The following is a 56,676-nucleotide window of genomic DNA, read 5'->3' as shown; positions in this document are numbered from 1 at the left end:
CATATTTATGTTCAAGATTTATATGCAAAAGGCGGTGAAATTTTTACAGGTGTGTCAAGGTTCGGTACTTGCCACTATATGTGAGATCGAAACTGGGGTTGAGTGGTACTTTCGATCATGTACCCAGTGTGCTTCTTAGGTCATTGTTGACAATGGAATCCTCCGTTGTCGCAAGTGCCCAACTTGCAAAAGTGTTGTGCCTAGGTATCTGAATCTTATCCGAATATAATTTTTGTTTTTATTATGCGTAGAAGTCTATTGATACCGTTGATTATTTTTTAGGTTCAAGCTGCATGTCATTGAGATGGACGATACAGGGTCCACTACCTTTGTCCTTTTTGATCGCCAAGTGACACAATTTATTGGGCGTAACGTGGAAGACTTAATCAAAGAACATGACAAGGTAGTGGATAAATGCATGCACTACATATGAGGATTTTTTTTTTTCAAACAATTTTCAACTAACATCTTCTAATCTTTCAACAGGGAGAAGGGGCCAGTGATTATCCTACTGATTTTAATGTGCTTATTGACAAGCAAGTTCTTTTCAAGGTTGAGGTTGGTGAAGGAAATGTCGTAAAGAAGTATAGGAATTATGCCTTTAAGAAGGCATCTGATGATGTTGGTGTCATTGAACAATTTATGTCTAAGTATAATTTGTAGGTAGTTCATATATGATATTACAATCTAATAATTGTTTTAGATTAATGTACATAAGGAAATCATCCTATGACTAATTGGTTCTTTTGTTGGTGTATGTGTGATAGAAACCCAACGATCGATCTGGTGAAGAGCTTAGAGTGGATGGTGTTGCAGCAAACAATTATAATATTCAAATGGTACTCAATTGATTAATTATATATAATCTACAATTACTAATGAAATGCATAAAATTTAAACAAATTTTTTTACGCAAATGTCTCCAGGATGTACAGGAGGTTGAAGACTCATGCAGCAATACCTCTGTGATTGACACACCAACCAGCAAGACAGGTCTTAAGAGGTCCTATGATAGCATTGACTTTGTGGCTGTTGAACGTGGTGAAACTGGTCAGGCATCGGTTACAAAACCTAACACGGCTGTTCGTGTCAAGATTGAGCCTACAGACAATATAGCTGTTTAACTTGCTCGAATGCTGGAACTATCTGCTTTGTTACCGAATTTCTTCAATCTCCATGAATCAGACAATTTTGGATTCAGTGTTTTCCCTTTCTGTTTTTTACAATTTGGTCTTTAATTTTCATCGTATTGCTGTGTTGGCTGTACTTGCTTAGCTCTGCAAACTTTTGTTAGTACACCTAAATAAAGTTTTGTTCAATCATGAATGTGGTAATATTAGTCAACAAGATGAATCAACTTTCACATTTGCAAACCAAAACAAATAAAAAAATCAGGATTAAAAAATGCCATCATGCTCCTACATCAACTATGCAGTTAAAAGCTACTTTCATGAATCACAGAAAAAGAGAGGAAGAGCAATTTATAACTACACTTACATAGAGTTATAGAGTAGATGATTTTGCATTCATGTCACGACCCACCTTTGAGCCATGACCGGCGCACAAGGCTAACACTAACTCATGATAACTCTTGCACCTTTCTAAAATACTGAAATTTTGGTAATGACTCACAAACCTCCAGGACATTTCAAAATGCAAGTTTATTATCACATATTTAAAATCTATCCCATTATTTATATATTGACTTTAAAGAGAAGAACAACTATTATCTCAATAGTTACATCATAAGCAAATCACAAAAACGGTCAAGATAGAGATCTAATGCACAGCATAGATGTTTTTAGGGGTGGCAATATGATCTATGAGATCCATATCCATCCAATCCATCCACTACAAAATCCATCCAATCCATCCATCAAACAAAAAATTTTGTTAATGGATTGGATTTGATCCATCCATTAAAAACTATGGATGGATTTGATCCATCCACCTTATTTTAAAAATCCAATGGATCACCTCTTTAAATTAAAAAAAGTCCAATGGATATCTTCAAAAAATATTAATCTTTTTTATTTAAATAATTATAATTTTGATTATCACCTTATTTTTTTTTAACTAAACTATTTAAATAAAAAAGCTTATTTATGCAAAACAGCTTATTAATATCTCATTTTCAAAAACAACTTATTTATGCAAAGCAGCTTATTACGATCTCATTTTCAAAACAACTTATTTATGAAAAACAGCTTATTATGATCTCATTTTCAAAAATAGTTTATTCATGCAAAACAACTTATTAATGCAAAAAAGCTTAGTATGATCTCATTTTCAAAAACAACTTATTCGAAACAACTTATTTATGCAAAACAACTTATTAATATCTCATTTTCAAAAACAACTTATTTATGCAAAACAGCTTATTTCGATCTCATTTTCAGTAACAGCTTATTCAAAACAGCTTAATTATGCAAAATAGCTTAATATGATCTCATTTTAAAAAACAGCTTATTCAAAACAGCTTATTTATGCAAAACAGCTTATTACAATCTCATTTTCAAAACGACTTATTCAAAATAACTTAATCATGCAAAACAACTTATTATGATCTCATTTTCAAAAATAGCTTATTCATGCAAAACAGCTTATTAATATCTCATTTTCAAAAACAGCTTATTCAAAACAACTTATTTATGCAAAAACAACTTATTATGATCTCATTTTCAAAAACAGCTTATTCAAAACAACTTAATTATGCAAAACAACTTATTATGATCTCATTTTCAAAAACAGCTTAATTATGCAAAACAGCTTATTATGATCTCATTTTCAAAACAACTTATTCAAAACAGATTATTTGTGCAAAACAACTTATTACGATCTCATTTTCAGAAACAGCTTATTCAAAACAGCTTATTTATGTAAAATAGCATATTATGATCTCATTTTCAAAAATAGCTTATTCAAAACAACTTATTTATGCAAAACAGCTTATTACGATCTCATTTTAAAAACAACTTATTTATGAAAAATAGCTTATTACGATCTCATTTTTATAAACAGCTTATTCGAAACATCGTATAATAAGCTATTTTGCATAAATAAGCTGTTTTGAATAAGTTGTTTCTGAAAATGAGATCGAAATAAGCTGTTTTGCATAAATAAGTTGTTTTGAATAAGCTGTTTTTGAAAATGAGATCATAATAAGCTGTTTTGCATAATTAAGCTGTTTTGAAGAAGCAGTTTTAGAAAATGAGATCATAATAAGCTATTTTGCATAAATAAGCTGTTTTGAATAAGCTGTTTCTGAAAATGGGATCAAAATAAGTTGTTTTGCATAAATAAGTTGTTTTGAATAAGCTGTTTTTGAAAATGAGATCATAATAAGCTATTTTACATAATTAAGCTGTTTTGAATAAGCTGTTACTGAAAATGAGATCGAAATAAGTTATTTTGCATAAATAAGCTGTTTTGCATGAATAAGTTGTTTTTGAAAATGATATCATAATAAGCAATTTTTAATAATTAAGCTGTTTTGAATAAGTTGTTTCTGAAAATGAGATCGAAATGATTTGTTTTGCATAAATAAGCTGTTTTGAATAAGTTGTTTTTGAAAATGAGATCAGAATAAGTTGGTTTGCTTAAATGAGCTGTTTTGAATAAGCTGTTTTTGAAAATGAGATCATAATAAGTTGTTTTGCATAAATAAGCTTTTTTTTTTTAAAAAAAAAAGAGATCGTAATAAGTTTTTTTGTATAAGATAAGTTTTTTTTGATAATACACCTATCAAAAAAAATAATACACTTTAAAAAAAAATAATTCACCTATAAAAAAAATAATACACTTTAAAAAAAATTATACACTTTGATTTATGAATCGGATGGATTATCCATTCATTAAAATCTAATAATGGATGGATTGGATGGACTTTATTCTAATTGGATGGACTGGATGGTTTTTTTTAAGAAAAAATAATAGTGGATTGTAATGGATTAATGAACCTTTTTTGATCCATCTATTAGGATCCAAATCCATATCCATCCAATCCATCCACTTTGCCACCCCTAGATGTTTTTGATGAACATGAAACTCCAAGAGATTTGTCCTTTGTAAACTGTGAATAAAATCAAAGACATGAAGAATCACAAGAATTCAATGGGAGCATGACAAACCAAGTGGACATAATGGATGAGTGATGTTTTCACCAGTCCTTATCCAACCATTTTTTTTTAAACGAAAAATTTATCCTTTTAAAGCTCATTCATGCTAAAACGAAATATTTGCAATATCCAAGTCAATATTATTCGACAAAAATCCTTAGCATGAACCAACGGTTAGTCATACATAAAGTTCTACAACTATATGTTCAACTAAATAAAAAATAAAAAAAATAAAAAATAACCATTTCAACACACCTAATATCATTTACCTCTATTCGCTATTTCTACATAAACCACATTATCTCTTCGTTGTGGTGAATGAGGATATACCACATTATCTCTTCGTTGTGGCGAACGGTGATATACCACATTTCTCTTCGTTGTGGTGAACGGAGCACATCTAAAATTACTATGAGCACGTATCTCATAGGCTACATTATCTCTTCGTTGTAGCAAACGGAGTTACTATGAGCCATGTCTCATAGGCTACATTATCTCTTTGTTGTAGCAAACAAAGTTTTTCTTCTCAAATTTTCTTAAGTGGAATATTTACCTTTAAACATAAAGTTAAAGCTAAGTTACACATAAAATAGCAGGAGCATTAAATGGAGAAAAATTGATAAAATTTCCAGGAGAGAATCATAATCCTCTTTGTATATATGCCTCTTCATTTCCCTAAACCCTAAAAATATTATCCTACTTTACATATAGCTAGTCTATATGGCACCGCCCACTGCCCACTACCTCAAACCATTAACTTTACAAAATGGTTAAACATGTTCTTCTTCTTTTTAACTTCATATCATACTTTCCCACCGGATTTCACCATCGCTGTAAAAATCCAACCACCGTTCATCTCCTTCCTCTCTTGGTACGTTTTCCTCTTCCATTTCACCTCTAATTTCATTTATTTTCCCCAAACACCATTTTAACATCCTTGCATAGCAAAAAGGAAACTAGAAAATAAGTTGATAAAAACAGTAGTTTACATGAGGAAATGAAGTACTTGCTAATATCCTTTCATTCCTAGCAACAAAAGAAGCTATTGAAACTAGTGTTTTGTCACGTAGGTGTGTTTCTCTTTGGACTCACATTAATGATCTTCAAAATATTATAAACCAGTCTAAAGCTTGCTGCCATAGATGAACTTTACCCAATTTTCCGAATTTCAAACCCTTACATTAAAATATCAATGAACAAAGAGAAGAGAAGAGAGTTCAATACCTCAAATAGTAGTAATTATTGCTTCTCCCATTTAGTATATGACTTCACTTTTATTATTTATTTTTCCTTCTTAGATGGACCACTTTTCACACACACAAAATTTTATTTTGTTCATAACTATAATATATTCATTCATTAAATTATTTCTAACTAAGTCCTATTATTATTACCATTTGACTTTGATATTAAACTTCTAATAAATAATGAAATGTGTAACTATTCTAGAATTAGAGATCTAGAAGCTATTATAAATAAATCCTAAAAAAATTATATGAACATAAGTTAGTAAATAAGTTATTTTAGCTGAGCTCCTAAATAAAATTTTTCTTTCTAATTGGGGGTATTACAATTCAAATGTGAGGTTTGCAGGGTGCCAGCTGCATTCAGATGTAGCATCTATTATTACTTGAATTGCAATAGGGTCTTTGAACTAATATTTTTTAATTAAGTGTTTTTTGTTAATTGGCTTTAGTAAACAGTTAACCAAACTGTGATGAATTGGTAACTTCATTGCAAAAAGTATACTACTAATCTTGAGACTTAATAACAACATTTTAATACTTCTAGAGAAAAGGCTAGACAAGCTTAATTGGATTAATACTTCTTCAGGTGACCATAAGAAAGTAATTGCTTTGGTAAATATGCAATGATCAACAAATTTTGTTTTTACCACAATGTGTAGCAGTTCTTCTATATGATAAGGTTTACAAGCTAAATTCATATGATAAGGTGAGTAGTGGTTCTTCTACATTGATAAGATTTACTCAAGTAGCTACTTTAATTAAAACTTAGAAATCTACATTATCGTATATAAACATTTATTTGGGAGGTAGCATTATAATGAAGGGAAGGGATTATTTTGAAATGCATGGTCTTCATAATGATCCAATTCCCTCTGACCATTAGTTTGCTTAAGTTTTCTTGATCTCCTGCTGCTCTACACATGTCAACCATGAAAAGTACAAACATAAATTTTCTCTTATTATTTATTTGTAACTATGAGAATTTTTTTTTAACTATGATTAATACTTCTTTTCCCACGTGATTCTAATTTCTTTGTGAGATTCCTAATGAAATTGGAAACTAAAAATGCTTGCAGAATCTTGATTTGTCTCACAACAAATAATTAGAAACAAAATCTGCTCCTATTCTTATGCATCCTTCCTAAATAATTTCAACTATAAGTTCATTATTTTTGGAATTATAATATTACTTAATCAACAATAAAATTGCAATCAACTGATAAGAGAGCGTTTCACCTATCCACTTCACCGCAACACTATTAGTCAAGCACACTATGCACAAATGGTTAGTCAAGCACAAGCACCGCAACACTATTAGTAATTGTTTCACCTAATTTTCCTAAGACATGGATGTTTCTTTACAAAAGTACCAAATAGGCGCGGTTCTAACAGCCAAACCAACGAAATCCTTGGAACCAGTGGACATGTTTTAACAAATGCCACACATATGTCTCACGACCATTCTGTTGGAACTTTCGATGGCATATGCGGTGAAAACCGCGAGGATTCTGATGTACCAGACAATGAAGGTAAACTAGCAATGAACACTCTTGGTTTCCATGCTATTCTATTTAGATTAGAATAGAAGCACACACACCTATTTGACCAAAAATACAATTTTAATATACCAGGTGTATTTCAAGTTTGCACACTATGCAATTACTCTAAATGATTTAAATTAGTGTTAAATTACTATCTAACAAGTTCATATTACAGTACTTTTTTTCTGCAAATACATAGGAAATATATTTACTCGGTACATAAGGAAGAAAGAAAGAAAGGATATATTAGAGAGATTTCGTACATGGAAACAGGGAAAATATATTGAAAATTAACAGCCAGTTTGAATTGCTTCATCCCTATTTCAACTATGCAATAATATTATAACTAATTATGAATTTTCAAATCACATATAGAGAACTTCAAAAATTTGAGCATTTTTAATGTTAAGAAACCAAATAGTAACACCCTGACTTCACAATCACAAGGAAATTGTTGCATAGTTGAAATAGGGGTCAAGCAATTCAAAATTTTAAAATGCTTACTCTACCAAAACAGATATTGCAGAGTGATCGACATAAAATGAGAATATCGATTGAGTAGATAGCTCAATCACTGATAGAAGTGGAACTTTCTAAAAGATTTACATGATTCTAATATTTGATTATAATCTGTAGAACGCAAGATTTATTTTTCATATCAGATTTCTAATCCTGAACAAGATTTGCTAATATTAACAAAAGTTTTCTCCATAAGGTTACTTATTAAAATCTCTCTAAAACTAAACAGATAAAAAAAAAATAACCATGCAATTATTTCCCTGTGTGTTGCCAGCATCTCTAAGAATTTCTTTTTTTCTCTCTTCCCAAGAACAATTTAATCTGCGTGCCAATTCTTCGACTTCCCTTTCGTTTCTTTCCTGTATGGCCTGGCAGAAAGTTAAGTACTTTGTTTGGATTTCTTATATCTCAGTTGGTAGAACACTTTGTTTCTTTACAAAAACTGAAAGTTGTTCATGTGGTTTGTCACACAAACTTTGTGATAACTTGCATATCCCTTATTTATGGAAAATAGTGAACAAAAGAGCATGAAGAAGACCCCATATCTCTGACACAATCGTTGGCAGTCATAATTGTAATTTTTTCAAGGCCACTTAGTACATGATTTAAGGGTCTTTCACTCACATGATTTAATGGTCTTTCACTCCTTATGCATCAAATAACTTATGTCAATAAACCAAATCCACATGCATGTATAAAACTAAATCATTTAAGAATAATATCTTCAATGTCTTGGTAGCAGACTAGCAGCTAATGAAACGAAAGAGAGAATAGAGAAACTACTACATACCTACATAATCATATATGTTCCGAATAAACTGATAGTAAAATTTTGTGTGTTCGATTATTTTGTGAAGTGTGCAAAAATGTTGAGAGTGAAGCGTGCAAAAAAGATTCAAAAAACATAGAAAACGATTCCATATGAATGATTTAAAAAAAACAATTAAGCTGAAAAGAACATTACGACCCTCTCAAATGTGTTTATTTCATTTGATTCAGTGATTCATTTGGATGATGATGTAAGTGTAAACCAGAACCATCTTTTTCACGCCACATACACAATTTTGTCGTCTATCACATCTGCTAATGAAGAATCAATCGTTGGAAACTACCTTCAAAATTGGGAAGACGAAGATATTCCACCAAATTCAGGTAACGTTGCTTTTTGTCTCTGTAACTTTATATTTAATTGTGTTGCTAATATCGTACTAGATGAATATGAATTTCCATTGTAAAATTATATTGGTCGAACAATGATTTCTTAATGTATATAGCTGTTGTATATGAACAGACATCAGCTCTGACATTGTGCATCGAAATTGCACTGATATGTTGTTGGAAATATTTTCATATCTTCGATCAGGTACCATTATTTGTAATTTAAATATAAATATGTTTGCTTTCATCCGAGACATTGTTACAATATATATAATTGATGATACTCGCGTTATTTTCAGATTCTGTTGAAAGTGTAAGTTACGAGGATTTCGGGCAGCCGGATTGTATATGCAAAGATTGTGGATCACACATGTGGTATGGAGAGAGGAATCGCAAGGATTGTAAGCCAATGGTGCCAGAATTCTCTGTGTTGCAGGGAAGGGAGGATCAAAATTGCGTACCCACCGTTTCCTGAACCTCTCGCTGATTTGTATTACTCTGACAATAAAAGAAGCAAGTACTTTATGGAAAATATTCGATCTTTTAACAGTATGTTTGCCTTCACATCAATGGGTGGCAAGATTGACAGCTCTATGAATAGTGGGAACGCTCCTCCGACGTTTGTTCTGAATGGCGAAAACAATCATCAGATCGGTAGTTTGCTGCCAATGGAAGGAAATGACCCGAAGTTTTCTCAATTGTACGTTTATGACACCAACAATGAAATCAAGAATAGAATGGCAGCTGTAGGGTAAATTTTTATATAGTTTGGTAATTCTGGTATTTATTTTTCATTGCACTCTCTGGAGTAAAGCTTTCATACCATACATATTGATATTTGGCTTTTGTTTGTAGGATGGATGACGACAACGATTCGATCAAATCGTCAATTGTTACTGACCTTAGGGACATTCTTGATGATGTCAATTCCTACGTCAAACAATATAGAACTGCAAGAGATACTTTGAAGGCGAGTAATGCCCCTACTGTCAAGCTAAGAATAATAGGCAAGAGAAATCGGGATGGTCGTAGGTATAATTTTCCTACAGTGTCAGAGGTTGGAGCTTTGATAGTCGGCGACTTTGATTCTTCTGATTTTGAAAGAGATGTTGTTGTCGAAGAAAGATCTGGTATTTTGAAGAGAATTTCAATTATTGAGCCATCTTACTTACCATTGCAATATCCGCGTTTGAAAGAAATGTTGTTGTCGAAGAAAGATCAGGTACAATGAAACATCCAAGAAGGCACAAATAAAAAGGTTATATGTCACTCTATTAGAATGGATGGCTTATATGATCCACCATCGAGAAAGGATTTATTCAACTATTGTTTTTTCAAGGAGGTTGCTCCACCAATTTTTAGTCGATGGATTCAGCATGATAGAGTATGCCAGGTTAAGGTATGCAAGAGATCATCAAAAAGAGTTAAGGGCGGATATGTATAAAGGATTAACCGAAGCACTTCTAAGAGGAGAGACAAATCCGGCTACTACTGGAAAAAGAATTATTTTGCCATCGACTTTTGTTGGTGGTCCACGATACATGATCCAACACTATCAGGATGCAATGGCTATCTGTGGTTGGATTGGATATCCCGATCTATTCATCATGTTTACTTGCAATCATAAATGGCCGGAGGTTGTTGATTTTCTCAAATTGCATAATCTGAAACCAACAGATAGACTAGATTTGTCTTGCAGAATTTTCAAGTTAAAACTCGATCATCTCATAAAGGAAATCAAGAAGGGCCAAATATTTGGAGAAGTTCGGGCAGGTAAGTAATGTATACACTAAAGTTTTGGTCTCAACTGTAGCATTTTATTTATATATGTTATGTTCCGTTGTAAGGCATTTGAAGTTACTTTCTATTGCTACTTCGTCTCTATATTATAAGACACGATGCAAATACTAAAATGAATTTCAATTGATTTCATACGGCACATTCATGAAATAGTATGTTAATCCATGTCGTGTATTATGCATCTACCATGTAAATATAATGTTTATTAAAGCTATTTTATAGCCACGACTCCCTGATTATATGACATTTGTGCAATACTTAATTTTTTAGATTAATTTACCATGAAGTTAACTTATTTCGAGCTTCTCTGTTATGTGTGCAGTTATATATACTATTGAATTTCAAAAGCGTGGGCTACCTCATGCACACATACTGGTGTTTTTGAAGCCAAGATATCGTTGTAAGAAGCCTGAGGATGTTGACAAGATTATATCAGCAGAGATTCCAAACAAATATAGTGACTACAATAATGATTCACGACCCATGTGGTGACCAAAACACAAGTTCACCTTGCATGCTCAAAAATAGATGTACCAAAAACTTTCCAAGAAATATGACTTACAATCAATTCCCGACAAAATTCGTGTGGAAAGCAAAAGATCATGAATGGACTCCTAGGCAAGTTGGTTTTTCGATAGGAAGTGTCCATTTTGCTCCACCAGGTTCCGGCGAAAGGTTTTACCTGAGAACTCTCTTAAACTACATCAAAGGTCCAACATCTTTCGATGACATCAAGACGGTCGACAGTGTCAAATACAATACTTTCAAGGAAGCCTGTTACGTTATGGGGTTACTGGATGATGACAAGGAGTTTATAGACGCGATAATGGAAGCAAGTCTTTGGGGAACTGGCACTTATTTACGTAGACTCTTTGCAGAACTGATGGTATCTGATCAGTTTTCCAGACTAGATGTTGTCTGGAATTCTACATCCGCAAGTTTAATTGATGACATTCTCCACAAACAGAGGCAGGTACTTGGAGCTCCAGGTTTATTTCATTGCTTATTTATTATTTTTAATTACGTAATAATTATGTTTGTTCCTTCTTTCTTCTCAAATAATTTTCCATTTATGACACTACATGTGTTTGTCTTTATACGAAAGTAACTACCTTTATTTTTTCAAACTACATGCAGTGATATTGGTAAATCTAATAGTGGTTGTGCGTTTGTGCCAAATAATTATTCTAATGACAATTTACATAAATTATGAATGAATAACTATTTATATCATAAATGTTTATTGGCTGAATTTGAAAAAAATAAGCTCTATTAAGTGCATTCACACGTCTGTTTTTTATGAAAATTACATGAACATGGCTTTTTTTTTCCGTATATATTTTCAATAAAGAAGTCTTGCTGATTTTTAACAACCCTGATTTTTCTCCCAGATTTACGGTTGACTGATGAGCAGTTGAAGGCGTATGCGTTGGCCGAGCTAGAAATGTTGTTGTAAAGTGTTGGGAAGAGTTTGTCTTATTTTCCTCCAATGTCAAAGGCTGATGCATCGTTGGTCCCTGATGTCGGAAGTAGATTGATTTATGATGAGATGAATTATAATAGGTCTCTACTAGCTGCTGAACATACCTAGTTGATGTCGACCATGACTTCGGAACAACGTAATGTATATGGTGGTACGGGGAAGACATTTATTTGGAGGGCTTTGTCAGCTGCTTTGAGGTCTAATGGTGAGATTGTTTTAGCATGTTCATCGAGTGGGACTGCTGCCTTGCTTATACCCGGTGGAAGAACTGCACATTCGAGATTCGGTATCCCTTTTATAATCGACGAGACCTCAATGTGTGGAGTTACCCCAAATACACCGTTGGTATCGCTGGAGATTAAGGCTAAACTTATCATATGGGATCAAGCGCCAATGATGCACAAGCATTGTTTCGAAGCACTTGATCGATCCTTGAGAGATGTTCTAAAGACCGTAGATGAAAGAAACAAGGACATACCGTTTGGTGGTAAGGTTGTTATCTTAGGTGGAGATTTCAGACAGATATTATTAGTCATGCCCAAAGCTCCCAGGCCAGAGATTGTCTATGCTTCAATTAACTCATCTAATTTATGGAGGTATTGTGAAGTCCTTACGCTTACAAAAAATATGAGGGTTCTAAGCGGCGCATCTGAAGCGGACATTGAAGAGAGGAAGTTGTTTTCTGACTGGGTTTTAAGAGTTGGGGATGGTACAACTAGGGAAATCAATGATGTCGACATATCCGTTGAAATCTCGTCCGACTTGCTTATTCCAAGTTCAGGTAATCCTATTGCATCTATTATTGAAAACACTTACCCAAATTTGTTAGGAAACATTGGTAAAGCATAATATTTTCAAAGTATAGCAATATTGGCACCAAAGAATACAATTGTTGATCAGATTAATGATTATGTGTTAAACTTGATTCCTGGTGAGGAAAAAATTTATTTGAGTTATGATACACCTTATCATAAAAACCTAGGCAGTGACTGTAACGCCCTCTTTGAATTATTTAATTATTTGATTATTTTAATGAGTTTAGAATATATTTATATGATTATATGATTTATTAAGTGGCTTATTATATTATTTAATAGAATAAGATTTGAAAATAGAATAATATTGAGTTTAGGGGTTGTTATGAGATTTTAGAAAGTTTGGGGGGAGAAAGAGAAATAAGATAAGATAGATGGTGGAGTTATAAGTAGGAAAGACCTAGTTTAGAAAAACAGAACGTACGATCAGTTTTTGGAGAAAAGGGAGAAAAAGCCAAGAGAAGGGAGAAGACCTAGAGGGGCTGCGATTTTCACATTCTAAGGTAAGGGTGGGACTAACATTCAATCTTCTTAAGCCTATGATTCTGATAATTAGATTTAACATGTTGGAGGTTTAGTTTGAGAATTGGGAATTAGGTTTTCCATTGTTGAGTTTGATTAGAAAAGTGTAGAAACCATGGTAATTGTGTTAAGAATTGATGTTCAGGTTGTTGAATAATCATAGGTTAAGTTTTCTAACAAATTTGGGAGTTTGTGTTTGAGTCTAGTGAAATAAGAGTGATTCTTAAGGGAAAAACGCATTGTTAAACTGATTTTTAAACTGCTGTGAAGCTCAAAATCGGCCACCGATTTCTGAGCTGATTTTCTAGCTTTGGTTCGACGAAAATCGGCCACCGATTTTCTGGCAGGAAAATCTGAAAAATATTCATAATTTTCACCCTTTTCTGTTTTGAATTTGCTTTCAGTGTAAACATGAAAGTTGTAGATAATTGAGTTAGCTTTCCAATGGCTTTGGTTTCACTTGAAAATGATTTTTAGTTTTTGATATATGATGAAAATAGTCCAAGGAGGTCTTAGTGAAACCTTATGAAAATTCAGCATAACCGTTTCTAAGTTAATCCAAAACTTATGGGATAATTCCAACCCTCAAAACTAGAAGTACTATGAGTTCAATTAAGGTGTTTAAGAGTATTTAACCCATGTTGTGAGTTGATCCTTGGGGTAGGAATGGGGGTTGAATATAATATTACTAATGATCTGTGAACCTATTATAATATGATTTAATGTTGATAGTAATGTAGTATATTTGTATATGCATTATGTGAATTATATAAGATGTTTAAGTTGATGTTGATTATGATTTGATGTTGTTATATTGTGATATAATTGAATATGCATTACTTGAATTATATGTGAATAATTGAGACGTTGTTGACTTGCATTTGATATTATTATGTCATGTTGTTTTTGTATACTGCTGTGTTGCTGTTGTTATTTAACTAAGCTGCATGAGTCGGTCTAAGTTGATTAAGATGATGAAGTTCCAAATTATTGGATTATATAAGAGGTTGTCGATTTAAGATGTTTAAGAGGTCGAGTCCATGCATTAGCATTTCATTGTTGGGGGCTTGATGCCCTAGAGCCTTTGCTCAATTAAGTTGAGGGCTTGATGCCCTGGGAGCCTATTTACGCTCAAATAAGTTGAGGGCTTGATGCCCTGGGAGCCTATTTACGCTCAAATACGTTGGGGGCTTGATGCCCTGGATTGGTACCACATGCATATAAGAGGTCTAAGTTGAATAGTCAAGTTGGAGTCGCATTTGTCGAGTCAAAGATGTTTAAGTTACCAAGTTGTTGAAGCTGTGATTCTTTATATGAACTATTAAAGATGTGATATATGATATCTTAATGTCTATGATGAATATTATGATGATTTTAGGTTGTTAAATATAATTGTTGAATTATATGCTTAATATTATTGTTTTGTGAAATCTCACCCCTTCTGCTTGGAAATGTTGCTCTTCGTATGAGTAACTTGCAGGTGATCGAGAATAGTTGATGTCGTGTGAGGTTTCTCTCTCGTGTGTCTTAGGTGCTCTGATACGTAACGAGATGGGAACTTTGTTATTGCTTTTTCTATTCCTTACGTATTGTTTTTGTAGATTTATGACTATGTTTTTAGATTGGATTTTTATGAGACATTTATGAAGAGGCCTTCGTGCCAAAGACTGTTTTAGTTATTGAATAAATTCCGCTACGAAGTATTAAAGATTTTGTTATTGAATTTTAAAGGATAAATAGTTATTTATTCAGTTTATGATTTTAAGAAAAGAATGTGACATTCCGTTTATGTGAATACTCTGATTAATTGTTATGAAATTTTTAAGTTGGGAAAACGAGGTGTTACAGTGACGCAGTGGACGATATCCACACGCCTGAATTTCTCAACACCATTGTTGCCTCCGGATTGTAAAATCATAGGATTCGATTGAAAGTAGGAGTACTTGTGATGTTATTGAGGACCATAGATCAAAATTTGGGCTTATGTAACAATACAAGTTTGATTTTTACAAATATGGGTAAATTTGTGCTCTAGACAGAGGTAATATTTGGATCTAATATAGGTGAAAAGGTGTTTATTCCAAGGTGTCATATCCCAATTTTTAACCTAGGGTTATATAATGGGGGTACATAATTGTGTGAACGAAGTAAACACTAGAAAAATATTATTTGAAAATGATAAATTAAATATTTAATTTAACCATTGTTAAAAAGTGCTTTTCTTTGTCCCCATGTTTTGCTAAAATATTTTAGAACGTAATCTATAATATTTTGGAACACAATCCAAAATATTTTGGTAAGTAATCTAATATATTTTAGTGTTTGACCTGAAATATATTTTGATACACAATAATATATTTATGTACTGCATAATATATTTTTGTACTCAATATAATATATTTTAGTACTCAATTGGGATATTTTTGTACTACATGAATTACTTGTCCCCAAAGTTTCTCACCTATTAGTTGTGAAGTTTCTCTATAAATAGAGAGCTCACACAATGCATTCTGGATACCGAAATTCACAGTTGATGCTTCCTGTGTTTTTCTTCTCTTCTCCCTCTTTCGACTTGTGTTGACGAGTCTTTCTTCTTTTTCTACTCCTTTCTGTCCCTTTCGGTTTTAAGGTATTTTTTATTTTATTTTTCTTTATGTTATAAAAAATGCAAAAAATAAGATTTTGTGGTGATCCAACGTCACTACAAAATTCTCTCACTACAAAATTATCATGCTTTTATTTCATTGCTACGTTAATTTTATTTATTATTCAAAATAACAAAAACATTCAAATCACAAAAATATGTTCATAATAAACCTTGATTCTTCAATCAAGTGATTCCCCTTTTTATTTTTATTTTTTTAATCAAATATTAATCAATTTAATTCTACTTTGAGTCTCTTTTCTTTTAATATAAAAAATACAAACCAATTCCATTTTGCCACTTGGCTTTTACTTTAAAACTTTTTTCAAAACTTTTAAAAAATACAAAACAAATCAAACGTCAATTTCTACCTCGAACTACGAGGTTTTGATCCCTCACGGGTACGTAGGCAAAGGACACTCGTCCTTCCAAATCATAAAAAATGTAGATAAATTAGGACTCACTTTCTTTTTCTTTTAATCATCACTTTAATTTTTTTTTAAGCAAGCAAGTTTATAACACATTAATTAAATAAAATCAAGAGGTTTCATTAGAGTACTATGGACATAAAGGGTGCTAATACCTTCCCGTAACTAACCCCCGAACCCTAAATCTTTTCAAAATGGGGGTAGTTTGAACTTTTTTCCCCTTTTTCTTAAAAAATAAATGTTCAGTCGTGAAATAAATTAGTGAGTCAAAAGCTAATCAAATAGTCTTGATCTCCAAAAAAACGTTTCTGGCAATTTATTTTATGAATTGAATTATACTATTTTTTTCGATTCAAGTAAAATGTTTACTCTCATATTTGCGCTATATTTGTTCTTTAGTATAACCGTGCGTCAGCACGGGTCAATGGTCTAATATATATAAAACAAAATCTTACCCTAAATTTAACCTAACCTTATCTTAGCCCCATAAAAGAGCGATTGCTATCACCATTTTGACGAAAGTGGAGAAGAACGGCGCCGCAGAAGGATTGGACTATTTTGCTTCAAGACTGACATTTACATAGAGTTGTAAAAGAGGTATTTCTTTATCCACCCATTCATCACTGATTCATAATAAAGTTTTATATATTCCTTTATTATTAAATTGATTGTTATGATGTGCAATTTAGGGTACGACAATTCTGCACAACTTCAATAAACTCAAATCAACGTGATATATGCAACTAATCTCAAGTGGTTTGTGTTTTTATGTCGATGATTTCATCTAATTTTTATTGGATTATTTTCATTTTCCCCCAGTATATCTATGAGCATCAAAACAAAAATGTATTCATGGACTATCATCAGAGGCATAATTGAAAGGAGGTCGTCAATGTTATCTTATATTTCTACTCATTTTAGGATGGGTTTAGATCTATTGTTCTTTTGTATAAGCTTAATGTAATCTTCAACGAGTGTGATTTCTTTGATTAAATATCGGTAGATCTGTAGCATCAAAGGCGACTAATCGTTTTAAAAGGTAATAAATGCATAAATAATATATATTAACCCTGATAGCTTTTATTTTGATATATGAATACTATGCAATTTTTATTTGAATTTGTATGTTATTCCATCCTCTTGACATCTTCCGGCCAGTGATTGGTAATGGTTTAAACCTTTCTTAGATACCCTATGTATATTATATTGTATTAAACTTAATCTATTTTTCTAATTATAACAAAGAGACAAAAAAGTATAAGAAAAAACTATAAGAATATTTAGTTCTCAATGGTTAATTGCATAGAGAAGGATTTAACATTGAGAAAACAAAGAAGTTCTATGCAATGCTACGATTTAATAGTATAGGCAATTTCCCCACTTATAAATATTGTCAGACCATCTCCTATATGATGTAGGATTCTTAACAAATATACTATAGTAATTTGGGGTGGCGAGGTTACCTAACTCCCTACCATCATAGTTCATCACCTTTTTTTCATAACTATGCTATATGGTTTCCTTCTTGTGATAATCTATATTGCCTTTGGGATCTTTGGAGAATCATTTGCATGGTATGCTATATTGTTATCCTATATTCTCATTTTGCTTTGTGTTTGCATGGAGGTGAATTTAGTGAAACCAATGTAACACTTTGATTTTGTTAACGTTCCAAAATGTAAATTTTACTAAGATCATAATGTCATACCGTGATTCTACCAATCAAATTCAGGGTCACTCCAAACATGCAGATAATAAATTTGAATAAGTGATCTTTGTTTTTGTTGCTTATGTTTTTTGGTCTTCTTAGTTTTGTTAGATCTTCCTCCTGGGAAAAAACCACTGGATTGGAATACAAGAATGAGAATAGATGCTGGTGTAGCTAAAGGTTTGGAGTATTTGCATTATAAAATGAAGCCTCCTGTCATATATCGTGACCTCAAATGCTCCAACATTTTGTTAAGCTACGATTATCATCCCAAGTTATCTGATTTTGGCTTGGCAAAAGTAAGTCCGATCGGTGATAAGAATCATGTTACAACAAGAGTTATGGGAACATATGGCTATTGTGCTCTAGAGTACGGAATGACAGGTCAATTAACAATCAAGTCTAACATTTTTAGCTTTGAAGTTGCTCTTTTGGAGCTCATCACTAGCAGAAAGGCATTCGACAATAGTAAACCTTTAACAGGTTAGTTGCCACTAGCACTCAATTGTTGATGAAATTCTGGTTTATGTTGCTTTCCTTGAAATTGAGCTTGAATGAAAAGTTGTAGCATGTAGGGGTATTGAATTCACGCAGATGGCCACCATGATTGACCATTTGACCTGAAACCTAATTTGAATGAAAATTTGCAGGAGGCTAAAATTGCGAAAAGGCTGAATATATAGTTGAACTGTGTAAACAATGGCTCGTTGCAAGAAAAATGTATATCTCATTTGCAAACAAAGAAAATCATTTCAGACAGATGAAGAGCAATGGTGTATCACTCATGAGTGTGATTTCTTTGATTAAATATAGATAAATATGTGCAGAAAATATTATAATATTTTGTATTACTTTTAAAATAAGGTAACAATTAGGAATTGGATTGATGTACTCATTCTTGTTGTTATGTACTACTATAGTTGGCTTTGAATTGAATGATTATATTTAGATAAGTTCTATGTGTTGTTTTTGGATTTCTAAACTGTTGTATTTTGGTTTGGTTTTCGCTGGTTTTAAAAGGACTGGTAGTCATTTTCATACTTTTCTGCAAAATCATGTGAAAAAGAGTTGCTGAAATTGCTACCCATAATTTAGCACATTCTTCCATTGATACTATTTGGTTTGATGATTCTCTTCATTATTTATTTTCAAAATATAGGTTATTCTTTAAACACGTATTCTTTTTTTCTTTTTCTTTTGGTTTCAACTTTGATATTTTTGTTTTGCATAATTATCAAATGGTCAATCAAAGTTATAAATTATAATAATATAGTGCGAGAAATGTTATTAATGGAGCTTAAATCACTGCAAGAAGGTTGGTTCTAACTATGTTGGCACCTCAAAAATAAAACGCAAACATGGATGATGTATTTAATTATAAATGTGTTTCTTAACATTACATTTTGTCTAAAGTGTATTTTAAGATATTACAGGAAAATCACATGTTTTTTTCCGAAATTATATATTCAGACTTATATTGGTATAAGGAAATAGATGATTTCTCTTCCAGCCCCATGGTTCTTAGACACCCCTCAAATCTTAATGAAAACTTGTAAGGCTCTTAATTTAGCGATGACTAAATCTAGGTCTTTGTATTTTAAAATTTAAAAAAAAAAAAAAAAAAAACATATTCCTTTGATTTGAAGAAAACATATTGTATGTACGTGATCAAATTTTCAACGGACCAAGAGCGCCATGAAAATTCAAACAAGAGTTTTAACATTGTTATAATGAGAAGATGATCCCATTATATTTCTCCAAATTTAGGAAATGAGATTTTATTCAAAAATTTATTTTGATATCAAAACCATTATTTTGAATAGGAAACTTGTTGAGCAAGTTAGCTATGTGAGATCTAGACATCTGATTCATGAATCTGGCTCTGCTTAGTTTATAAGAATCATCGCCCACGACCTCTGCAGACTCATAAATTTGTCTCTTCATCAGATCCAAGTTGTCTGAGTTCTCATTTGTATCTCTCAGAAACATTTATTTTGTCTTTAGACCTTATCAATTGTTCAATAGACCGTCTAGTAATGACAAAGTTCACTCCCAGCACAAATGATCTGATTTCGATCTCTTTGAACTCCTTCAGACCCAGTTCTTCCCTGGTTTTCTGAGCATTCTTTGAGAGAGAGAGAAAGAGAGAGAGAGAGGGGATACACAAGCAATTTATACCAATTCCTCCCAAAACACAGGAGGAGTCCATTCGCCTTGCAATTCCAATATTGAGAGTATCATATTTATTTTTAAGTAAATAAATAAATGTGAACCTAGAGCATGCATTAACAAAGGTAACGTAAAAATGGTAACCAAGTGAAGAAACAGTATGTGAAAGACCCCGTAGATCATTAAACACAAGTTAGAGAGGATGATTGTATATAGTTTGTGCAGCGGGTGAATGCAGTTTGTGAACCTTACATATACAACAAGCATTGTAGAAAGTAGAAATATCTTCGCTTTATTGCTAGTGAAAATATTACAATGTTTTATTACAAGATTGAGAGTATGATTATTAGGATGCCCTAGTCTTAAATGCCATAGATGCTAAGAATTAGATGAAAATTGATTAGGAAAATTCTATGGTGAAGTCATGAGAATGACTTTTTTGGTGAAGTCAACACTATAGCATCAAAAGTGTAGTGAGTAGCACCCTACTGTTTGTACGGTGGCATCAAAAGTTTAGTCCCCATAGTATCATCAATTCATCAGATTAACAAGACTGCACTTAATCTAATATTATCCTACCTTGTTTTAAGTGTAACACCCCAGAAAGTGTAACACTTAAGACTATCGCATAATATCATCAATTATGTTTGCATGCTAAAGATATCAACAATAAAATAGTATATGTAAGTCCAAGATGTTGCAAGCATTACTATATGAATTACTATTGATCATTAATCAGCAATCAACAATTTAAAATTGAATCAAACATTAAGATCAAAATTAACTTTTTCAAAAAAGTCAGTTTCCTGACTGCACCGTAGAAGCTCCCGATTGATTATTATAAAGAAGAGAAATGGTATTAACAATGTAAACAAAAGGTTGTGTGGACGAGCACTTAGCATAATCAAATGATAGACTTGGAAAAGTGTAAAGACAATCTGGACCAACATTGCCACGAAGAAGAACCTCACTAGTGTCCTGAGATTTAACAAGACAATAGTCATAATGGAATTAAAAAAAATATTGAATTATCTTTTGCAAAGCGACTCACACTAATAAATTTTTTGTTATATCTGGTACATGAAGTAATTTGTACATATCATATTCATAATACGCCTTGGAGGCGTGCTATCATGCTTATTCTCGACTATCTAAGTCGAGTTTCTAGGGTTCTCCCATTCTTAGGTTGTCGCTACCGGAATATAATCAAGTCATACTCTCATAAGCCATTCATCATCAGATATTTTTAATGGTATTCATGCATTTCAATTATAATACTTTAAGATGTAATGTGCATTAGTTACTTGACATTGAGGGCTCTTTAAAGTTATAAAGGACTGCAAGGAAATGCCTCGGACGGCACGGCTGCACTACAAGAAAAATATTCAAATAAAATGTTGTGTTGATGCTGCACGCTTAAGCGTGCTCCAAGCGTGCAGCCAAGCGAGCAGCCTGGCTAGCTATTGCCTATCTCTCTCTTGAGCGAGCGTCGCATGCTTAACTGAGCATTCATCAGCCAAGATTCTAATGTCCATAATACATCCAGAGCGTTTGAAAAACAGTTTTAAACAAGTGCATGGCAACAATTAACATATTTCCAATGATTAATGGCACAAAGGGTACTAAAATCAAGCATGCAAAAACTAACATTTTCATAATTCTCACACAATCTCATAAACAACCCAAGGTATGGCTAAAAATAGTGAACTCACCAAGATTTCTGGTGAAACTTCAAACTTCTAAGTCCCTACAACCAAACCCTAGTGCATGCAATCCTTCTAGCTTCAAAACCAACTTGATTGAAAGTTGATTGAAGACCATTTTGATGCATTCATCATGTACAACTCATCACGATGCCTTGATCTTGCTAGAGTTGTGAAACTTGAAGATTTGAGTGAAAGAGGGAGGGTAAGAGAGAAGTAGGAAGAGAACCAAACCCTAGTGCATGCAATCCTTCTAGCTTCAAAACCAACTTGATTGAAAGTTGATTGAAGACCATTTTGATGCATTCATCATGTACAACTCATCACGATGCCTTGATCTTGCTAGAGTTGTGAAACTTGAAGATTTGAGTGAAAGAGGGAGGGTAAGAGAGAAGTAGGAAGAGAAATTCTGATCTTGTAAATTAGTGAGAGAAACACTCATGAAAAATGAATGTTTTGAGGTCCAACTTGCTTAAATACCCTTCATGCACAATTACTAAAATCCTCCTTAGTCTAATACGCGCTCAAGACGAGTTAACAGGTAAAACACTGAGAAATTAACACTACTAGAAAAAGAAAAATTAGCGAGGGAAATTAGTGACGGAAAAAATGAAATTCCTCACAAATTCCTTGGTCGCAAAATTTAATGACGGAATTAGAGAGGGATTTTACGTTTTCCCTCACTAAATTTCCCTCACTAATTTTTGTTTTTTAGTAGTGTAATAAGAGGGATATTACATCCTACCCTCCTTGTAGCTAACTTTGGATCTAATATTTTGTTTTCATTTATTGATCAGAAACCGTTACAATCAGCTTTATATAGGAAGCTAAAGGTTTCTAGCATGTTAACCTCACACAAAACTGACTTGTGTACAAAGCTATGCAGTGATAGTTGTTCATAGTTGTAACACCCTATTATATCTATTACAAAGGTGAACTAACTACTTCTCTTATACCTAGTGATGACTTCAATATCATAAACATCATATATGAAGTCACCATATCATTTTAATCGACATACTCACAAAAGAGACTCTATTGAAATTTCATAGAAAATATTTCTCTTAGCCTATTTAACTACTTTTAGAAAATGCCCCAAAACGAAAAATGTTTCAGAAAATGTTATTAGGAAAAAAAAATTCCTATCCATCATTTTTTAAAATTTAAGGTCTTTTGAATACTTAAAATCATTAAAGAAAAAATATTTTCTTTAAACAAAAACTATTTAAAAAAAAATGATATTTTTGTCAACCTCGTTAAAGTTGTCTGAAAATCTTTCAATTAGTTATGTTTTACAGTATTTTGAGAAGTCTTCGAATATAAAATTTTATGAAAAATGTTTGATTAAACTTTTTTTTTAAGAATTATTTTTTTGTCAATTTATTAATATTTTTAAAATAAAACTCACACTAAACGAATTAATTAAATATATTTTTTTGGTCACTGAACAAATAATATATTTTATGCTAAATTTATATAAAACAAAATCTTACCCGAAATTTAACCTATCCTTATGTTAGCCCCTTATAAAAAGCGATTGCTATCACCATTTTGACAAAAGTGGAGTGGAACAGCGCCGCTAAAGGATTGGACTATTTTGCTGCAAGACTGACATTTACATAGAGTTGAAAAAGAGGTATTTCTCTATCCACCCATTCATCACTGATTCATAATAAAGTTTTTTCAACATATATTCCTTTATTATTGAATTGATTGTTATGATGTGCAATTTAGGGTACGACGATTCTGCACAACTTCAATAAACTCAAATCAACATAATATATGCGATTAATCTCAAATTGGTCGTGTTTTTATGTTGATGATTTCATCTAACTTTTATTGGATTATTTCCACTTGTTTAATCTTGTGTTATTTTTTCCTCAGTAGATCTAAGAGCGTCAAAACAAAAACTTATTCATGGACTATCATCGAGGCATAATTGAAAGGAAGTCGTCAATATTATCTTATATTTCTACTCATTCAAGGATGGGGATAGATCTATTGTTCTTTTGGATAAGCTCCACTGTAATCTTCAACGAGTGTGATTTCTTTGATTAAATATGGGTAGATCTTTAGCATCAAAGGTGACTATCATTTTAAAAGGTAATAAATACATATTAACCCTGGTATATTCTACTACTTTTAAATTTGAATTGTTAGCTTTTATTCTGATATATGAATATTATGCAATTTTTATTTGAATTTGTATGTTATTCAATCCTCTTGACATCGGCCGGCCAGTGATTGGTAATGATTTAGAAATCGTGGTTGGGATTAACACAATCCTACAAAACTGATTTATAAGATAAGGATTGCCCCCACTTATAAACTTATTGTCATACCATCTCATATCTGATGTAGGACTCTTAACAAATATATTATAGTAAATTGGGGTGGTGAGTCCACCTAACTCCCTACCATCATGGTTCATCACCTTTTTTTCATAACTATATATGCTATCTAGTAGTTTCCTTCTTGTGATAATCTATATGTTTCTTATTATTATTGTATAAAAATCCTTATACATGAGCATGTTCAAGTCTCATACTCAATTACTTTTTATCTTATGTTTATTAGGAAGACTATGTGGACGGTGAGAGAATAAATTGCCATAAGTGTTCTTTGTTTTTGTTGCTTGTGTTTTTCGTCTTCTTCGTTCTGTTAAATCTTCCTCCGGGGAAAAAACCATTGGATTGGAATACAAGAATGAGAGTAGTTGCTGTTGTAGCTAAAGGTTTGGAGTATTTGCATGATAAAATGAAGCCTCCTGTAATATACCGTGACCTCAAATGCTCCAACATTTTGTTAGGCTACGATTATCATCCCAAGTTATTTGATTTTGGCGGCAAAAGTAGGTTCAATCGGTGATAAGACTCATGTTTCAACAAGATTTATGGGAACATATGGCTACTGTGCTCGAGAGTACTGAATGACAGGTCAATTAACATTCAAGTCTGACATTTATAGCTTTGGAGTTGCTCTTTTGGAGCTCATCACAGGCAGAAAGGCCTTTGACGATATTAAACCTTTAACAGGTTAGTTTCCACTAGCACTCAATTGTTAATGAAATTTTGGATTATGTTGCTTGCCTTGAAATTGAACTTGAATGAAAAGTTGTAGCCTGTAGGTGTATTGAATTGACGCATATGACCACCAGTATTGACCATTTGACATGAAATCTAATTTGAATGAAAATTTGCAGGAGGCTAAAAATGCAAAAGGGTTGAATCTATAGTTGAACTGTGTAAACAATGGCTCGTAGAATTAAGAAAAATGAAATCATTTGAATGAAATCATTTTAGACAGATGAAGAACAACGGTGTATCACTCATGACTGTGATTTCTTTGATTAAAGTAGATAAATATGTGCATAAAAGATTACTAGATTTTGTATTACTTTTAAAAGAAGGTAACAATAATTAGGAAATGGATTGATGTACTCATTCTCGTTCATATGTACTATTATAGTTGGGTTTGAATTGATTGATTTTATTTAGATAAGTTCTAAATAAAATAAAATCAATCTTTTTAAAAGAAAAAGTTAAAGTGAAAAGGAATCACATGACGTCTTTGATATCCTAACTATGTTGATACCTCAAAAATAAAACACATATATGCAGTATGTATTTGTAAATGTGTTTCATAACATTGCATTTTGTCTAAAGTGTATTTTAAGACATTATAGCAAAATCACATTTTTTTTTTCTCGAAATTAAATGTTCAAACATCTATTGGTGTAAGGAAATTGATGTTTGCTCTTCCTGCCCCATGGTTCTTACAGACCGCCTCAAATCTTACTGAAAGCTTGTAAGACCCTTAATTTAGCGATGACTAAATCTAGGTATTTGTATTTCTTTTTTATATTTTTGTTGTTAATAAATGGTTTTAATGAAATGTTATGATCTAGGTTTCAGGTTCGATTCTCCCTGATACCAATTTAGGTTGGTTAATTTAGTTTCTTAAAAAAAAATTGTCATAATTTAAAAAAATAAAATAAAATTATTCCTTTGATTTGAGAAAACATGTTGTATGTACGTGATGTTCAAATTTTCAATGGACCAAGAGTGCCATGAAAATTTAAACAAGAGTTTAAACATTGTTATTTTGATGATCCCATTATACTTCTTCAAATTTTGGAAATGAGATTTTTGTGGAAAAGTTATTTTGATTTCAAAACCATTATATTGAATGGGAAACCTGTTGATTAAGTTAGCTATGTGAGGTTTAGAATTGACGCACATATGTTGTCTTCTACTTTGTATGATTGGGTATGATTTTCAGAATGTTTGCTAAGCTTGAAAATATAAATGAATATGTTTTTTTACTTGTGTTATGTGAAATGTCATATTTCAATTTATTTTTAAATTTTCAACCAAATTATGCAAATTTGCAATTTTATTCCGAGTAAGTGTATATTAATGGATCAAATTATGTTCCCTAATTTTATAGGCATGATTAGACATTCATATGAATCTTCATCAAAAAAATTTAGAGTTTTTAAACGAGAGACAAATTAATTATAATTGTTTAAGAAATTCTTAATTAGAAGAAAAAAATCAAAATTTATCGGTCCCGAGTTAGGAAAATCTAATTTTTCGTCTAAAATCATATTTTAGCGTTCTAACGTACATATATAGAAACAGTCATAAAAAAATTCAACTTCGCTTTCTTAAATTATGTGCATATTATAAGATCAAAATAAAAACAACCTCAAACTACAAGATCAGAATATATGTTTTTTTATTTATAGAACTACTTTTTTTTTTTTTTTTTGAAGGAATTTATAGAACTACTTTTAGACACCACATATTATAAGGGGAATTTAAATCATTAACCCAAAAATTAAAAATTAAATTAGTAGTTCCTTACATCATATTATTGTCATGGTTCCTTTTTTTTAAAAAAAAAAAAAGTAAATTATTGTCGTGGTTCCACCATTTGTGTCGGTGACTATAGAGCCAACCCAACCTGAAAGCGACACATACAACGCTACGATAAGTTGCGTAACTAGTTACGTGTACTCACGCGCCAGAGGTACTTTGTGCTTTAGCTTGATTTTGAACTTCACGCTCCTAAAATAGGCGTCATAAAATGACACTATATGTCTTTTTATTATTTGTGTTGGTGATGCATATATTTTCATCCTTTCCTTAAAAAAACATATATTTTCATCTCAAAGTTTTTTCTTAGAAATTTTCGTCTCAAATTTTGAATATAACATTGATAAAGCACATGATATATGTAGATGAGTATATATGAAGAGCGAGAGCGTAGGAAAGTTTTTAGGTTGAAGGGAAGAAGAGTCAAGGTAAATGGTAATGATAAAGATACAAAGAGGCGTAGATAAACGATGACAGAGTGGAGTAGGTTAAATAAAGGGATATGGTGAGAGATGTCAATCGCTGTAAGGATTAGGGGATTGATGAGAATGAGGGGATTGTTAGGATGAAATGTAAATAAAGGGATAAGAAGTTGTGTATGAAGTAAATGAATGACGTGAGGGTTGGTAAAATATGTGAGTTAGGATATGAATCGATTACAAGAGAGTAAGATGAACTAGAAAGAAGATAAGGGATAAATGAAGAATAGAGGATTGTTTTGGGAATAGTTCATAAACAAGAACCGAAGATAATAGAAGAACCTTAGAATAATGAGTCTAATAACATAAGTTTAAATTAAAGAGTAAAAAATCTAAGTAGAACAAGTATAAGATGTTAGCGGCCTAACGCAGTAGATAGCGAATAAGATGAATCAATATATGAATATAGGAATTTATAAGTGGAAATAATGTTGAGGTAAGAGCTTAAAACTAAGACGAAGAATAGGATACGCCATAGAGGGTAAGGTGTAGAGCCAAAATGAACAAGTAGAATAATGAAGTGGTTTAAGGTCAAGAAGATGCTAGGTGAAGAAATAAGACGAAGGTAACTGGAAATAGAAAGGTGTAAGTTTAAGGAAGGGTAATGTTAGAAATAATAATAATAATGGTGAAGCCGTTTCAAAATAATAATAATAATGATGAAATAACGACCTTAAGTTAAGATGAATAGAGTGTGGACGATTTAAGATGATAGATGATGTTGAGAGAATTGATTAAACAAAATAGAACGGGCATAAAAAGTCGTGTGTTAAGTAATAAATGATGTTAGGGGTAATATTAGTCATGAGACAAGATAATAAATCACTAGAGAAATAAAAGACCTAAGTTAGTGATGAGATAAAACCGCAAGTGCACGGTCTTACCGAAGTAGTAATAAAAGAGTATCGTTACGATAGAGAGTTGTTTAATTTATTTAACTTTAATAGGTGATTAGAAGAGAATCAAGAATATGAGATTGGGGTTTTGAAACGGTTGAAAGATAATATAATAAAAGAGCCTTGGGATCATTTGTTCATCTTCATGACAAGTTCTTCTCAAACCAAACTATTAAACTTATAACCTTATGTTAGACCTAACTTCTAAAGACAGTTTCTCTTTTGTTGCTCTAGCCACCAAGCCTATTTCGCTGACTTGATGACTATTAAATTTTGGTTCCTCTAATAACCAAGCATATTTCGCTGACTTGATTACTATTAGTTCCCTTGAAGATCGAAACTATATGTCTCAAGGATTGTAAAGACTATTTCGCTGCCTTTGCAATCCTTGTCTAAATTCACTTGTTCGAATATCAAAGTTCCACTTTCATTTTATGAATTGATATTTGAGATGATGGACGAACAATTATCAAACCCTCCACTTTCGTTTCCACAGGTTGATAATGGTTAATCCATGTTAAAGCGGTGAATTTAGATTAGAGATTAGGGTTACATAAGATTAAGGTTTAAAGCTTGGTTTGATTAGGATTATGTCATTTAGACTTATCCAACAATCCCAAGACAAAGAGAAGTCTACTTACTCATGTTCATCGTAGACATGGGGGAGAAGAGAGAAAGCATAAAAGTAAATGAAAAGAAAGTAAAGTAAAGGAAAAGAACTTTTATTAGAAAGACAATTGTCACTTATTGAATTCCAAGAAAAGATGAATATTTGTGATTGCTAGCTACTCTATTTATAGTTTACATTCGACTTAAAATCTAAGCAATCACTAGAATGTTCCACAAGTAAACTAAAACAGAGTAGCTTAAAATCTAGGCAAAAGCAGCAAAAGTAGTTATGGAGGGTGGCACGGCCGTGCCAAACCTAGCACGGGCCGTGCCAAGTTTCTGACTTGAGGGAGATATATTTTTGTCTCTGAATCTTCGTATTTTCGTACCGAATCAGCTCCAAAACCCCTTTCTTTTGCTCCAAGACTCAATCCATCAAATATTCGTTCCTGAAATATAACAATATGCAATTGTAGTAAAATAGCTCAAAAAGGAAATAATATTAAAATAAAATAAACTTAAATTTAAATAAAACAAAACTAAATAACATATTAAAATAGATAATAAATGACTCATCAGTTAGAACGAGGTAATTGTGATGAGGATGATTCAAGTTATAAATGACGACGAAAGAGAAACATAGTACTACGTTATGATATAGTTGTGACAAAGAGAAAAGACTCTGCTCACGGTGAGATGAAATTGGAAATTCTGGTACGTAGTGGACAAATGTCGTATACGATGTCAAGACATCATAAATGTCGAATGCAATGTTCAGATATCGTAACAACACAAATAATAATAGACAAAATATAACTTAATGTAAAGTGCATAAAGGAAATAACACAAGGTATTTATTAACCCAGTTTGGTGCAACGTCATCTACATCTGGGGGCTCCAAGCCAGGAAGGAAATCCACTATAATAGTATTAATTTGAAGCCTGCATAAACAACCTTCTGTTTACTAGCTTCGCACCTGCTCACTACCCGTGATATTTCTATCTAAGAAACACCTATATATGGGACCCCTCTCACTTACCCTCAATCACTCACTAGTGATAACAACAAGTACAATCAAAATGGAGACACACTCCAAGAAACAGAATCCACTCTTGTTTAAAAGCTTACAAGTGATTCACAAACTACAACTCAACTATCAGTCCAGCTCAATGCATCAAGGTGATACAAGCACGAAACCTTAAATGGCTCTTTTCTCAAATGAAGGTTTCAGTCCTTTTACAACTCAACTAAACAAACCATCTATGTGCTCTTGTAATCAGTGGCATCAACCAGAGAGGTATACAATAAAGAACAAGGCTTAACAACGAAATCCTAAAAGACTCCATTCAATAATATTGATTTCGTGAATGAAACTATGTTTGAGTCTTCCTTATATAGTCATTTAGCAGCATGGGTTTTTTCTTCACGCTAAACAATCAGCAGACCAAAACGTATATTTGGTCTTCACAATATTCTAGGAGCAGTTATATTATTTCCTAAAATGTTTTGACATCCAATTTAGGAAACACGACAATGGCTAAACCGACCTTTGCTGATTCTAGAAACACATGCTTCTTGGATATCAATTCACATGAATCATATCTTCATAGAATCTTCAGTGATCTCACGTTTAAAACAAATCTTCCAGGAATGCGTAACAAAGCACACTATGATGTCGTACCAACAAGTCAAGACATCTTGTCCAACATCTTACTAGAACACTTGTTTTAACAAAATGAGACCAATTATAATCTACAAACCAAACAGAATTAGTGTCTTATAAGATCATTAGTGATAAAACGAAATAATATGGCGTAAAGTTATTTTAAAGAGAAGAATAATTGTGATAGCTGTAACGATAATGGTGAGAAGGAAACTTAATTAAGAACAAAAAAGGGGATGTTACTGTTAGGATGAAACTCGTTGTGCATGAGAATAGTTGATGTTGAGTATAGGTTTTAAGGACAATGTTGAGTAATGACGATGTTATATAATGTTGAAAGATGATGTGATGACGATGTTGTATAATGTTGAATAATGACGACGTAAATGATGTATATGGATGATGAATGACGTATATGAATGACGAATGACGAATGACGAACTTGTTTTATAATAACAAGTAAAATGACGAAATGAATTATGTTGTGAAGATAATTTGTTGTCGATGTATTTTTTATATGGTGTTAGTGAATCTTCATGTATCATATCATATTGCGTAAAAATGAAGAAAGACGAATGATGTATGTATGTTCAGTAACACAACTCTGACATACAAATGTTGATTAAAAATCGGTACCGGGATGCATATAGGTCTATGAACAAAGTGTATTATCATATGGCTCATGTTAGGTGTATATGATGTATATGTGACATATGTGGCATATGTGATATGTGTTAATGTTGATGTATTGTGAATGTTATGTGCATTTCTTTAATGTTTTGAAATCAATGTTATGATAAAGAGGATCTGTGAACGATGTTGTATAACCTGATGAAGAATTGTGAATATGTTGTATATGATGATATATGATGTTATGCATATTTATATATTATTCATGTATCTCAATATATGTTATGATGAATATTATCACCCTTTTGTTGTTGTTGTTGTTATTGTTGTTGTATATTATGATGTTTGTACTCTTGGGGTACAGACACTCGGAACGAGGAGCTCTAGTTTGCAGGACGTTTAAAAGGTGGCGACGAAGATATACTTCCGTAGCTATTATCTAATTATTTATGTAGTCGAATAATCAAGTGCTTTGATCTGTAAAACTAGGGTTGGGGTCAAACGTTGAATGTTTAATTGTAGGAAGTTTAAGTATTTGAAATCCTTATGATATTTTCCACAATGACATGAGAATCAGACTCGTTTATTTTATAAAGTATTTTTCGCATTCTGAAATATGAAGTATTATTTATTATTTGAATGAATAACTGATGAATATGTGTAACATCCTTTTTGTTTAAATTTATTTGCATTATTTATTAAATCAGCGTTGGAAATTAGAATTCTTACTCTCTTGAGATTCGAATTCAAAACCTTTGTTAAACCAAAAGAGATCATTTATCATTTAATCTAAGTGTTATCCAATTTATCACTACCATAATGACATTATCCTGCTTTAACAGGTTTTGTAAGGACTTCACCAAACATTGCTGACATTTAAGATTTAGGAATCCTATCTAACGTGAAAAATGTTCTCAAGTGATGGAAACTTGCAATTGATCATGTATTTTATTTGATGTTGTTAGTTTTTTTTTTTAAGGTTTTGATGTTGTTAGTTTTTTTTTTTTTTTTTTGAAGAATTATTGTTGGTTGTTCATATATATGCAACGGTTTTGTCAAAAAAGTTATATACATTTGTATATGCAAAAGTTTTAGGCTTTGTTTGGATTGATGAAATATGGTGGAGTGGAACGAAATGGAGTGGTAGATAGTTATGTTCCATTGTTTGGATTTATAAATAATGAATGAAATGACATGGAATACAATGGAATCCATTTCATCTCATACCATCATATCCTTCTATTTTTCATTCCACCCAATTTGGGGTGTATGTAATGAAATAGAGTATTTTAATTAAAAAATTACTAGCTTATTCCTGTTTTATTTTTCGTTAGTGAAACAATTGGTTATCATTTCTTTCACGTTTCTTCTTATATGTCTCATTCCTTGCGTTCTTCTTTTTGATTTTCGTGTTCAAGCCTTGTTCCAGTTTTTTATTTTTACTCTCCTAAATTATTATATTCTTGTATGCATTCTTATTTCTTATGTGTCTATTTACACCATATTTCTTGTAAGAATTTTAAAATAAAAATAAAAATAATATATTTATTTTAAAGGATGTTACACGACTCAAAACCTTTAACATTACTTTAACATACACAAATTCCCTTTTAATAATAACTTCACCTTCATAGGATAAATTATGCAAAAATAGTCATAATAATAATAATAATAATAAATACTTGTTCTTCGATGTTCATCAATAGAAATTAATCAAGATTCTCAAAATTAATTCAATTTGTAAAACAAGACATGTAGACGTTTTTCCCAACCCTAGTGTTACAGGAATCAGAGCTCGTAGCGTCTACATTTTTATTTCAACTACTATGAAAAGAAATTGATGTGTAGAGCATCCCTTCTTGCCACCTGTTAAACGTACCAAAGCTACTCATCGTTGACCTGAGTGTCTATACCCACGGTATAGTCACCATAAAGGGGTGGTAAATCCTTCCATAACATAATAGTAGGGAAAATCACACACATTAAATACAATCTCAAAATAATATAATCTCTACTATCTCATCATTCTCAACAGTTATTATGTATAACCTTTTCTTTTCACGTATGATAGTATCACATCATTTTCGCGCTTCAAAACATAAAACACTAACATCCTCATATATATGCATATGTACTCTCCTATCGACCTATATGATTGTGGTACCATATCTACTCACCATTTTTTCCAGAGTTATATCATTGGACTTTTGTCAACATATTTGTTAGATGTATGCTACTGGACTTTTCTCCCACATCATGTAGTGCAACATGAACTAAACTATACATGAATGCATATAATCAATTTAACAAGTATTTTCAGTCACATATTCCACATATTAATGCAAAACTTCTCCCTAGAATGCATGACTCTAATGCAAGCACACAAATTCTCGTCTCTCTCATCATCATTATAATTTACATGTTAACAACTATCTCCCATACATCATATAAAATCATCGTCCACCTCGTCAGTCATATTCCACTTTGTCTGCTATTCAAGTCTTCCCCTTTCTTGTCGGCATAAGGACTGCCGCTCTTAAACTCCTGGCTCTGAAAATCTCAAAAGAGAGAGTAGCCAGCATTGATGAAAAAAAACTTATCCCATCGCATCATTAACCGGTGTAGGATTAAAGATCAGGTCCGGGATTCGAGTCAAATCGACCTTCCCTCTCATCTCAGGGTGAGGCAAGGTAGCTTGCTCGTTCGTTGTTCAATATCTCGGCTGCTCAAGAAGTTGGACTAGCAGCTCCTCCGACCCGGAGTGGATTCTAGGGGAAGGGCAGAGCCTCACCTTGCAGTAAGTAGGAAGGTCTTCGTTGCTGGGACGGGTTAAAACTGGACTGAAGGGAGGAGGAATGAAAGACTCCGATCTTACTGGGGATATATATATACTTTGGCATCGTTCTCATTCTTAATTCCAAACATATTTTAATCTCTCTCATTTCATTTTATTAAAGTTAATCATTCTTAATTGTCATCATTCTTAACACACGGTACCACAACCCCTCCGATCTACAACCCCTCCCACATTTCTTTGGCGGTTGTACAATTTGATACACGATAGAATTCATCAATGCTTAGTGAAGCGGTGATAATGTTCTTAGCTTTCAAATTGTATTGAACCTTTTTCTTTTCATCTTTGGTCCAAAGGGATCTTGGTTTATTCACGACAACATTATTGACTAAATGAGTGGGAATAAATGGACCATTTTCAATAGCATCCCAAATATCACAATCAATTCCTTCAATGAAAATTTTCATTCTCTCTTTCCAATAACCATACCCTTCACCATTGAAAGATGGGGGACAATTTATGGAATTGTTGTTTGAAGTCATCTTGCCTCTTGAGACGATTAGTCCTTAACAAGAGTTCAAGCTCTGATGCCACTTGTTGACCAAGTGACTTCAAACACACAAGAGGGGGGGTGAATTGTGTTCTTTAGAAAACGAATTAAAATAAGCACTTAAAAAATATTTTAACCCAAAGAAATAAAGTGCATATAAAAGTTTATAATAAAGATGAAAAACTAGAAAAATTGTGCTAAAATAAATAACAAGTAAAGTAAAAGAGATAAAGGGATGAGAGAAAAAGACACAAGAAGTTTATCCTAGTTCGGCCTAAAACACCAAGGCCTACGTCTAGTCCCCAAGGAAAAGCCCCTTGAGATTTTCACTAACTTAGCTTTTAAACGGGATAAGCTAGTAACCTTTACAAGATAGCGAGCACTCTCCAAACAAAACAATCCTTTGTAGAAGAGCCTCTAAACCCAAGAGATATCACCTCTCTTGAAACCTTGGGATCACACCCAATACAAATAAGAATTACAATAATAAAGTAATACACCAAATGTGTAGATATAACAAATTGAAGCACAAGAACTACAAGATAAACTATGTAGTATAAAATAGCTCTCAAGATAATAAATTAGCAAGTGTAAAAATAATGAGAGTGATGTAAAAGTATTTTTGACAATGTTTAGTGCAAATATTAGTTGTTGAAAATGAGCTACCACAATGCATCTATTTATATGCAAAAATGAAAGTGAAATTCATATGAGAAAATAAGTAGCCGTAGCATGATAAAATCAAGTTGCCGTTGGACATACAAAATTAGCCGTTGAATACATAGACCAATTAGGCAATATGTAATCTTTTTAAGAATCAAATCCATTCAATTGCATGGTATTAAAAACTTGATTTCATTCCAACGATTATATGTTTAATTGCCAACGGATAGAAAAGTTTAACTCACCATAATCAATTGTATATAAACATAACTGATTATGTTGTAATGAAAAAGATACTAGGAAAAATTCTATACCAGCCAATTAACCGAATAAATATAATAGAATATGGCTTGAGAAATGAAACCATAATATGAATGAAAAATATTTTTAATGTAAATAAATATTTATGCAATTTTCCAAAATCAATTATGGCTTTTTCATGCAAAAATATTTTAATGCAAAATCACATTTGTTTGAAGAATATTGTGAGTGTGTGATTTATTTTCTTGAGAGATTTTTAACCACTTACAATAAATTCGTAATATAAAAATAAAATCCAAGACTAGAATGCTTGAATATTCTTTTCTGCTTTTTGCATCTTTGTTCTTCTAGAACTTCTTTTGTCAATCATCAAAACCATTGTAATCCTGTCAAGGCATATATTCACACTAATGACTGAACGTAACCTATTCGCAAGAACCTTGGCCAACACCTTATACATGCAGCCAACCAAGGAAACAATCTGGTCCGGGACTCTTAAAACTCTCACAGTCCCACACTGCCTGTTTAAACTCCTCCAATGAAAAAGACTGCACCAAGCTGGCCGCCTGAGTGTAAGAGAGCTTACGGAAGTTCAGCCCATCCACCCCCGGCCTTAGAACATCTAATGCACGAAAATGACTGGAATAATGATTATAAACCGCAGTATGAATATTCTGGACCCCTTCCACAAGAACCCCATCAACATGAACCAAATGAATTGCATTCCTCCTTTGTCTGCTTGACATCATATTATGGAAATTTTTTGAATTCGCGTCACCTTCCCTGACCCAATTCATCCTCGCCTTCTGCCAATTCATGCTAGTTTGTACTCGAGCCATGGAATGTAGTTGAACAGATAAATCATGAAGTTCCTTAACTTCTTCTTCAAGAAGCTCAGCTTCCTCCCCTTTAATGTCGAGGGAAGAAATTTGATTCTTCGCTTCAAGGATCTTACCATCTAAATTTTTAAAGTGTTGTTGGTGCCATTCTTTTAAACAACATTTAATCATTTTCAACTTGTTTTTCAGAATAAAACCACCCCATCGATCCAAAAAAAAAGGAGTTTAATTTACCACGGACAAACTCAGCATACCCATGATACTCTGCCTAACACTTCAGCATACGAAGCGGACGGGGTCCCCAATTAGCATTATCAACATCAAGCACCACTGGGACATGATCCGAGAGACCCCGCTGATGAGCCACCTGAATACAATTCGGCCAAGAAACACACCATTTTTCAGACACCATAAATCTATCCAATCTGCTCATCGAAATACCATCACCGCGATACCAAGTAAATAACCGGCCACATAATGGTAAATCAATCAAATAACAGCTATCAATGAAATTATTGAAGTTATTTGCATCCAACTGCTGAAACACCAAGCTACGTCCTCTTCTCTCCTCTTCTGAACGAACAGAGTTAAATCTCCACAAATACAAAAATTCACATCGTCGTTGTTCAAAATAAAATGAGACAAAAGAGTCCAAAGTTCCTGTTTAGCATACGTATCACATGGTGCATAAATATTAGCAATGATAAAATCTTGACCGGTAAGAATCACCTTCCCTTTAATAACCAGAACATGTCTGAAATCTATTCAAAATTTCAAACATGTAGTGTATTTTCATTTGATAAATTCTACGGATATACTCTGTCTCCACTCATTCTTCTAACCTTTCAAATAAGACAAATATTCCATATATTTAAAATTTTCCCCTAAAAAAATATATTTGGAAATTTTTTCTCTGAATTTCTTTTCATCAGAAGTTTATTCATCCAAATATAATGTAAATTCCTTTGATACTTCAACAAAACATGTACATTTTTCCAGCAAAATTACTAAACCAACCTCTCTCTTTTTTTTTTTTTTTGAATGAACCACTTTTTTCCTTTTTTTTTTTGGACATAAATAAACCACTTTTTTCCACTATGATGATTATTCTTTTTCACGTGCTCAACATTATAAATGTTACACGCACAGCACCAATAACAGCCACACGAACAATTAAAATAAATATTAAATATCTAACCGTGAAATCGGTATCTAAATCATAACTCAATTAGTAAAAATATCAAAATTAATATGTCGAAACTCATGATCAATGATTGTTATCATTTAGTCGCATCTACAATAGAGATATTTAATTTTGAAATCTTAAAACAGATCTCACATATATACATCATTTTCTTTTTATTTTTTAATAATAATATTTAACAAATACTCAACCATTCCAATAAAGACTCTCTAACAAAATGTCTAAATAGATCCCACTAATAACACTTTATTATGTATATTTTAACAAAAACAACTCAACAATGATTATTTTAATAAAAAGTTGCGTGAGGTCCATTTAAGAAAAAAAAAAGTCTTAAATGAGACTTTCGGTCTTAAGAGACCTAAAAAAAAAAAATCAATAAAAATACATGTTAGATACCGGATCTTAAATGGTGAAGACCCCACTATTAAACATAGTAAAAAAAACATGAAATGAATCGGTGTGACTCTAGTAATAAAATAAATTTATTTATAGGGGAAAAAACCTACACTTATCTTGTTCATATATCATTATCACTCTTCTTTTTTTACTCATTCTTCATTTTCATTCACTTTTAGCTTCTGAGTCACACTCAACAAGTCCATACTAGCTTACAGCTTTCTGATTCTGCTTCTACCTGCCACTGCTTTCTTGGTAAGACTTCTATTATGCTATTCAATCTCCTTCTATTTCAAGCATTCTTTCTCATTGCAAGTTTTCATGACTTTTGTTGCAATTCAATCTTCTTTTCTTGGTAAAATGTTATGACTAATCTGTTACCTTACTCTATCATCTACATTACCCATTTTCTGCTATGTTTTTGCTTCAAGTTTTAAACTTTTTTACTGGGTTTCTTCAGTTTTTTTGATCTATTATTTTTTGTCTCACAAATCAAGAACCTTGTGCATTTGTGTACAATTTCAGCTAAAAAAAACTATGTTTTTATTTATTTTTTATTTTTTGAGCATTTAACGCTGCTGCATACCCAATCCTAGATTTGAACCCAAGACTTTGGTTAAATTAGAAGAGACTCGTGTCATCTCATCTAAGCGCTTTTTGGTTTGAGTATGTGTTTAAATGAAAAATAGTGTAGTATTTATTGATTATTTCTTCAATCTTTTGTATTTCAGATGGTTTGTGACTATTTGTACTACACATTCAAGTGCATTTAAGGAAGTATAAGTTTTAATCTAGAGATTGCATTATCTTGAAAACCATGAAAGGAAAGGGCCGAAGAAGTGGCGGTACGGTTCAATTGGATTACCTAATTCACATACAAGAACTTAAGCCTTGGCCTCCATCACAATCTCTCAGATCTATTAAATCTGTATTGATACAATGGGAGAATGGTGAACGAACTTCTGGGTCTACCAAACCTGTTTCCGCTTCACTTGGTGAAGGAAAAGTCGAGTTTAATGAGTCTTTTAGGCTTTCTGCGACACTGGTGAAGGATATGTCTGTTAAAAATGTTGATGCTTTCCAGAAGAATACTTTGGAGTTTAACTTGTTTGAGCCTAGAAGGGAGAAGATTGTTAAAGGTCAGTTGCTTGGGACTGCCATCGTAGACTTAGCGGACTGTGGAATACTTAGAGAGACTTTAAGCGTTAGTGTACCATTGAATTGCAAGAGGAACTACAGAAACACGGATCAGCCGATTTTATTTGTTAAAATCGAGCCTGTTGAAAAGAACCGCACTAAGTCCACGTTGAAGGACACTTTGTCAAAGGAAAATTGCGATGGTGGCGGTGATTCTGTTTCGGCATTGATGAACGGAGAGTATGCTGAGGAAGCTGAGATTGATGCTATTACTGATGATGATGTTTCCTCTCATTCGTCTATGGCTGCAGTTATAAATTCTCCCGATTGTGAAGAGGTACTCCTGTTTTCCCCTATTCTATCCTTTCATTCGTAGAAGCAACATAAATTTCTTTTACTAAAACCAATGATAATAATGTGTGACTGTTTTTATTGTCCTTCATTCCTGTTCCATGAATAAGATCACAAAGTTAGGACCCTTTCACATAAACTGTTCTAATTAATCAATGCAACGAAAATAAGAAATTCTATTTCCGTGTCATTATCAGCATACCGTCTGCTTGCTGTGCATATCTAAGCCATATAGTGATTGCTACTGAATTGCAGAATGGAAAAGCTCGGAAAAATGGTAGGAATGACAAGGAACATCACTTGGTTTCAGAAACAAGGATTGAAAATTTTAGTATGATGCAACAGGATATGTCATATACGGAAGCATCCTCTAATGTCGGGAGTTCAATAAATGGTCATAGTTCTATGACAAATATTCCCAATCATGGTTTAGAGACAACCCAAAAGCAAGTTGATTCTCCTAGTGCAGATTATTCTCCCATATCCTTGGAGGAAAATTCTCTGAGTAGGTCCAAAAGCAGTGGTCATGAAAATTTAAATCAGGAGATTCAAGAAAAGGCTTCTCTAGATAGTAATCACTTCATAAATAAGAATTCAGACTCAGTAAACTGTGATGGTTTGGAAATTGAAGACAAATTAAGGGAGAGATGCGAGGAAGCCGACAAATATTGTGTTAAGGAAGGAGGAAGTGATGAATATTACTATAATTCCGTCGAGGACAAGCTTAGCAATGATCCAAAGAGTGAAAGATCGAAATACGTAAAGTCTGTGAGGTCATCCGGAGACTTAACTAGGAGTACTGGATTGCTCGGTAACAATTATCATGCTGAGGTAAAGGAAAATGGCATTAATGGAGATGCTCAAAACAACGGAGGGAACATCAGAAGCGGTGAAAGAAAAGATAGTAAGATTTATCCACGGGATGCCAAAAACACAAGTTTAGATAGCAAGATTGAGCAGTTGGAAAACAAGATAAATATGCTTGAAGGAGAGTTAAGAGAAGCTGCTTCGATTGAGGCTGCTTTATATTCCGTAGCTGCTGAGCATGGAAGCTCCATGAGTAAGGTTCATGCCCCAGCTCGACGCCTTTCCAGGCTGTACCTTCATGCTTGTAAAGAAAATATTCCAGCAAGAAGGTCTGGTGCAGCTAAAAGTGCTGTTTCAGGATTAGTACTTGTTGCAAAGGCATGTGGAAATGATGTACCAAGGTGAGTCATTAGGCTTTTACTGTGTTTTATGATAAGTACACTGTTTCTGCATTTTATTCTAACTATTTGGTTTTATCCCATCACTAGCCATGAAGTACTGAAACAAAGACACTTGACACATAGACACTTCATATTGTAAGAAAGTGGAAGTGGTAGAATCTAACAATCATGTGTTAGTATTGTGTCGGCGTCGGACAATGATACATATCTTTGATCTAAACTGTCGGTGCTAAATGGATCACTAGTCAAGCCAATATTTTGAAGTGTCCTTGAGTATAAAGCATCTAAAGGTGCTTTAACATGTAAAGTTTGGAATTGGTTTTTAGTTCACAAAAGTTTATTTGTCTTTAATTACTTAAGAAAACTAAAGCCTATGTGGCATGAATAGAATTGTTAATTATGCTGACTTCTTACACGTCTTCCACTGTCGGGACATTTTCTAAATCGAGATGGAGCATATTCTGAATAAATAAAAGTTGAGACAAGTGACATTAGCAGATAAATTTCATGCATGAAATTCTAAATGAAAATGGATAAATTAATTACTAATGGTTGTTCATGTGGAATTATAGTCTCATTATGATTTCAGAACTGTACCAACTTCCTATTAATTAAAATCTTGCATTTGGTTACAGGTTGACATTTTGGTTATCAAATTCTATTGTTTTGAGAACAATTATAAGCCAAACCACCAAGGATGTGGCACAATCAAATCGTTCCAGAACTAGTCCAAGAAGGAAGAGTGGAGAGGGAAATGCAAAGATAGTACAGCCATTAATTTGGAAAGGATTCTCTCCTAAGAAAAGCAAAAATTTAGAAGTTGAATATGGAGGTCTCGGTAAGTGGGATGACCCAAACATGTTCACATCAGGACTGGAAAAGGTTGAAACCTGGATCTTCTCTCGCATCGTGGAATCTATTTGGTGGCAGGTAACTCTTTTATTTCATGCTCCCTTTCGTTTTGACAATCCTAAGATTTCCTTACATGATGATTATTGTTATCGACAAATTCTATTAGTGTCTAACATAAACCATTGTTTATGTGTCCAGTCTCTGACTCCACATATGCAGCTTGTTGATGCAAAGATTATTCAAAAGGATGTGGGTTCTACAACTAGGAAAAGCTTTGCAAAGATGTCTAGCTCACATGATCAAGAGCTGGGAAATTTATCACTAGATATTTGGAAGAATGCTTTCAGAGAAGCCTGTGAAAGGATCTGTCCCGTCCGAGCTGGAGGGCATGAGTGTGGCTGTCTTCCTGTGCTGCCTAGATTGGTTAGTTCATCAAGTTCTTTTGTCCTTTTTTTTACTATGCTAAAAAGTACTGAACCATTTTTTGTTGTTCTTTTTCGGTTGTCATTTTTTTGTAGGTTTAATTAGCATGGGTAGGGTAAGATCTTTGAAATGGATAATTCTGTAAATAAAAGAATAATAAGAAATGTATGCATTTGCTCTGTCAGTGAATGAAAAAATGAATTGTAAAGATAGTTGATTTTATGGAACTGTAAAGTTAAAAAGAATATTGTTTATAGAATTGAGTTAATAGAATGTCGATTTTATGGAATTGTAAAGAAATGTATGTATCTTTCTACTTCCTGACCTCATATCTGGTAGGTGTAATGTATGATAGTAAAAATTAAAAGGGGTCTTTTTTCTTTTTAATAAAAGAAACTGTTAACAGATTGCATTAGGTATGCGTTTAGTATCTACGACTCGTATATCATAAAATACTGTTAACCATTGTATAGTGGCAATAATGATTAATGAAAGTTATATAAGTTGTGCCTTTTATGCTGGTATTGATTCATTCTTGTGAATCACGGGGTTGACATGGAAGGTATCTTTGACTCATGATTAAAATCTTCGCTAGCGCTTAGTGTCTCCAATTGAATCCTCATGCGAGGAATATGGGATTCAAACAGTATGATCTGTGCTAATTGCTCAAGGATGAATACTAACACTTGCAACTCCACCAAATGGTGTTATCTGTAAATATAGTAATCAGTGTGGCGTTTCAATTAACATTGGTAGCATTTTTGTAACTTTAGGTAATGGAGCAGTGCATAGCCAGATTAGATGTTGCTATGTTCAATGCCATTCTTCGGGAATCTGCTGATGACATTCCATCTGATCCTATATCCGATCCAATTAGTGATCCCAAGGTTCTCCCGATTCCACCTGGTAAATCAAGCTTTGGAGCTGGTGCGCAGCTAAAAACTGCGGTAACATTCTGATCTCAAATATTTTTTGTGCAAGCTATAGAATCTAGCCATCCACTCATTAATTTAATTCAAACATACAGACTTAGGTCCAACTTTCTACATGTAATCTCTTTGTATCTTGATTGTTATTTAAGGTTAATCTTCTTTTTTCGTTTTTGTATCAAATTTCTCAGGTTGGTAACTGGTCAAGATGGCTTACCGACCTTTTTGGTATGGATGATGACGACTCACTTAAGGATAAAGATGACGACATTGATAACAATGATGGAAATGAATCCTTCAAGGCTTTCCATCTTCTTAATGCACTGAGTGATCTCTTGATGCTTCCTAAGGATATGTTGTTAAGTGCATCCATCCGAAAAGAGGTTAGCAAATGAACTTATCCTTTTCTTCATCCAGTTTTTAAATTGTTGCAAGTTTTTTCTTGATCATGGTGTAAGGATTTTTGTTTGTTAAGGTCTGTCCAATGTTTGGTGCATCAATAATCAAGAAGATTCTAGACAATTTTGTCCCAGATGAATTTTGCCCCGATCCAATTCCCACAGCTGTGTTTGAAGCTCTGGACTCACAGGTTAGATAAATCACATTTGCATATTTCTTTTTGTACCTTTATTTTATTAATAGTATTTTGCTTATGATATTTCATATGCCTGATTATATACATGATTACATGCATTTTACACATTTGGCAGGATGATCTCGAGGATGAAGAGGAGTCTGTCAACAACTTCCCATGCATTGCTGCTCCCATTGTATATTCACCTCCACGAGCAACAGTGATTACAGACATTGTAGGGGAGATTGGAAGTGAATTTCAGCCTAGTCAGTTGAGAAGAAGCAGATCATCTGTTGTAAGGAAGTCGCACACCAGTGATGACGAGCTCGATGAATTAAACTCCCCATTATCTTCAATTTTATTTACAAATTCCTCCTCACCAGTATCAACAAAACCCAACTGGAAGAAAGTTAGTCACAATGAGGCTTCTGTCAGATATGAACTTCTCAGGAATGTTTGGATGAACAGCGAGTAACCCTGCAGATATGAGATTTTACCCTTCCTGTAACAATTATTGGATATGTTGTAAAAAGATATATAATAGTATAGCTTTAGCAGAGGAGTAACAACTAATATAGTAAAGGTTATATAATACAGTCTCAGTTATTGGATACGGTGTAATAAAGTATAATAAGGCCATGCCATGGTAGGTTATGCTTTGCCTTTATTTAATGACTTCATATTCTGTGTTTACTTTATGTGGTTTGCCTCATAATTGAAAAGCTGAAGAATTTGTGGATTCAAATATCAATCACGGAACTACTAATAACTAGAAGAAAAAACAATTTGGATTTTCCATTACATTGATTACAAATTTGTAACATAATTGGCTGTAGTAAACAAAATCTGAAACTAACACGTGAAAGCCCTAAAGTTTGAACCTCACATGCTTTGAACTTGAAACTAGTGTAACGTGTCCTTTACTTTTTAGTTTCTGGGACCAGACAAGTTACTAGAAACTAGGAAAGAAAAGGAATGGAACACAATTGAAACAAAAAAGGACTCATCACGCGGTCACTACTACAAATTTGTGGTCATACTCATACATTGTGTATTTGATTCTTAATTGGACAGCTTCACTACAGAACAAACTTAACATACTCAAAATTTCCAAAATCAAAATCACCAATAATTGGAACACTATCACAAAATTTCGATTAAATTCTACTGGCTCTCTCATATTCACATATGGTATAATGCCGAGGAGTGATCGATGGGGTGCCACATGGAAGATTGATGCCCTTCAGGCAGTCAACTTCTGAGAAGAACTAAGAGCATTAATATGCTGGAGATGCAGTGCAGCAAGAAGTCCCTGCCAGGTTTCTCCCTGTCCACCAGCTACTTCGAAATTCAGAAGTTTCTTCTGCTTCCTGTAGTAATCTTCCAACATCTTGGACTACAAACAAAAGATACCCACACAGAAAAATAGATTAGTACAAGTATTAACACGGTAACTACAACATCTTAGAATCAATGATGGGGAAATGAAACATTTGAAACCACCCACATATAAGAAAGATTATATATAGTGAGTCACCTCTTCTGCACGTTTCTGGACATATTCATCCTGCGATTGCTTGGTTGGGGTCCAAGAACTGGTCTTAAAAATATGTTCTTGGCACGAAGTAAATTTTCGAAGTCCTAGTTTATTTTTCATTAATTCCTCTTGCGGACATTTGAAATTTACCACTAGATCAACATGAGCAACGTGATTGAGAATTTCCTGCAAAACAGTCAGGGAACAAAGCAAATTTAAAGATGGAACAAACATGCAAAATAAGCATTCAGGTTGAACTTAATTTCCTTTGAAGAATTGAATAGTATTTAGAACTATAGTGATTAGCAGACATGATACAACAAATAATTCTTACAAATATATCTAACTAATACTCCGTTCCTTTTGAAGTGTCGTTTAACTGTGGATTTAGCGGAACGGAGGGAGTACCAATAAAAAACTCAAGATACATAAAGTGCCAACCAGAATAATTAAACACTTATTGAACAAGTGCTTATCATATAAAAGATTATGATAAGACTGAAAATGGAATGAGGGTAAACCTTCAACTTAACCAAAAACAGCTTATAAACATTTGAAGTTATTTTCAAAAGCTCTTCCAAACACTTATATACCATAAACAGGTCGAGACTCAAGACTCCAAAAAACCTACTTCAAATACCCTAGAATAATATAATAGTAAAATAAAGACAACAGAACATTTATATACTTATTTGAATTTTTAATATTATCTTGAAATTAATATTGCTAACTTTTATTTAATATTAAGAATTGGTATGCATGAAACAAACTTACAGCTTGCATTCTTGTTCGAGGAATTCCATCAAGAATGAATCCAGTTTCACCTCTATCGTATCCATCTTCCAGCCTCTTCGATAATAGAGCAAAAATGATTTCCTCAGGTACAATTTTTCCATGATCCAAGGCACCCGCTATCTGAATTAGAACAAAAAAAAAACCACAATCAAACACTAACAAAAATAAAAAAATTTCTTCGATACACCATCAACTACAATGTCAACAAATCACAATCTACCTTTATTTATATGCGTGGCTTCATAAATATCTATGAATTGAAGTTAAACATTTTGAATATTAACTAACTAAACACATCACAGAATCACAACAAATTCAAAAGGTAAACACAGACACACATGACACCAGACACGACATGAACACACTTGACACCAATAATAATTTGACAAAATGACATAATTCAATGCAATCACATGAGTCAGTGTTGTGTGTTGATTTTTAAACGTGTCAGACAGACACCCTGACACCGACACCGAACACTCTTTTGATCAGAAATGTAGGTACCACAGAGTTTACTAGCAAGATAATTATTTGTATTACGGTAATTACTAATCACAAGTACTTAATTTAATGTGATTATCACTTTTCTTTTTTCATTTCACTTTAATCAAAAAAGAAATTTTCTTCTCTTTTACAACAAAATAAAGCTATAAACTTTAACCTGTAACGGTTAAATAGCAATGATTATGAAGAAATTAACAGTTAATAATATGAAATTATGAAAAATGATTACCTGCTGATAAAGAGAAGAACGAGGGTTAAGTTCTTGATGAAGAAGCGAAGCCATAGAAATGTGAGGAACTTCTAGAAGCTTCGAGAGTCTTTCAGCGAAAACATGTCTCTTAGCACCAGGTTCACCAATCATAACCCACTGAATACCACGTTCTGGGGCTGAACCTTCCGTGTCAAGCATGCCACGTGGCGCGTTATAGTTCAAATCTTCATCTTCGTCGTCGTCGTAGCTGTATTGAAGCGCAGCTGCAGATCCGAATGGACGGTTGAGGGTTTTCAGCGACGGTGAAATCGCTCTCAGCCGTGCGATCGCGGACATGGTGGCGATGTTGCGAAAGAGAAAAATGAGTGTGTGTGGCTGCGGAATGTGGAAGGAGAAGGAGGAACGTTGTTTGAGGTTTTAAGAGGGTGCGGGGTTAGAGAAATGACATTGGTTTGATGGGGGAATTACGAGAGTGCCATTGTTTGGTGCGTGGCGGGAGTGAGTTTTGCTTTGTTGACTTTTGTTGTGATTGGTGGAGTGAAGATAGATTCGTTGGACGGTTGGAAATGATTTTAGGTCTATTTTTGTATGCAGGTTAGTGTGATTCAGGGTGACAACATGTTATGCAAGCACTTGAGTAATAGGGTGTTCATAAGTTGCAAATCGAAAGAGTGGCGTCAAAGGATAATTAGAAAAATGAGATTTAAATTGTACATTTCAGAAACACTAATGATATATGCTTCGAAAAACACACGATGCGTTCAAAAAACATACTTTTTTAGGTGTCTATTTAATAAAACAACACGTGCGTACACATTATGTTCCATAATTAATTCTTTTTGAGCAGTTGTTCCATAATTATTAATACAATTAAATTGATGATGATATTATTAGTTAAAAACAATGACCGCTAGTAAAATAAATGACTATTTATTTAACAAAACAAAAAACCACCAAGTATTGTTGCATAATCACTTTCCCCTTCCTCTATATGCAATCCGATCCAAGGAAATGTGATTCTCACCTCAAAATTCATTCACAGTTGCACAACTTTGCTTGCAAAGAAAGAAATAATAAAAGTATGCATAAGAAGGGGTAGGTTGAGTTGACTTTATCAACTTTGCCCCTCGCATAAACAGTCAACTCAACTGCTAGGGGTAGGGCACAGCTAGCCGTCAACTTTTTGGCAGACTTTATCAGGTTGAGTTGACAAGGTAATGACAACAGCAGAGATTCTCTACTGGATTCCCGTTTGCCAGGGGCAGGTTGTGGCATAACCCCTGGTATATTGTCTGCAAAATCAGAAGCTGTCAGCCATTTCAAATTTCATTTTCAAGGTAAAAAAAAAAACAATGGATCTTGTCCTTTTGTGAGGGGTTCATCCCTGTCAAATGGTAAGTGGATCCAGAAATGGCTTTGGCAATTTACCAGAGGTTTTCCTTGGCATATGTTGTGTCAAATTTGCCAAGGGTTTCATGCCCCTGTCAAAATCACTGGCAAAAGGTAATGTTTCTTGTAGTGTAAGGTTTTAAACGAAACAAAATTCAGATTAAGTTCAAAAAACATGACATTACACGACATAGTCTGAATCCTTAGATAATAGACCAAGAAATTACGACAAAACTAAATAGGAAGACGACCAAAATTGGTGTAAACATCTCAAACTAAAAACAAAAAACGCAAAAAGGATATTCCAATTTTCAAAAAGATATGCATATCGATAAAATACATGTTAAATTAGAATACCAATTAAGCACTGGTATGAGAGGAAGGTTGTTCCATTTGCAAAAATCAAAATATCAAAATATAAGATTATTCTACTGTCTGTGTAATTTAAAACGGTTTAGGTTTTTTTTTTTTTTAGAGAAACATGGTTGAGGGTTTGCTATATATAGCCGAGTTTGCATGGAAATTAGGGTAGCCGAGTTTGTATGGAAATTAGGGTAGTCTTTTTGTAAACGTATTAAATAAGTCTACAGAAACAATAGATATATACAAACGATGACACAACAGGATAGGAATGAAAAGTTCATCAGTGAGGAGAAATATTAGGGATTGCTGCATTTTAGAGGGAATTTGTTAGGTTAAATTGGTGCGCTGCATTTTAGATGAAATTTGTTAGGTTAAATTGTTGTTAACCCAATGCAGCATTTTAGAGAAAAATTATTAAATTAAGTGTTGCAGACCTAATAAAATTAATAAATAAAATATTACCTCATTTTTTTCAAAGAAGGTTCTAGGTCATTATCCAAGGGATCTAATGTGTTGGTGGTGGAAACATATGGTTTCGTTCCTCTAGTGGTGTTGAATGTTATCGTGGACAATGTTGACTATTGATTGAAATCATGTGCTAACTATAAGATCCCGTTGAGAGGAAAGTACTATTTTATTTTTGATCCTTAGTGAAGTCACCAATTGATTCTCATCGGATCAGAGATTTGTGTTATGAATGGTAAATGTGTCCTTGAACTGGAAGGTCTTTGATCAGGAGCTTCCTTTATCTCCTGAGGGGTGGTGGTGTTCCTCGAAACACTACGACAATCAAGTTAGTAGGCGTTGTGGGTGAAAGGTATCTATAATAAAAAGTGAACGTATATGTGTGAGTTACATTTTATAGTCGTGAATTATGGTTTTTGACCGTTACACAATTACATGGACAGTTATCCCTTGGGGACACTTGTGAGCGTATCATGGCAAGTTGTCATTGTATTTGGACCCTGAGTCAGTTGTTTTAAGTCGAGTCCATGTCATATTTCGTTCATGCGCTAGCTAAGAGGGATACTCTCGTCCATGTTCATGTAGCGTTGATTTAGAGGCTAATGATATTCAATAACATACATTGGAAAGGAATTTGATTCCCAATAAAATGCTTATTTATCCTACACTTATTATTTTTCACATCTTCATTAAAAACCAAAATCATGAACTTTTTCACCATATGCATATTATTTTTCAGTATATTCGTATTTACAAATATTTCCTAAAAATCAACACAAAAATACGACAGTCCCTCAATATGAAAGAAAACATGAATTAGTATAAGAAGTTAAGGTACAAGGACTGTATCCTTTTGTCCATACTCTTTTGTCGCAATCCCGCAAAATTGATTTATATTGGAATTAATCCCTGTAAATGTAGGAAATATGTTTTAGTCCTTACAAACTAATATTATAGAGAAATATATTACATGTTACATGGCAAAATCCGGTATAAACCATTTTCTCAAAGAACTTAAACAAAAGAACAATGATCAAAAGTAAAATGAAAAATATTTTAATCAAACAAAATAAATTGAAGAGACTAAAACAAAAAAGTGGTATATAATTCGCATGGACCAAATACATTTGAGAAGTTTTATGAACATTATTTTTCTAACATTCTCTGTAATCACCACTTCTATGTACGAAAATTGTTCATTCCCTTAACTCAGCTAAAGTTAACTTCCGCTGGATATTTTTCAGTTAGAGATAACTCTAAGTGAATTAAAGGAATGCACCATTTTAAAAGAGAGAAGATTTATTTTCTCCATGTAGATACCATAATTTAGAAATGAGTAAATGTTAAATAAAGTGTTAAAAGAAAAATGTTAACATTCTTCCTACATATTTAAACCCAACAGAGATTAAACTATTTCCCTCAAAAAAACTCTTTGATAGTTTTTCCGATGAAAAATTCAATTTTTTTTTAACTTTCCCGGCAATAGCTTGCTAAGCACATTGAACTGACGTGCGATGGAAGAAACTGAAGAACCAGTTCTTTCTCATTCTCACAAAGGTCCATCTCTCTCTCTCTCTCTCTCTCTCTCTCTCTCTCTCTCTCTCTCTCTCTCTTTCAATGAACTTCTTTATAAACCGAACCAAATTCTTCTACTGTGCTGGGGTTTTCCTTACCTTCAATTTCTTCTAATTTCACTTTCTATTCTGTGCAAAAAATTTCTTTCTTTTGTTGAGTTTTTTCTTTTCATGCTGAATTTACAGCTTCTAGCGTTCAAGGCTTGGATGTAGTGGTGGCAACAGCGAGCGGTTACCATGGATCTGAACGATTCAATCTCATTAAGCCGATTTCTCATTCCGGCTCCAATTATGTTGGGATGGTGTCGAAATCAATAACTCATGTCGTTAGTTTCTTTGTTTTTGCCATAGAACTTAACTTTTGATGGAAACTGTTAAAGATTCCACATTGGATGGATGAAAGATGACCTGAACAAGTTTTTATGAGCGGGGAGCACTGTGACACGGACACCAGACAAAACACTGGCAGGACATTCGTAAAAATTTGATTTAATGAACTAATGTGTCGGTGAAATATTTAAGTGACTTGATTATTTCTTCTTGATAGCTAGCTTTTAAAAGATGGCTCTCTAAATATTTAGATCAGTGTTGTTAAAAACGTGGCTATACCAGCGCTATTGTAGAGTGGAGTTTCATTATTTAGTTCAAAATACTGTGAAGTTGCGGCTCTATAATACTGTTGCATAGCAGAATTTGAACAAACATCTATTTTCCGTGATCCGCAATTGACAACATTGGTTTAGATACTCATTATATTCTTATAGTTACACGACACACATCCAGTGACAAATGGATTTTTGTTTCAATGAGCATTATGTATTTAACAATTTGCAGATTTTGGTGACATTTGGGAAATCACATTCTGTTTACGGTCCAATGTTTGTGTTTCATTGCTCAGGTGTGTTGGAAGTTTGAAGGAAAGAAATATGACATTGCCCGTAAGTTTAGAATACATATAGTCAGCCACCGTTGGGTTGAAGACTAGGCGTGTCCCAGAAGATTCTTATATCTTGCAAAGGTGAATTTGTTTTCTAGTTTCTTTTCTTTTTCTTCCCATCCATTTATTGCAGAGATATACCAAAGTGCATTGGATTTATAAAGTTATTATGGCCTTTTGTTAGAAAAAAAGAGATCACCGTGTGAAATTTTTGCTTGTATGTGAATTAAAATGACTGTTGAAAATGCACAAATATTCTATTTGGTGTTGAAAGTTTTGTTTTGAACCGTGTCAGGTTCAAACTGGAATTTACTGTTACAGGTATAAAACCCGTTCGCATGCCTAAATCTAGTAGTTAAACATTAAGAAAAGTTTGTTTTTTTATTGGTGTTAGTGCTAAAACCTCAATGGTTTTTGTTGTCCCGTGCTCTGTATCTGTTATGTGATGGGCTTCTTTGCGCGGAGTCTGAGTTTGCTGAAGATTGTTGTGTAGTTTGAGATTTGGCATCATTGATCTTTTTTTAACAAATAAGGCGATTATTTTTTTTCGAGTTCATGTTTCTGATGCTTCCCTTTGTTATATATGCTCCAACGGACCACAGTTGTTCCATTTAATCCCAACATATTTCTTATGGTGTCTGTTGAAAAGTGCCTTGAAATTGGATGCTAAGAAAATCACAATCGTGACACGATTTGGCAAGCGTGTCACGATTTTGCAAAGCCGTGAACATGTTTTGCTGGGAAAGTTTTCACGATAAGGTTGGTCGTATCTTGGATCGTACGCACCAAACGTGTCACAATTTGGGAAAACGTGACACAATTTTGACAGCTAAAAACTGCTATATAAGTGTTCTTTGCATATTTTGAAGGAGAGCTGGAAGAGAGAGAAACTTGGGAAATCAGAGGAGGTAACTTTAGGGTTGAGGGTCTTTGATTAGAGTTCTCTTGGGTTGGAAAACATTGTAAACACCTTGATTGAGTGAAAATCATTGAGTGTCCTGTTCATTGGTGAGATTGAGAAAATGGGTAGAAATAAGGACTGTTCATTGTGAGCTTGTTGAAGCTAATTTCTTGTAACCCATTTGTATCTCTTTGTAAGAACTCATCGATAGTGGATCGGAGAGATCCATCTCTCCCCTAGATTAGGTCAAATTGGACCGAACTAGGTCAACAATCTTTGGTGTGTTTGTTCCTCTCTTCTCTCCTTTTATCTTTTGCTTGTGGTTTTGTGCTTTTCACTTTGATTTCTAGATTAGATCTAGGTGTTGTTATTGTTGATTATTTCTTGTGTTCACTTTGATATCGGTTATTTCATTTGCTCCACACATCATAGCTTGTATTGGTGTGATTTTGAGTATGAATTCACAACAATTGGTGCCCACCGTGGGGCATATGAGTGAATTGGTTTAGTGAGTACCATGAGTTCAAAGTGGGATATTGAGAAGTTCACCGGAAGTAACGATTTTGGGTTATGGAAGGTAAAGATGCAAGCGGTGTTGATACAACAAAAGTGTGCGAAAGCTTTGAAGGGTGAAGGTGTGTTGCCGGTCACCATGACACAATCAGAGAAGACCGAGATGGTGGACAAGGCTTGGAGTGCCATTGTCTTGTGCCTCGGTGACAAAGTTCTTTGAGGGATGTCTTGTGCAACGTCGATGTGGTCAATGTTGGAGTCATTGTATATGACCAAGTCTTTGGCTCATAGGCAATTCCTTAAGCAACAACTCTACTCATTCAAGAGGGTGGAGTCAAAGACCGTGACGGAGCAATTAACGGAGTTCAACAAAATCCTTGATGATTTGGAGAACATTGAGGTGAAACTTGAGGACTAAGACAAGGCTATACTCTTGTTGTGTGCTCTACCGAGATCATTTGAATCATTCAAGGATACCATCCTCTATGGCAAACAAGGCACTGTCACATTGGAAGAAGTTCAAGCGGCTTTAAGAACCAAGGAGTTGACCAAGTCCAAGGACTTGAGAGCGGATGAAAACAGTGAAGGCCTTAGTGTTTCAAGAGGAAATGGTGGAGGTAGAGGTAACCGAGGAAGCTCAAAGAGCGGTAACAAGGATAAGTATAAGTGCTTTAAGTGTCACAAGTTTGGTCACTTCAAGAAGGATTGTCCGGAGGACAATGAGAACTCCGCGCAAGTTGTGTCTGAGGAGTATGAGGATGCAGGTATTTTGGTGGTGAGTTGTTGGGAGGATGAGGTTTCTCACCTTGGTATTGATGCCTTGTAGAGTGGTGCTCGTCTGGAGAGACATTAAACACTCAACATCAGCCTGGAGAGGCGGTGGGAAGAATATGGTTAGCCTGGAGAGGCGGTGTGAAGAGTACTCGTGATCAACCTTTGAGGTGGAGTTGCAAGGTAAAGACATAATATGTGTACGCATTTGGAAGTTGAGGTCGAGAAAGGTCAACTTGAGGTGGAGTTGATGACACCGAGAATGGTACGACTATGGAGGCCTTCGGTGCTATGCTCTAGTTGTGAGCATGTGAATTCTTCATGAGGACGGAATGCATCCCGGGGTTTGAAGAATGCATGGTGTGGCTTGTGTGATTACCTAAAAGACCACGGGTGATTGGATGCAAGGTGATCTTCAAGGAAGCGGGAGACGTTCCGTGATTGAAGAGGGTTTGGTGTAGACTTGTGGAGCTACATGGTGTAGTTGGATGCAAGGGAAAAGAAGAGGAAGATTGATGGTTGATGGTTAAAGTGACATCATCATCAATTTGAAGGCAAGGTGGAGAAATGTTGAAAAGTGCCTTGAAATTGTGATGCTGAGACGATTTGGCAAGCGTGTCACGATTTTGCGAAGACGTGAGCATGTTTTGCAGGGTGTCCAATTGTGACACGATTTTGGGAAAACGTGACACGATTTTCGGCTTGCTGGACAAGTTTTCAGGATAAGGTTGGTCGTACCTTGGGTCGTATGCACCAAACGTGTCACGATTTGGGAAAACGTGACACGATTTTGACAGCTACTGCTATATAAGTGTTCTTTGCAGATTTTGAAGGAGAGCTGGAAGAGAGAGAAACTTGGGAAATCAAAGGAGGTAACTTTAGGGTTGAGGGTCTTTGATTAGAGTTCTCTTGGGTTGGAAAACATTGTAAACACCTTGGGTGAGTGAAAATCATTGAGTGTCCTGTTTGTAACACCCCGTTACCCAAAATCAATTTAATACAAAATATTCATCAGAGTAATTCATCAAACGGGCATGCTACACTACATTTCAAAATTTCTTAAATAGAAAATAAAACTATTTAGTTAAACATCTTTCATAAACTTCAATAATTATTTGCAGCGGAGTATTCTCAACGTTAAAATCCATCATCAACATAATCCAAAGCATTAAGTTTGTTCAACAATAACAAAAGAGCTACATCAGCTTAATCCAAAATTCGATGCATAAGAATAAACATAAACATAAAGACCCCATCCCAGACGTATCAAAGTCCTAGACATTGAGCCACCACCTACTACTCAGGATCACCTGCAAGTTACCCATAGGAAGGGCAACATTTTCAAGCAGAAGGGGGTGAGATTCACAACAATAAAATATAGATATTAAAATCATCAATTGAATCTAACACCTTATTAAACATCAATACATCATCTTGTAAATATAAATATATATTTCACAAAGCAACAACATCATCTTCAAATCAATTCATCATAATATATGTATAACTATATACTCATCAACAACATCATCATCATCATCAATATGACAATTACAACCAACAACAAAGACTCATGCATGACATGACGACACCACTAAGACCCCTCAATAAATGCAATTATGCATGTGGTACCAAAACAGGACCGAAGCCCCCACTGCTTTTGAATGGTTAAAGCATTCATCAGGACCGAAGCCCTCACCGCTGTGAACAACTAGTGCTCCAGGACATGAGTCCTCCCGCTGTTTATGCATATGCTATGGACCCACTTGTGTATATCTACATACAACTTGACCATGCATACATTCTCATATGACTCCGGAATTAAACAACATGTATGGTTTAGCACATACAACATACATCACAGTCATTATCAAAATCCACAATCAGTAATCCAGCAATCCAGAAAAAGGTGCACAATTAAACATAACAATGCTCAAACATCAACATCATTCAACAATATTCAAAACAGAATAAACACCTCAGGTTCTAGGCTACTCGCCTCGCGAGCACAACTGCTCGCTATGGCGAACTCATAAAATAGGTTGCTCGCCATGGCGAGTTCAAGGCGAACTCGAGGCGAGCGAAAATAAGGTGCTCTCGGGAGTTTTGACATTTTTCTCACTAAATCTTCATTTCTAAGTTCCCTATTCATCTTTTTAATCTGAAAATTGTCCCAGACCTCTCTAAAATCATCTAGGCACCTAAAACTATCCATATTATAGCTTATAACAACAATTCAAAAATCAAGTTTTAAACTGGGTTACTCGCCACGGCGAGTTGGTCTGCTCGCGAGGCGAGCGATGAACTTCTGTACGGGCAGAAAACAGGTTTTTCCCAAAAATCCCATTTTTCTTCAATTCACTCCCCAAATCAGTTTACAGATATGAAACTAAGTGCTGTCTACAACCAGAACCTAATTCTAACATCAGAACAACAATCTCTACCCCAAATCATCATTTCATCACAAAACCCAAAATCCCCAACTCTCACCAAAAACTCTGTTAACTCAAAATCAGAAATTAACATCTATACTACTGAAGCAAACATCACCCTTACCTTAAATTTGCAGAAGAAATGCACAACAATTGGTTTTCTTGGCTCTACTTGCTCTTCTCTCCCTTACTCCCAAAACTGTCAGTTTTTCACGTAAACTGCTTTCTGACTCTTTTCTTTCTTTCTTAACTTCCTACTCAACTCCCCTTTATTTCACTTAACTCCCCGTAAATTCTAATAAATTCTATTAACTCCCCAAACTCTAAAATAATAATTATTTCTCACCTAATTTAAATTAATATTAAAACCAACCATATAATAAAATATATCACACCACATAACCCCACAAATATTAATTAAAATCACATATAAGACTCTAATTAATTTAAAATAAATAAATATATCGACTAGGCGTTACACTGTTCATTGGTGAGATTGAGAAAATAGGTAGAAATTAGGGCTGTTCATTGTGAGCTTGTTGAAGCTAATTTCTTGTAACCCATTTGTATCTCTTTGTAAGAACTCATCGATAGTGGATTAGAGAGATCCATCTCTCCCCCATATTAGGTCATGTTAGACCGAACTGGGTCAAAAATCTTTGATGTGTTTGTTGCTCTCTTCTCTCCTTTTATCTTTTACTTGTGATTTTGTGTTTTTCACTTTGATTCCTAGATTAGATCTAGGTGTTGTTATTGTTGATAATTGCTTGTGTTCACTTTGATATTGGTTACTACTTTCCTTTGCTGCAGACATCATAGTTTGTATTGGTATGATTTTGAGTAAGGACATAGACATTAATTTTAAGAAGTAAGAAGCAATAGTAGAAAAGTTGGTAGAAAATAGGCTTAGATGGTTTGGGCATGTAGAGAGAAGACCCGTAGATGCCGTGGTAAGAAGAGTAGATCAAATGGAGGAGAGTCAAGTTAAAAGAGGTAGATGAAGACCTAGGAAAACTATTAGAGAAAGCATTAGAAAGGATTTAGAGGTCAATGAGTTGGATCCAAATTTGATGTATGATATAACACTA

The 56,676-nt window shown here is 33.6% G+C and overlaps 4 protein-coding genes and 1 long non-coding RNA gene across 9 annotated transcripts; 3 read left to right on the top strand and 2 right to left on the bottom strand.

Moving 5' to 3' along the window:
• The first annotated feature begins 16,750 nt into the window (after positions 1–16,750).
• LOC120577127 (probable serine/threonine-protein kinase PBL7) lies at positions 16,751–18,965 on the top strand. 3 transcript variants are annotated; one of them, XR_005643177.1, is made up of 4 exons: positions 16,751–16,872; positions 16,965–17,314; positions 18,086–18,466; positions 18,634–18,965. XR_005643177.1 is itself a non-coding variant. In XM_039828160.1 (4 exons), exons 2-4 carry the CDS (start codon positions 17,013–17,015, stop codon positions 18,639–18,641), a joined length of 408 nt encoding a protein of 135 aa, XP_039684094.1. In that variant the 5' UTR covers positions 16,751–16,872; positions 16,965–17,012; the 3' UTR covers positions 18,642–18,936. The 3 variants fall into 3 exon arrangements, 2 of the variants coding, with proteins under 2 accessions (XP_039684094.1, XP_039684095.1); XM_039828160.1 differs by having other exon boundaries at positions 16,965–17,031; positions 18,634–18,936; XM_039828161.1 differs by lacking the exon at positions 16,965–17,314 and having other exon boundaries at positions 18,634–18,936.
• Positions 18,966–23,377: 4,412 nt separating this feature from the next.
• On the top strand, positions 23,378–28,350 carry LOC120576789 (uncharacterized). 2 transcript variants are annotated; one of them, XR_005642857.1, is made up of 4 exons: positions 23,378–23,491; positions 23,740–23,958; positions 24,433–24,890; positions 25,058–28,350. It is a non-coding gene; the product is annotated as an uncharacterized lncRNA (long non-coding RNA). The 2 variants fall into 2 exon arrangements; XR_005642858.1 differs by having other exon boundaries at positions 23,402–23,491; positions 23,743–23,958.
• A 7,382-nt stretch (positions 28,351–35,732) lies between these two features.
• LOC120576958 (uncharacterized) lies at positions 35,733–36,552 on the bottom strand. Its single transcript, XM_039827831.1, has 2 exons — positions 36,405–36,552; positions 35,733–36,268 (listed from the first exon to the last, which is right to left on the bottom strand). The coding sequence occupies exons 1-2, from the start codon at positions 36,550–36,552 to the stop codon at positions 35,733–35,735; spliced, it is 684 nt and encodes a 227-aa protein (XP_039683765.1).
• Positions 36,553–37,838: 1,286 nt separating this feature from the next.
• LOC120576795 (uncharacterized) lies at positions 37,839–43,894 on the top strand. 2 transcript variants are annotated; one of them, XM_039827274.1, is made up of 9 exons: positions 37,839–37,977; positions 38,454–39,196; positions 39,466–40,418; positions 41,054–41,348; positions 41,469–41,693; positions 42,467–42,640; positions 42,814–43,005; positions 43,098–43,211; positions 43,333–43,894. In XM_039827274.1, exons 2-9 carry the CDS (start codon positions 38,540–38,542, stop codon positions 43,669–43,671), a joined length of 2,949 nt encoding a protein of 982 aa, XP_039683208.1. In that variant the 5' UTR covers positions 37,839–37,977; positions 38,454–38,539; the 3' UTR covers positions 43,672–43,894. The 2 variants fall into 2 exon arrangements, with proteins under 2 accessions (XP_039683208.1, XP_039683209.1); XM_039827275.1 differs by lacking the exon at positions 37,839–37,977 and adding an exon at positions 38,005–38,077.
• Positions 43,895–43,931: 37 nt separating this feature from the next.
• On the bottom strand, positions 43,932–46,648 carry LOC120576796 (probable adenylate kinase 7, mitochondrial). Its single transcript, XM_039827276.1, has 4 exons — positions 46,262–46,648; positions 45,508–45,648; positions 44,734–44,919; positions 43,932–44,592 (listed from the first exon to the last, which is right to left on the bottom strand). Exons 1-4 carry the CDS (start codon positions 46,577–46,579, stop codon positions 44,440–44,442), a joined length of 798 nt encoding a protein of 265 aa, XP_039683210.1. The 5' UTR covers positions 46,580–46,648; the 3' UTR covers positions 43,932–44,439.
• Between the last annotated feature and the right edge of the window lie 10,028 nt (positions 46,649–56,676).

Source organism: Medicago truncatula, chromosome 7 (genome assembly GCF_003473485.1).
Source record: "Medicago truncatula cultivar Jemalong A17 chromosome 7, MtrunA17r5.0-ANR, whole genome shotgun sequence".
In the NCBI taxonomy this organism is placed as follows: domain Eukaryota; kingdom Viridiplantae; phylum Streptophyta; class Magnoliopsida; order Fabales; family Fabaceae; genus Medicago; species Medicago truncatula.
The sequence above is the reverse complement of the archived record's forward strand: the minus strand, read 5'-3'. Positions and strand labels throughout refer to the sequence as shown.

Excerpts from the sequence above, each read along its gene's own strand:
- LOC120576958 (XM_039827831.1), bottom strand. The coding sequence starts at position 36,552 with ATGAGCAGATTGGATAGATTTATGGTGTCTGAAAAATGGTGTGTTTCT. Across the intron at positions 36,269-36,404 it reads TTGGGGACCCCGTCCGCTTC|AATGGCACCAACAACACTTT; the intron begins GTATGCTGAAGT and ends GTTGTTTAAAAG.
- LOC120576795 (XM_039827274.1), top strand. The coding sequence starts at position 38,540 with ATGAAAGGAAAGGGCCGAAGAAGTGGCGGTACGGTTCAATTGGATTAC. Across the intron at positions 41,349-41,468 it reads TGGAATCTATTTGGTGGCAG|TCTCTGACTCCACATATGCA; the intron begins GTAACTCTTTTA and ends TTATGTGTCCAG. Across the intron at positions 42,641-42,813 it reads GTGCGCAGCTAAAAACTGCG|GTTGGTAACTGGTCAAGATG; the intron begins GTAACATTCTGA and ends CAAATTTCTCAG.
- LOC120576796 (XM_039827276.1), bottom strand. The coding sequence starts at position 46,579 with ATGTCCGCGATCGCACGGCTGAGAGCGATTTCACCGTCGCTGAAAACC. Across the intron at positions 44,920-45,507 it reads CTCGAACAAGAATGCAAGCT|GAAATTCTCAATCACGTTGC; the intron begins GTAAGTTTGTTT and ends ACTGTTTTGCAG. Across the intron at positions 44,593-44,733 it reads TCCAGAAACGTGCAGAAGAG|TCCAAGATGTTGGAAGATTA; the intron begins GTGACTCACTAT and ends TTTTGTTTGTAG.